A 65424-nucleotide genomic window follows, 5' to 3' on the forward strand; every position below is an offset into this window, starting at 1 on the left:
TGAACTTCTAGTAGTTGAGAAGGAACCAACATCAGTGTCATGTAGTAGTGGGTTTTCAAACAAAGTCATAGGAGATACTTTTTTGGTGGGACGCATGCTTCATCAAAAACAGGTGTGTGGAAAAAGTGTGTACGGTTAGGATCGGGAAAGCAACGCATGCCCAACTCTCACTGGACGTCTTTCCATCCGTGTTTAGTTACCCGATTTTTAAAGCTGTATTTTTTTCTTAATTTGTGTGTGCATTTTCTCTAGTATTTCAGCTCACGTTATTGTTGTGTTTAGTGTTGGTAGATGATCTAAATGTGAAACTCAGGCTGCAAGTGAGAACGGGCCGTCCGCGGCTCCGCTTAATCAAGCCCGCATAACGTCATTCGTGGACGCCCACGGTTGAGGAAGAAAATACATCGGATTTGCGGACCATCCCGCCAGGCCCGCATCTAGCCCACATAACCCACATAATCCCTCCTCGATACAAACACTAGACGCTGGGTTTTCTATGAGGGGTGCCGCCAGCATGGAAGCACTGACGGCGACGGCTTCTCCGACAGCGCGATGGTGACGAACGTGAAGAAGCAGCAGGTGATCAGGACTTCCATGGCCGTGCCGTAGCGGCGGGACTTGACGTGCTGCGACCACCGAAGTGAGGACATCCACATCATCATGAGAAGCACTCTGTCGGCTAGCTCTTCCATGGCCGAAGAACCTCCCGCCATCCCCTCTGCTCCATGACCATCTCATTCTCTAGCACCACTATCACAATAAGGTCAAGAGTGTGATGAACGGTTAAATCTAGTGACCGGCGAGGTATCAAGCAGCGGCTAATTGAAGGTGAGCAACAACAATGTCTAGGATCTCGACCAAATTAACAAGGTCCGCATGAGCAGGTTGTTGACGGCGAGCTCCACAAAGCAAAATCCAACCCATAGCTGTGTTGGGAAGCTTTAGTCTAACGATTGATCTATTATGCTTTCTGTCTACAAGTTATGTGGGCAAGCGATGTCCGTGAACAAGACATGTAGTTTTTGTGGGCAACCCACTTAAACCCACATAAATACATGGGCAGTCGTGGCGTTATGTGGGACTCCCGCAGGCAGTCCCACTTGCAGCCTGATGTGAAACAACACTTGCCTTTCTTTGTCCATAAATTTACACTATTAGGTCATCCCCCCCCCCCCCCCCTCTCCCAATTAGATCTATCATGGTGAAAGTTTCATAATAAAAAATTTAGAATAACCATATACTCACATTCTAGTACATACAGAATATAACTACCAGAGTTGCTCATTTAAGACCGTGCAAAAATCTGAAACGTCATTTATTGGAACATATGAAGTAGGTATACCAGGGTTCAAAATTTCGGAACCAAACATATTTAGGTGCTCACCTAATTTTTGAAAACTTCAGAAAAACTGAGAAGTACTTCAGAAAATTTTGAACCATGATTAGTCCCTAACAACGCGTAAGATCTTCCACAATTGTTCTAGTCCTTGACGTTATTATCCACGAATGTAGTCCAAAAAAGATATGTGAAAAATTACACCCACCGAAATTTCGACAAAAAATTGAACCGTGATTAGTACTTGACAAAGCATAAGACTGACTAGATGACACGAATGGAAAAAAGGAGAAAAAAAGTGAGGCAAAGGGAAAAAGTGAGAAAAAATTGGACCGTGATTTTGTAGCTTTGGAAAGCTACAAAATGCGCAACTCATCACTTAGTAAGCATTAAAATTGTGTCATAGGAAGACACATAAACACACATGGAAACAAATACCAAAAAGATCATGTAAAGTGGTGAAACCCAACTATAACGCTTCAGATAGCATGCAAGTACCGGAGCTATGACTGCAGATCATGGGAGAACTTTTTTGAACAAGCATTCTTTTGTAGTTTGAATGCCTATGAATTTTGAATTGAGAAACAATTCTAGGTGAACTAGATCATGTGAGAATTTTTTTGAACAAGCATTCTTTTGTAGTTTGAATGCCTATGAATTTTGAATTGAGAAACAATTCTAGCTGAACCAGGGGACCACAACAGTGGGAGTCACCGGACACTGAACGTGCCACTTTAATAGAGATGAACCGGATATTTTAACTTGACTTCACCAGCTACGATAAGGACGATGACTATGACTAGGTGGCCCTCACTATGCAACTCCCAGATCTCTGACATCCCCGAGTATAACTATAACAATGAGCATGATGTAACCGATGAGCTTCCAACTATGAGGGTGAAATACACAGTCCATGCCTCTTGTTGAACTATATCATGAGTTTTCCACGTCATCCATGAGAAGTCGATAACCACCACCATCAACAATGATGATTTCATATGTGTTTTCGTCGATGACTACTACACATCGACGTCTCTCCCTAGACCTACAACATCCCTGTCTTCAGTGTGGCTCGGCTGCCTATCGCCAGGACGATATTTCCTCTAATATGCCCGTCATTACCGGTCATGGCATCGTCTTCCCCGCTTCGCACATGGATCCAGATACGGCGGAGGGACTTTATCCTCCACGGTAGTCACCTCTTGCATCACTCACCCCCCGCATGTAGGGGTGTCCATCGAAACACAACATTTCATACCGTTAAACTGTATTTCCTTTTTTTATATATAGTTATACCGTGTTTCTGAGCCAAAAGCCTCCTTCAAATCAAAACTCGCATCCGCACCAATTTGAATTCCACCACCCAAACACAACTTGACAAAGACAATGTGGTTTACCGGTTGACTTTTGGTGCCAAGGAAGGGAAAGATAGGCGAGGTTAACGCGATTAAACGCCACAATTAAGAAAGAAGCGTGTGCGTGCTCAGTAATTACTGAGCGTTGGGTGGTCGGAAGGCGACGGGCAACCGGCGAGGTAGGCAGTGAGCCAGCAGCCAGCCACTTCTCCCCCTCCGCTTACCCGAGCTGAGACTTTGACCCCCAACAACCTCCCCCTCCCTCGTGCGCCTCTACTAAACCAAGGAGTCGGCAAGGAGAGGCGCGAGGTAGGCAGCAGGGGAGATCTGACTGACCAGGCAGGGATGATGGAGAGCCAGCCGCTGCAGGCCCCGACGGCCGAGTCCCACGGCGCCGGAGCCGCGGACGACCAGGCCGGAGCCGGAGCTCCCCCCGCCGTCGTAAGCACCGTCTCTTGCTCTTCTTTCCTCTTGCTTGCCTGCTCGGCGTGTGGGTGGATGAATTGAGCTAGCTCGCTCGCCGGCCGTGCCCGGACGGCTGGATCCTGGCGGTTGGTGGTGGCCGGATCTCGCCGTGCCAGCGGGAGATCTGGCCGTCCGCTCCGCCATTTCCGGCAAGTTGGTTTCTTGCGAGATCTGGGAGCGTAATCCGGGGATCTCGCGGCGTTGACCGACGGGGGCCTCGATCTGGCGCCCCGCCGGCCGAGCGGGGCAGCTCATTGCGTCTATGGCTGCTCAGATCTGCGTCTGCTGGTCAATTGTTGTTGATTTTGGTTACTTACGGGTGATGCTTTCTGTTGGCGCGCGTGCAGGTTCCCGGGAAGGAGTTCACGCGGACCTGCAAGGGCCTCGTCGTCGTGCTCATCGGCGGCTACGTGCTGCTCCAGCTCCTCCCGTCCTCCCTCAACTACCTCGCCATCATCCCCGCCAAGTGCGTAAAATTCTGAATGAATTGTTGCGGTTCTGAATTTTGTTGGGTTCAAAGTGGCAGCTGAATTTCATCTCTAATAGTTTGTTTTGTGTCTCACAGGACAATTCCCTTTGTATGGACCGTCTTCACAGCCGGTTACATTGAGCAAGTCCTCCCAGGGGTGAGTTAGCTAGTAGATCTCTCGCCAATCATATTCAATTACTACTCCATCATGGCTATGAAATGGAAACTTGCAACAACTCGGCTAGCTGTGCGACTACATTCCAAATAAAGAACCATTGTATTGAAAGCATCCGTCGGTCATCACTTTCGGAAAGCACAATTCAGAACCACTTTCGAAAAGCATAATTCAGAACAAGATACCAGTATCTCGAAAGTTAGACTAGACAGCCTTTGTGTGTTCCATGCGTTATGTTAACCACTTTTATTTTGTTTTGTTTTTGTAGGCTATTGGCAGTTCCCTTGGTCTTCTCTTCTGCGGGAAGGATATCGAACCAGTCTGGGGCCGCAAGGAGTTCTTGAAGTTCATTATCTTGGTCAACTCCATCTGCGGCATCCTTGCGTTCTGCATTGCTGTCGCCCTGTACTATGTCACCGGGAAAGAGAGCTTCCTGTAAGTTTTAAGCCATCAATCTTTTATATTATGTACTCCCTCCGTCCCATAATGTAAGACGTTTTTTGACACTACACTAGTATCAAAAAACGTCTTACATTATGTGACGGAGGGAGTAGTACATGTGACTTATTGCCATTTAGCATAGACATAGCGGCTCTACTTCTGTGCTTATTACTCTTCTGTTGGATAATCTTTATTATATGTACTTAGATAATTGAGGTACTACTGTACTATGGTTGTTCTGGCTTATACATTAGTCTCTGAAAATGAGATGACATGACGCTGCTGGCTGAAATATTGAACATTATAACCACTAGCTAGCTAACCTTGCCATCTCACGCTATGCAGTGTAACGCCACTTTCTGGCTTCCATGGCGCCCTTGCTGGCTTTCTGGTTGGCCTGAAGCAACTCTTGCCAAACCTCGAGCTCCCCATGTGCTTTTTCTGGAAAATAAAGGCTAAGGTACATTGATAGACCACTAGTACAATACAATGTTTAAGGCGGTAATTGTATTGTTGCATACTTCTTCCACAACAAGTTACAAGTTTGTTGATGTGAAGTTCTGTGTCTTTCTGTGTCTTCCTCGCTGTTGCAGTGGATGCCATTCTTTGTCATGTGCTTCTCAACTATCATGGCCTTCATTGTGCCGGATTCCATCAACTTCCTGCCGACTTTGTTGTCTGGGATGTACGTCAGCTGGCTTTACCTGAGATACTTCCAGAAGAACCCGCTGACAGGGCTTAAGGGCGACCCAAGCGATGACTTCTCCTTCCCCAGCTTGTTCCCAGATGCCATGCGGTAATTTTGAATTCCGTTGTACTACACTGGCAAAGTCTGTCCCATTGACCCAGCTTCTGAACTAATCTTTATTGTGTGTGATCCTTGCAGGCCAGTCACAGACCCAGTTGCTAATCTGTTCGACCGGATGCTGTGCGCGAGGTCCAAGCCTTCGGAAATTGCCCTCCCAGTTACCGATCCTACCAAGGCATCGAGAAGAAGGTATGGTTCACACGCAAAACACAGTATAAATGAACCCACAAAATACTAGTAGTGAAGCTGAAAACCCAAAATCATGAGTTCTTGGAAAACATTTCATTGTTCCAAAGCTCACGAGCTCTATTCTCACCATTGCAGGGAGCGTGGCGAGAGGGTTCTCGAGGAAAGGATGGCCGCGGATCATGCGGCTGACGCCGAAGCCCCAGCTCACTCTGCGGAGGATTAAGAATTTTCCTCTGTGCTACGTCGTCGTAGTGGCCACGGTCGCCTGCCTCCGTGCTTTGTAACTCCTCGGATTTGTGTTCTGGGGAGCATATTCATTTTTACAGTGGACCGATGATATGATAATACTTTACTGCCCCTTTTTTTGTTTCCTTGTTTCGAGAATATTGGTTGGTTAAATTGTGTTGTAGTTCCTGATTACAGTGAGGAAAGAAGAAAAAGGGCGGCATCCCCTGCCCCCGATGTTGTAATGTAGAAAAAGAATGACTTGTCAGTAACAATGTGAAGTATTTTTTCCAAGTGAACTGTGATTTCAGTCGAACAATAATAGCTTGGATGGACAGGCAGTAAACTAGATGTGTTTGTGATCCTGCCCAAAGAATTCGGATCAAATTGGTCTATATAATCAATTCTCCCTGAGAATTTATGTGTGATCTGACCTGAAGGCATACTGGCAAAGAGATAAGTTTAGAAAGTAGTTACTGCAGATTATGAAGAAGAGTGTATACAAATCCGTAAATACACCCACATTAAAACGCCACAATTGTTGTGCAGATCGATTTCTCTTAACTTTTGTCTTATATTCTCCTCATATCCTCATAGTATCAAAAGCTGATGGTCAAATGAAAAAAAAATACGACTGAGCCCACGAATGAATATTAGTCCATTGCGAACAATTCCAATGTCAGTCTTTTGTGTGCTTGTAAATTAATGTGGAAAATTATGAGTATCGTGCACTACCTAGAAAAGAGGTTAGTTCTTAAAACTTTGCTTTTCAGGAGCCACAAAAATTGTAATTTTTTTCAAGGTACAAAAAAGTTATTTGCTCGAATGAAAAATTACAAGCACTTGGACAGCATGCACATTCTATGCAAGTGATATTTTTGTGACTTTTTTCTCTCATTTTAATTTTCTTCATGAGTTTTGTTGTTCATTTTGATTCCTAGGGCCATTTCGCAAAGTTCCTGGATGTATATACACCCTATATAGAGAAAATAAAACTAATCATTAAATAAAATTTAAAAAATCTGAATTTTTTTTTGAAATAAACTTGGCCTTCCCTTGTACTTGTAAAACCCCGTTGAGCTTAGGGCAAAATACAAAAAAAGATCTGCCAAAATAGTATGAATAGTGACTTGTAATAGCAGCATTTTTTGTTTTTTTCCTGATGTCAACGGCGGTTTTTTAATCATTAAAATTTATATACCAGTACAAAAGAAAGTCAAATTTATTCTAGAAAAACTTCTAAACTTGTTTGATTTTTTTCTTAAATTTTCTCCCCATATATACACATAGGAACCAAAGGACAATTCCCCCATCGCGCCTCTCTATAAAGTTGAAAGAGGGGAGATAGCAATGATTAGACATACAAAAGATAGTGCAACATCCAAACCATGCATGTTTTCATGCTGATACATGACAACGAAAAGAGCAGGATGCAACATTTTACAAGTCGATTGAATGAAGGCGGGAAATGTTAACTACTAGCAAACAAGGGCTCAACAATGTCAGACTTTGGCTTCCGTTAGTTTGTGTATATAAAGTATACCAGGTGTCGCCTCTAGCGAAAAAAAAACACATTTAGAGCGGGTAGGTCATGCCGAGGTCGATGTGACGCACAACTTCGAAAGACTGAGCCGGCATATCATCTTGAAATTTACAAAGTCATCGTAGGCACCTCGTCGTCGACGGGAACGTCTCCTCCCATTAAATGCGCATCGCCGGAAATCCTGAAATAAATCCAGAAATAAATGCGAACACCAGGATTTGAACCCTAGTGGACTGGGGATACCACAGTCCCTCTAACCATCCAACCACAGGTTGGTTCACTGTATGTGCCTAATATAAGTGCTTGTGACTGTACTGATGTTCAGAAAAATGTGCTATAATTTTATTTATTTATTTATAGATGAGAACAATGTGGTTTTGGATCAGACGGTTGGACTCAGGGCCTAGACACCAACTGACCCGTGGGCCCGAGGCGTCGGGTGTTAAGTTTTAGGGTTTCCTCTTCCTCTCTTTGGCTCCCTGTCGCCTCCCAATACCAATCCCCTGCTCTCCCTCCCCCACTCCGGCGGCGGCGGCGGCGTACCCTAGCGCGGAGGAGAGAAGGAGCCGACCATGGCGACGATCGTCAACACCACGGAGGAGGAGCCGATGCTGGCGGTGGTGCGCTCCACGGCGGAGATCGCCTGGGCCGACGCGGGCGCCGAGGTCGCCGACCCGGAGGTGGCCCGCCTCTGCGCCGAGGCGCAGCAACACGTCCTCGCCGGCCGCTGGCTCGACATGGCCACCCTCATGCTCGCCAACGCCGACCTCCTCCTCCTCGCCCCACGCCTCTCCGACAAAGGTACCTCTCCCCTCCCCCTCCCCCTCCCCTCTCCTTCTCCATCCCTATCGATTTCTTGTTGAAAATTGCGCCTTGCTTATCCCGCGTTGCTCGCTGTTAGCGGCCGCAGATCTCGAGTGCTCCCTCACCGTCATCTGCAACCTCGTCACCAAGGCCGGATCCGAGGACGAGGCGCTGGAGATCGCCAGGCTCATCTGCGCCAAGCTCACCCACCAGCCGGGCGAGAAGCCTACGCTGCGCATCAAAGTGTAAGCGGCGGCGGCGGCGGCGACCCTCGCACCATCCCTGCCTCCCTGTATCGGATTTTGCGATATAAGTTTCCTGACGACGAATCTTGTATTTCCTCTGCCAATGTGTGGTGTGTGTGCAGCCTGTTCAGCCTGTACAACCTGCTTCCAAGCCTCTCCGGCAAGGCCTTGGTCTACAGGAAGGCGCTCGAGCTCGCCGCCGCCGGGAAGGCCGCCGACTGCGTCGTCCCCACCTTCAAGAACATCGATGCCTTTGTCGCTTACTGGGGCATCGGCAAGCCGGAGCAGAGGGACCTGTTCCTTGCCGTCACCAGGATTCTTAAAGACCAGAAGGGGTGCGGCACGCATTGCCCTTTGCTTCCAAGTTCCTTGCATTTTTTTAACCAGTGTGTAAGTAACATGACAAGATTGTATACTGATGGAATCCATTCTTGTTATGATGATGATTGACAGCATGACCAAGGAGTACTTCAAGTTTCTGAACAAGTACCTGGCCACGTTTGATGGATCGGCTGATGATGCCGACGCAATCGGTGCGGCAAAGGAAGAAGCTGCTGCAGCAATCATCGAGTTTGTCAAGTCATCTGATCTCTATCAGGTACTTTCATCCTTTGGCTCACATCTCTGCAAAAAATCTAGTGAGAGACATAATGCATGCTATGAGTTTGATTCTCTGTGAGTCTTGCATCGCTTTGTTCTTACCAGAACATGATATAACATGCCATTCTCCAATCATGTCATCAAATGTAAATTTGGTTATAACAGTCAAATATCACTATATTAAATGTAAGGCTAAACCTATCTTCTCGCACTAGCCTGCAAATGTTAATTTGTCAACCTTAAATATTTCTGGTTACTACCAGCCCGAGCCAACATTGTGACAAGATGTCCCTTACAAGCTTTCTTCTTTTGGTTTGATGGATTATTGCTTACACAAACTTGTGTCGCTGCGCATTGTATTGCCCAATTCCTCTGCTACTGCTTTGTATGTCGTTGTGCCTTGTATGCCAACAGTTGGTTCTGAAATTCTTGAGGGATTTATTTAGCAAGTTTTAACCTTGGCAAACCTTATATACCTGTATTGATGGAAATATGCTTATTGCAGTGTGACCTGCTCGATATGCCAGCTGTTGCACAGCTCGAGAAAGATGAGAAGTATCAGCCAGTTTATGAGCTACTGAAGATATTCCTTACTCTGAGGCTTGATTCTTATTTAGCGTTTCAGACTGCTAACTCTACCTTGCTGCAAGGATATGGTATGTACTGGTGAACCAATACTAGCAATTCTATGTTGCTTCAACTTTTGGATATCTAATGGTGGACCGTCTACAGGACTGGTTCATGAGGAGTGCATAACCAAAATGCGTCTGATGTCCCTGCTTGATCTGAGCGGCCATTGTTCTGGGGAAATTCCTTACTCTGCAATTACAAAAGCCCTTGAGGTAATCGGCTTACCTTGCCTTCCTATTGTTGTTCACTTGATTTAATGTCATATTGACTTTTTTAATTCTTTGTTAGATCAATGATGATGAGGTGGAATATTGGATTGTGAAAGCAATTTCATCCAAGATTTTGGACTGCAAAGTTGACCAGCTTAATCAATTGGTCATTGTCAGGTATTCATATCCACAAGACTTTCTTGGTCCATATTACAGTGTTATGCTTTCCTCTTTGGTTAATACTTGGTCTGGTATGTAATTTCAGCCGGCATACTTCGAGGGTCTTCGGGATGCCACAATGGCAGAGTCTACGTTCAAAGCTTGGAGTGTGGAGGGTAAGCCTCTACCTTGCCTTGAATTTCAGTAGATAATTTTCAGCTGCAAACAAGTTCAGTAAGAACATGCATAGCTTTCCAATTTCTTGATGAATGTCAGATGTAACTCCTACAGTGACCTAGAGAACTTATAGGTGCTTACTGAGCAACTAATCCAGTTTCCTCTTAAAATTCTGCTACAGGGAAACATTGCAAATGCTATCAACACAATCCAAGCTAACAAGGTGACTGAAGATGGCGGGCAGGGGATGCAAGGATTGATGATCCGCTGATCGGAGGGAGTCCCTAAATTGAGATTATAGCCTGAGAGATTAGACGAGCAATCCTTTTGTATTAGATGTCTTGTAATCTGAAATACTTCTGCCCTGTGACCATGCTTGGCTAGATCCTGGTTGCAATGGCATGCTAAGCAATCTCATGTTGCATGAATTTTGTAGACAAAAGCCATGCTTGAAGTCAGCAGTTACTTGTTACAGAATCGCGATTGTTCATACTGGATGCCTGTTTTATCATGATGATTGTTCTTTTCCAAGGTTTGGCTTTGGGGTTATTGAGAATTTGTATCATGTTCATTTTTATCAAGCAGCTGGTGTTTTAGCTGGATGTCGTGTGCTGAAATCTAAATGCTTGTTTAGGACCTGATTATTTTTTCATCTTGTTCTGCAATAATTCTTCGAATCAAGTTGTGTTCTGAGTTTGTTCATCCAGTATGAGTGCATGCTCAAATAGATTGAGCGTAGTATCACCAACTGTTTGAGTCTGTCAATGAGGGCTCCTTTGATTCAATAAAATTACATGAGATTTTTTTTATGATTTGATTCTAATGATTTTTTTTGTACATACATCCACAGTAATGGAATCCTTAGGTCCTTTTTTTTTTGTAAAGATTGCTCTTGACTCCTTCGAGGAAAATTTCCATCCACTCAAACCCTTTGTACAAATTCTTTTGTCCATCAAACACTGTTTTGATCTGAATTCCTATGACTTTCTAATCCTACAGGATCTAAGAGTACAGTCACCATCAATTTCTCCTATTCCTGCATTTCGAAAACCTTGCGAATCAAAGAGCGCCTTTAACCTTTGTATTGAACATCTACCAAGACAATGTGCAACTGAAAGATATTCAAAGGTTTATATATTTCACCTTTTGTCATTTCCAACTCAACAAATGAATACAAATCGTGACAACATTTACATTTGCACGGTAAAGAGTCAGAGTTGCCCCACTAGTTCTCCATCCTACAACAAATACTTCAAGTCAGCTGTTACTTGGTTACACACATTCCTGATTGTTCATAGTGGATGCCTGTTTATCATGATGAATGTTTCTTTTCAAAGATTTGGCTTTGGGATTATTCAGAATTTGTATCAAGCAGCTGGTGTTTTAGCTGGATGTCGTGCTGAAATCTAAATGCCGGTTTAGAACCTGTTTTTTTTCCCCTTGCGTCCTGCAAATTTTTTGTGTTCCAAGCAAGTTGTATTCTGAATTCGTTCATCCGGTAGAGTGCACACTCAAATAGCTTGAGTCTGTCAATAAGGGCTCCTTTGTTTCAAAGAAATTAATAAGATTTTTTCAATGATTTGAATTCTTATGATTTTTTTGTACATACATCCACAGTATTGGAATCCTTGGATCTACTCCCTCCGTTCACTTTTGTAAGTCGTTTTAGACAACTCAAAATAGGCTGTTTTGCACATTGTCTAAAATGTCTTCAAAGTCTTATAAAAGTGAACAAAGAGAGTATTTTTTTGTAAAAATTGCTCTAGACTCCTTTCTAGAGGAAAATTTCCATCCACAAACCTCTTGGTCATCAAACACTCTTTGATCTAAATTCCTACGATTTTCTAATCCTATAGGATCTTAGTAGACATTCAACTAAAATTTCTCCTATTCATGCATTTCAAGAATCCTGCGAATCAAAGGGCACCTTTAAACCTTTGTATTGAGCATCTACCAAGACCATGTGCAACAACTGAAAGATATTCAAATCTTGCATATATATTTCACCTTTTGGCTTTTGCAACTCAACAAATGAATACAAATCGCGACAACATTTACATTTACACGGCAAAGAGTTGAGTTGCCCCACCAGTTCTCCATCCTACAAAATATTTCTCAAAAGTCGTACTGCGAAAACTACTATGTAGCAACGTCTTGCCAAGAGCCGCCGCTGCTGCTCAAAGGTAAGTCAGCCTGGAATGCCTCTGCACCTGTTAAGCCCAATCTTCAAGGCTCAACTGCTATGTAAATGCCTGAAACAAAGCACCAGCAATTGGGTTCAGATAAAGTTCTAAGCATAAATGCATTGCAACAACTAAGATACAAACTTATTCAGAGGCTTGGAAAAAAGAACTTATTCCAAGGCGAAAGCGATAGCTGTGATGTACGCAAACAAATGCATAGGCCGGTTCTTGCGAAGTTCGCCTCATTTTTTTATAATCAACTGATATCAATTTGTGTCATTTAACTACAGTTCGGTAGCGGTCTGAACCGCATCCTTCATTATTCAGCTTAATGGATATACATCAAATTATCAGAAGATTATTAAATCGAACCAATCTAGCATTGCGTGACGTAGAAATATTTCCATGGAAATAATTAATTGCATGGTGACTGAAAGCCAGCCGCACACACCGTTGTCACCGTCAACCAAGGACACCCGGTAGATGAAAATTCAAAGGGGTCACAATCAGATGCCAACTAATCTAACACACCGAGCCCTACCATTGCACACTTTCTGCAATTTCGTGGAGAAAATGTCACTGGAATAAAGAGACAGGACAAACATAACCAAATGACACCCGTGTATAGTTGCTAGTGTCAAGTTGAAGGACACAAACACACAATAAGTGAGAAACAACGACGCATCGCAATCCAGATGCAGAGAGCGAAAGCAGAGTTTGCGAGAGGGGATCGAAAAGTAAACCGACCTGTCAAACGAGTTAGTGCTTTGACGAACAGAGCTGCTGATGAAACTATTTATTTTAGAGGGATAATCACATCCAGATTCGCCGCGGACCGCCACCCTTTGGGATAGACCGGGCTCTCAGATCCAAATGGCACATGCCAGTTCATTATTTGGGAGCAGTCTGCAGGTATGCCCTCCATCTGGCTCTCATCCTCCACTAACTGCTCCACAAACGTGGTTCCCTGCAAAGTAACAAGAAGAATCTCAGCTGTTAATACCCCATGCAGAAAAGCATAGCCAATAAGGCCCAAACAAAGCTTGCAAATGGGATCTCCCATTTGTTTGATTGATCACCATGTTGTTAGATGGCTACATACAACTGTTTTTTTGTTCTTATTTTGCTCCATTGACACCTTTTGTTCTATTTTGAATTTCCACGTTTGCGGTGTCGGTATAGCGGTTAGGACAGGACAAAATGCCGATCAATTAAAATGAACACTCATACAGTACTAGCCATTATAGTACTTGACTTGAACATGTTATGTGTAACTCAAGAGATCTAAAGACAAGCAAGGAGGAGCTTACTTGGAAGCCCTGTTCCACCATTTCCGGGTGCCGGATCGAGTTCCAGGCCCGATGGGACCTCAGCCTGGGATCCCAGAGCATGGTGCTGTTGAACGCGAAGCCCGACATGGCGACATGAAATCTCTGGAGCTTGTTGGCATCCCCACTTGTGTGCCACCCCACAACTTGGTTCTGCTTGCATACGGGCCCTTCCAGCACCACGTCGTGGCCGCCCTCGGAGATCGTCGGAACAGGCCATGTGCCGAACCTCCTAAATCAATGACAGGCAGCAGCAAGTCAACAATGAGTTGGATGGAGCTTTACACATCATCCAATTTTATCCAGTGATAAACAGAGCATAAGGTTTCAGATTCATTTGCTTGCCAGACTAGCAGATACTAACTGCTGTTCCAGGCAAGGAATGTGTGCTGAGATTGAAGCATCAATGGCAACCTGGAAGGTAAATCATGTGCACTACCGAATCTTCTAAGAAAACAAAAAAATTCAATTCGGATAGCAACTCCTTGGATGAAGTTTTGATATTTGAGCTCTAGATGCCAAATTTTGCTTTGCCGTCCTAGAAAGCAAGCATACATTGGAACTTGGATCTTGATTCTTCAGATGTGTAATAAAAATTGGTCAAAGATCGCACATTTCGTAGGCATACACGGCTGAATCTGAAGGCGGGATGGGGGTACCTGATCTGGCGGAGGCGGTCGAAGAGCGGCAGGGAGTAGACGCCCTCCTCGTCGGCGAAGTAGACGACGCCGTCGAGGCGGTGGTTCTCGACGACCTCGAGGCCGGCGTTGAGCTGGTGCGGGCGGAAGTCGACGGCGGGGGAGGCGGAGGCGTTGAGGGCGTCGCAGCAGCCGACGTAGCGGTGCATGACGGCGGTGCGGCGCAGCGCGAGGGCGGCCTCCGGGGTGGGCCTGCCGGCCTCGACGACGACCCAGAGCACGGGCGGGCGGACGAGGCGCAGCGTCTGGCCCATCCGGCTGAGGTAGTAGGCCTGCGACGCCCGCGCGCGCGTGGGCGTGACGACGATGAGCAGCTTGTTGGCGTCCTCCTCGTCGCCGCCGGCGGCGTCGTCGGCTAGGTACTGCTGCTGCTGCTGGGTCATGGGTTGGTCCTGCTGCTGTTGCTGGAGGTGGGTGAGGTGGGGGGAGGAGGAGGAGTGGGCGGGGAGGGTGTGGTGGAGCGGGAGGTGGGAGAGGAGGTGGAGCAGGCCGATGAAGGAGCCGAGGAGGAAGAAGGCGGCGAAGCGCGGGAGCGGGCGGCGGGTGAAGAAGAGGAACGGGTGCGGGTGGCCCGGCTTCCTGGGCGAGGAGGAGGAGGAGGGCGCGGCGGCCGAGGCGGCGGAGGAGGCGTGGCGCAGCGGCGAGGAGGGCGGCGAGGCGGTGGCGAAGGGGTGGTTGTGCCGCAGCAGGTGCTGCGCCCTGGCCGGCGAGTGCGGCCGCCGGATCGACGCCATCGCTAGTACCAAAATCACCTCTTCTTCCTTCCAAAGAACTTGCTGGGCTGAGGGGTCCGGGGAGAGGGAGGGCCGGGGATAAGAAGGGGGGAGTTGGGCCGATTCCGGCCGGCGAGAGTCAAAGGCAAAGGGGGCGGAAGCGGGCGGATGGAGCAGCTGTGGGGGAGCAGGGAGGAATGGGAATGGAATGGATGGTGGCGCGAATGGCGGGGGGATGTTTGAGGAGGCGGCCAATGGAATGGGGGTTGGCGCGGTTTGGTGGAGGAAAGTCCGAGGTCGCCGTGGACCAGGGGGAGGGAGGTTAGGCGGGGCCGAGGAGCAGGAGGAGGAGGAGGAAGGCGAGAGGAAGACGACGCGGCGGGCGATGCCGATGGATTGCAAGGAGAGCGGAGAGGGGAACGAGATGAGGAGTCGATATATCTACGGACGGACAGAGGCTGTAAATATAACAAGCAAGTGTTTAATACTTGCTCCATATATCTCGAAACGGAAATTCGGCGACGCTGAAATGCTGGAGCCGTTTCTCGTGTTCTACCGGAGCTCGGTGGCTTGACTTCACCATGTTGACATTTGACCCGCAGTAACTTCGCTACTAAAACTATTTTTGGACATGTGATGTAAATTTACACTTTCCATTTTAGCTCTCGTTAGGTTTCAGGGACATGTGCTGATTTCAGGGATTCGAAATTTGAGGTTCGATTTAGCTTTGGTCTACAAGTTCAAGGTCTGTTTTAGACTTTTTTCCAAGGTTTATCGTCGAAGATAGACTCCATCGCACCAAAATTAATGACGTAGTTATTGTTTGCCAATTATTATATGTTCCAGCTCCAACTTTGGCTCAAGTAACCGAAGACGTGGAGCTATTTATAAGTTGGATAAGATGTGCAACCTCATTTATATTTCGGCTGCTTTAGTACCAATTACTCCCTCCGTCCGAAAATACTTGTCAGAGAAATGGATGAATCTAGACGTACTTTAGATATAGATACATCTAATTTTATCCATCTCTCTGATAAGTATTTCGGGACGGAGGGAGTACATGTGACGACTCCAGTTTTGGCTCGAGTAACGGAGGGTGTGGGGCCATTTGTAAGCAAGATAAGATATGCATGAGGAATTTTCATTTTAATTTCTCTTCCGGAAAGTAGGAGGGAATTAATCAAATCAAACAGGAAAACTGTCAAAAAATGCACATGAGTCTCTTTTTTCCCCTTTTGAATTGTACCAGTAGTAGTATGTACTGTACTCCCTCCCTCCCTCCATACATAAATATAAGATCTTTTAGGTTATTATTTTAGTGATATGAACGCTCTTCGTAGATTTCTTTACCAATGGAGTAGCACGGACGAGAGGTGCCAAAAAGAGAGTCAAAAATGGGCACACACACGCGCGCAAAAACGATGGCACTTGATTTGCTAGAAGACGGTCGTTTCTCATTTTTAATATGTCTATGTACATTATTTTTTTCCGACAAATATTTCCGGACGGAGAAAGTATCGAGTAGAGCATAAAGCCCTTGGTTTTTTTTTTGTGTGTAGTCTTTTAAAAAAGAAAGGGGAGCCCTTAATTCTTTTGGCCATGCAGAAGAACAAGAAAGGTGTTTGACTTGATCTTGACACGGTATCGGTGACGTGATCTCAGCTGTCATGTGTGCATGCCGGGTCTGGGTCAGTGTGTGTGAACGTGCAGAGAAGAGGTAGACGGTGTTGGCGTACGTCCAGGTCCAGCGGCGGTGCTGCGCTGGAACGAGCGCGTGGGGCCCGCCCGCGGTTTAGTTCACGGTGCGACTCCGTCTCCCTCCAGCCACGCACCGCACCGCCGGGCGCCGGTATGGCGTCGGCGGCGGGTAAGGGCATCTCTAGCCGTTGGCCCCTTCAGAAGAGACAAAAAATCGCTTCCTGGGACGTACCGGTGCTAAATCGTGCACTGGTGACGTGATGCCCCCAGTCACGGCGCCCATGTTTTAAAAAAAAAAATCAAATACGGCACAAGTATGACTTAAATTTAACGCAAACATTAGGGAGTTTGTTTAAATTTAAACATATTTTACAAAAAAGGGAAAAACTACCGCGGGCTACCCCCGCCGTCTCCCTCGCCGCCCGCCTCACCGCCCGCCCACGCGGTTCTACATGCCGAGGAGGCGGTAGAACCGCGTGTAGTCACCGCCGCCGCCGCCGCCGTCGTCGTCGTCCCCGCCGACACCTCCGCCGTCCCTGCTGCATCCCTCCCCGGTTGGCGCGGCGGGTTGGACGGTTCGGGGCGTCGTCGTCGTCGTCGCTCTCGAGGACCACGACGCCGTGCTCGTCCTCGCGCCCACGCTTGCGGGCGGCGATCTCCTCCAGGGCCCGGCGCTGCCGGACCATCTCGTCGCGGAGGTAGTCGTCCCGCGCCCACCGCAGGGCGTCCTCGTCGGAGAAGCCATGCCGGGCTACCTCCTCGTACTCCGCGGGGAGGCCGGGCTCCGGCTTGGGCTCGACGAGGACGAAGTGGCTGGTGGGGGAGGCGTTGTCGCTGATGCGGACGCCGGAGCGGCGGGTGCGCGCGCTAACAGGCGCGCCCTGGGGCTCCGGCTTGACGGGGCGGAGGTGGAGGCAGGGGGAGCCGCCGGACGAGGAGGAGGACCCCCCCGGTCTCCATGCGCCTCGGGGTCCAGGAGCTTCCCCGGCGGCGTGTGAAGGACGGGGGAGCGGGGTACTCAAGGCGCGGCGTGTTGCCGCCCTCGATGTACTCGAGGACGGCCTCCAACATGCGCCCGGGCACGCCCCACCACCGACGCCGGCCGACGGCGTTGAGCCTGCCGGAGGGCTCGACGCCGTTGGTGGCCTCGACTGCTCGGCGTGACGGCGGCGGAAGTAGGGCTCCCAGAGCGGGCAGTCGGGGACGTACCGTGGCCCCTCCCTCGCCGCACGCGGCAGGGACGAGCGGATGCGTGCGATCTCCGCACGCCGCGCCGCGCCAGTGGGTATCGGGGGCACCGGCACGCCGCCGACGCTGATCCTCCACGCCCCGGGCACCCGCATGTCCGGCGGGACCGGGTACTCAGCCTCGAAAAGGAGGCGAGCCTCGCTCTCGTGAAGATGCCGTCGGCCGAAGCCGTTCGCCGCCGCGCCGTCGCCTGGGAAGCGCTCGGCCATGGGTGCTGGAGATGGCGAGAGAGAGGAGAGGGAGGAACGACGACGGTGAGAGAGAGGAGAGGGAGGAACGACGACGGCGAGAGAGAGGAGAGGGAGGAACGACGACGGCGAGAGAGTGCGAGTCGCCGAGTGCGCTGGGGCGCGTCTTATATAGGCCGAGGCGCCGCCCGTGCGCGAGCCGCCGTGAGTACGCGTGGCGGGCAAGGGAGGGCGAGGGACGCGCGTCATCCGGTATTCACTGCGCCGCCCGTGAGGCATCAATGGCGCAGGCTGACCGGCGCGGCAGCGCGGCAGCTTTGGCATTAATTCACCGCGGGAAACGAGGCGATGAGGACGACGAAGGGGCGAGAAGAGGGTAGAGTCGCTGACGCGGCGGGCCCGCGGCTGTTTCGCGCCAAAACAGTTCGCCCCAGCGCGCCGGGTTCGGTCTGGGTCCGCCGGCGCTGTTTTCGGCCCAAGCCGGCGAAAATCGGACTCCTGAGGGCGCGACTGGACTGATTTTTCGGTGCCGGCGCAAAGAAACGCCTAGGGAGGCCTTCCTGGGAGCGCGGCTAGAGATGCCCTAATATGTACATTTTTCCGTTCCGAATTACTTGTCGTAGATATGGATGTATTTAGATGTATTTTAGTTCTAGATACATCCATTTCTGTGACGAGTAATTTGAAACGGAGTATTAATAAATACTTATCCATACTTTATCGATCCAATGACATGGTTTTACTTAATTTAGTTGGTTATATAGATAGATCGAACCAACATACCGATACGCTTTTGCCCACTGAAATTATGAAAAAAATGCACCGGTGAGGCCATATCCCAGCTAAGCTAAGCTAGGACGACGCATGCATGTTCGGCAGATGAGATCGACGCGCAGATGCTGATCCATGTCAACGACCCATCCATCCGCTGTGTCAGCCGGTCCAGAGATTCAAACGAAGGCCTGCACATCAGCACATTACGGGCCAGTTCTTTTCGACGATTCTCCCAGAATCACCCTCCTTCCCAGCTTCTTCCAGAATCGTTACTTTATATTTTTTTTTACAATTCTATCTACTTAAGGTCTAATTAGCCAGGATTGTAAAAAACATATGAAGTGATGATTTTTGAGAGAAGCTGAGAAGGTACCAGAATCGCCCAAAAGAACTGGCCCGTAGTTGCAAGCCACGAGCCTTCCAAAATCATTGGCCATCATAAGAAAGCCAGAAACTTGTTTCTCATTCACAAGATACAGGTACGACCACAATTCCAGAAGAGAGGAAAAGGAAACATCAAGAACAGAATGCCAATGGTACTGCAATGGCAGGGCAAAAGGAACGCAGTGAAGCGCAAGCCCATGCATAGATGGATAGCACACGGAAGGGAAGCAAAGGACACCGGAATGCTTTTGGGTTTCAGTTGAGAGAGATGGATGTTTGGGTTTCAGCATTTCTCCGTCTTCTTTTGGCTTTTGCCAGCTCTTTTCCTCTTTGTTCGTTCATACCACACAGAGTCCAACTCGGCGAGTGACCCATCACCGGAAAATGCGCCATGATTATTGAAATCAGCACCAAGCCGCAAATCTCCTGACGTAGCAAACAAGTTTGTCATTGGGAATGCAACAACAAGCGAGTGAGCGACTCGTTCAAGAAATCCCGAGGAGAACAAAAAAGCTCTAGCCGAGTTTGTGTTGTTGAACCCACTCGCCCGTGTTCGAATTTTCACGGAGAATTCCGCTGGGGTGCCATCCGCGTTTATTCACGGAGAGATCTATCAGTTATATGTGCCGACTCCAACTTTGGCTCAAGTAATAACCAAAGATGTGGAGCTATTTGTAAGTAGGATACGATATGTAACCTCATTTATATTTTGGCTGCTTGATGATTGCCAGTTATATGTGACAACCCCAAATTTGGTTCGAGTAACCGAAGGCGTGGGGCCATTTGTAAGCAAGATAAGATATGCATGTAGAATTATCATTTTTATTTCGTTTTGATGAGTAGGAGGGAATTAACCGAATATGAAACAATCAAATGTACGTGTGATGCAAAGGAAAAACATGCAATCTCTTTTTCTTTTCTTTTTTTTAGTTAGTCAGAAATCTAAAAAAAGTTTTGCATCGATCACTTTTTATCAAGACCATCAGGTCTTCATCCAATGGTTCAAAATAGATCAGCGCTGCTAATCTTCTTCCTCATGCACGCTCCACTATACATGGCTTGTACGCACTATCGCGCACTGCCACACCCTCTTCTCGACCTCCCCCCATTGTCGCTGCTGGCAACCACCTCGGTCATCCTTCTATACCCCTCCCCCGCAGGAAACCTGGCGATCCCTTGCACCCCCCCCCCCCCCCTTACCTGTGAAGTTCCTTCCTCACCTCCACCCGCAACACTGCCGCTCGCAGTGTCGTCCCTGCCTCCGGTGAGGTCCTGGCTTGGCCTCATCGTGGCTGATGCCCGTCACGTCATCCCCGCAGGCCTCGTCTTGCGCGTGAAAAAATTCCAAGCGCCTGGCAATAAGCAAAAATCACTTTTCTCTTCTTCTATTGAGCTGTAATGTAGACAAGAGTTGCTGAAAAAATAGTCAAAAATGGCCAAACCAAAAACAAAAAGAAAAACCCCGCTCGATGGCAATTCATTCGCTTCCTTTTTGTTTGTTCATTTGTTGAGAAGAAATCGTTGTTTCTCATTTTTAACGAGGCGTGTCGGCTTCTCATTTCGAACAGAATAAATCGGGGCCCAAACCCCTTGCTTGCTTTTGCTTAAAAAAGAAAGACGAGCCCTTAATTCTCTCTGGCCAAGCGGACATGGACGTCCGCGCAGCCGACCCAAACGGACAAAATGCGCGTCCGTTTGGATCGCCCCGTTGGAGTTGCTCTTAATTCTGTCTGGCCATGCGCAAGAAACAAGAAGCAGGCGTTTGACTTGAGATGTTGACACGGTATTCTCTCTGGTCCTGCCCTGTTTAGGTGAGTGTGGTCGGTGTGGACGTGCAGCCAACAAGCAGAGGCAGACTACGGTCTTGCCGTACGTCCGGCGGCGGTGCGCTGGAACGAGCGAGCGTGTGGGCCCCACGATTTACCGGCCGCAGGTATCTATGGCGTCGGTGTGCGGTCCCGCCGATGACCTAGCTCTCCTCCTTCCTCCGGCCTACAGGCCGGGCAATACTTGTCCGGCACCGTTTGGCCAGCTAGGCGATTTCGCCGGAGGCCTAGCAGAAGCACGGCATATACCGTAGCACGTACAGGAAGCAACAACGACGGACGCCGGCACGAGTGGAATTCCAATTCGCTGCTTGTTCTTGCTCTCCATCGACACCCTCTCCTCCTCTGGTCGGGTACCTGCGCCTGTACGCTACTTGCAACGTACACGTGCGCGCACGCACGCACATGCACATGCACAAGACCAACTAATTTACGCATGTACGTAGAGTTGTACACTAGATGTGTCTCGTTCATCATATTATAAAGATCAAAGTATAAGTCACATAAAGATCGACATGACAAAATTAAAAAGATAACAGAGCATCTTTAAGCTTCATATCAACGTCTGTCACCTGCTTTATTAAGCATCTTGTATGTAAAGATGTACTAATGTACGCGTCCAGAAATTTTACTGATCTGACGACAGGGTTTTACTAAATTTATTAAATGCAGCAGCGAGGCCATATCCCAGCTGGGACGACCCATGTTAGGCGGCCGATATGAGATCGACGCGCAGATGCTGATCCACCAGCACAATCAACGACCCATCGATCTCATGTGTCAGCCGGTCCAGAGAATCAAAGAACGAAACTACTTCACAGGGAAGAGACGACATCTGCTGGACGATTGATGCACGATATCTTAATTCACTGGCTGTGTTGCACCTGGTCCCTCGTATGGATGGTTTGATTTGCAGTATCGTGCATCAATCGTCCGTCAGGTATCGTGTGCATAGCAGCACTGATCAAAGAAAGCTCGCACATCAGCACATGTACTACATGCATGCCACGAGCCTTTTATGTTTGGACAAATTACCACGTACGCCAATGCCACTGCCAATGAGCTATCTATGGGTCCATGCCATGGTACTGGTACAAAAGGTATACTTTCACACCTACGTTGTCAGCCAAATTATGACCGGCAAAAAGGAAGTGCAGGCCAAATGGATGAAGAGAAGAGGAACGGTAGAACAAAGCGAAGCGAAGCAAAGCAAACCGGAAATCATTTCGGTTTCAGTTGACACTTGACAGAGATGGATGTTTGGGTCGTCGTACCCTTTCAGCATTTCTCCATCTCCTTTTGCCTTTTGCCAACGCTTTTCTTCTTCCTTCGTTCATACTACCCACCACACAGAGTCCATCTCGGCGAGCAAGTGAGTGAGTGGCCCATCACCGGGAAATGCGCGAGGATTATTGAAACAAGCACCAACCACATCCACTGACGTAGCGAACAAGTTTTTACTATGGGAACGTTGCAACGAGCGAGTGAGTGACGCGTTCAAGAAATCCTGAGGAGATCTGAGCTCTACTAGCTGAGTTCCTGCTGGGTTTTCGCTGGGGTGCCGTCCTCGTTTATTCATGGCGAGCTCTCACTTCAACCTGAGGGCATGTTCATTTGGACTGAGCAGTTCAGATCCATTCCGCCATCCAGCGTGGGTCGTCCTGCGTTGTACCCTATCGGTCTAGGGAGTGTTTCAGACGTCATTTTTCCGCAAAGCGGCGGAGGGAGGGGGTAGGGGACTTTGCGGGAGTTCGGACCGCCGCCATGCTTCCGGGTCAACTTTCTTTTTTGTGTGAAGCCCGGGTCAACTTCTCTTCCACTACACCCTTACCCCCTTTCCTTTGCATATGTGATCTCCTTGTCCAACGCCGCCGCTGTACCTCTCTGGCCACCGCACGGACGTCGCAGCCCCTACCTACACCCTCGCAGTCCACCCAGGATCCCTTCACAGCCAGATACCCCCTGCCCCACTGCCGACGGCTTCCATGGCAAGTTGGCGACCGCCACGCTTGACAGGCCGGCGTTTTCTCAAATGCCATGGAGCTTTTTTTCAAACTTAATGTTGTTTTTCAGAGTAAGCACGATGACGGGGTACTCGGTGAAGGAGGACGAGTTGTAGTGCGATGCATGGTTGGTGTATCAACGGACTTTGTAGGTAGCAGTGCAAGGGGTGGTGTCCTATGGCATGGTGTGCATCGTTCATTTCACGCGTGAAAGCATATTGCGCCCTATGAGCTTCATGTAACTGCACATGTCATCCCATACAAATTGTCCCTTGAGTTTCATCCAAAAAATGTATATGCGTGGATGGTCTGCCTTGGTCATGTAGTACATCAAGACAGTGCATGCATACTATACAACGTGTACATATTCATTGAGTGAATGAATAAACTAACGAACATGAAGCAACACTCACGATCTACATGATTGACAAGCCCAATGGCACCTTGTCTGGACTTGGTGAATCGCAGCACAAAACTTTATGACAGAGTCGTTGATACTGTATCACCGATGCGTTCGTGACTATGGATGACGTACATGCTGTAGGGTGCAAAGTTTTTTGGCTCATGAAACTAACCATGCAAGCCTTGCCCAAAGGCTGAGCCCTTGTTCATGCCTACAAAGTCCTCAGAAAACGGCCAACCACGCATCGCACAACAGACTCATCCTCGAACATCGAGAATCCAGCTGAATGACATTTGACCAAACACCTGCTGGGTGTGGTGTCCGCCATGGATGGCGTCGGCATGGATGCAGAGGGTACTTTGCTGCGTAGGGATTCCTGGATGGAAATCGATGTAGTCCAGGGCGGGCAGTCACGTTGATGGGGTCTGCGGATGTCGAGGATGCCTGATGAGGATGCGGATGAAAGGAAGGGGAGCGGGGCTGGAGCGGAAGAAAAGGGAACCAGAAGAGGGATTTCAATGGATCGGGTGTGTTGGAGTCTTACAGGGCTGGTGTCTGGTGCGGATGAAAATCACGTCCGGATTGGCTTTCGCCCCAAAAAAGGTGAAAGCAAACATGCGTTTTTTTTTTCCGATGAGAAGCAAGCAGGTGTTTGACTTCATCGTAGACACGGGATGTGACCACCCGTGACCTGATCTCAGCTGGCATATGCATGCCTGCATGCATGCATGCCGTGTTTAGGTTGGGTCGGTGGTGTGAACGGCGAAGAGGGAAATGGTCCTGGCGACTGGCGTACGTCCGGCGGCGGTCTCCGCCGTGCTCCGCTGGAGCGCGCGGGGGACAGGGACAGGGTTCCGTTATGCTACGCACCGCCGGTACGCTATCGGTGTGCGGCCGACAATGTGTTGCACCGTTTGGATTGGGTCGTATCGTATGCGCAGCCAGTGCGTGGTGGAGTGGAAGCTACGTATACATGCGGGGTTTCGGTTATGGGTCGGGTGGATGGATCCCTCTCCCTCCATTTTGCCGGCTTGGCAGACGCGCAGGGCATATACCGTGCGTACGGGACACCGGCACGGATGGAATCCGAATCTGCTTCCTGCTCTCCCAAGAACGATGCTTGTGCTTATCTTCTTTTGTTTTTGATGAGAGGATGCTTATTCTTATCTGATCCCAGTGACCTGTTCTACAATTCTTGTATATGGAGTAGTATTCTCTATATTGGGTTCATACAGTGCAGAATCATTACTAAAATGGCAAATGTGGCGAGCAATCTTAAAAAGAAAAGAAGCTTAGCAAGACTTCCTTTGTAGTACTACCTCACCGATCTGAAGACAGTTTTTCATTAGAAATTACACTAGTTGGCTAGCCAGATCCAGCAAACATACGCCTGCACACTGAAAAAAAGAAGTGCAGCTCCCAGCTAGGACGACGCATGTTAGGCAGATTCCACGCGCAGATGCTCATCAGCACATAGTCAACGACCCGTCGATCCCCTGTCTCAGCAGCCGGTCCATAGAATCAAAGAAAGCATGCACATGTCTACCAAACACAGGAGCCTTCCAATTAGATCTTCATCATTGGCCGCGTCACCAAAGATGCCAATGCCAATGATAGACCGATGTACCCTACTTATAGTTTCACACCTAGCACAAGAAGGTAGTAAAGCCAAACGATGCCATTTTGTTTTCTTTCTTTTTTAGCTTTTGCTTGGACCGGTGGCCACGTAAAATCTTCAGTTTTTTTTTTTCGGTTTCAGTTGGCAGAGATGGTTGTTTGGGTCGTGCCCGTTCATCTCCTATTGCCACCTCTTTAATTGCTTCTTTCTTCGTTCGTGCCACACAGACCGAGTGCATTGCTGCGGGGTAAAAACTTTGGTCTGACCTAATTGGTTATACCTAGCAATGACGGCGTTCTTTATGTCGTTACCCTGATTACGGCATTGCTCGGAGTTTGCTCAGATTTGCTCTTCAGGGTGAAAACCCGTGAGCCAACTCTTGGTGGTTGGATTTGGCGACGGCGGCGCTTGTGCGTCGTTCCCTTTTGGAGGCGTCGCTTTTGGAGAACCCTTCTCGGAGTCTTTATGATGTCAAGAGATGACTGGGGCCGATGGTCACCGTTGTACATCGTCAATCGTTGTTTCATTGCTTCGGTTTTTTTTTTCTTTTCTTCCTCCGCCTAGGCATAGCTTTGGTCTTTGCATGACTTTGTCTTTGCCGGCGTGATCATTTTTGTGTGTGTGTGTTGTGCTGGCTGTGTGCATCTTAGTTATGCAGAGGCCGGGTGTACTCATCATGATTGTATCCCTCGATGCTACTGTATGAGTCAATAAAAAACACCCTTTTTCGAAAAATACATTTCCCTCTCCTCTCGCCGCACATGGATGGAGAAGACCAGTTGATTAGCGCAGATGCTTATCTTTTTTTTTTCTTGAAAAAAACTTCTGATCTAGTATTCATCAACTGTTAGGGTAGTACTATAAAGAACACCTGAAGTAAAAAAAAATATCTAGGTCCATAGACCACCTAGTGACGATGCTTATCTTATCCCCTCTGTTGACAGATGTGGCTTCGAGACAGTATTAACCCGGCTTATTTTTGCACAGATGGTTTATCGCTTAGATGACAAACTTTTCTCTACTATTAAAGGGGGATCGAACGTCGTGATGGTTCGACCTCCAGCACCCCCACCCCATCGACACGCGGTAAAAAAATCGCTCGATCCCGCACGCACGAGAAACCCGGAAAATCAGCCCACGCTCCCACCCCATGGTCGCTAAAAAAGAATAAACTGCCGCCCACAAACACGTCCCGCCCCCACCTCTCCCCAACCCCTCGCTCACGATCTCGTCTCTCTCCTGCCAAAAATCGTCGCGGACACAGAGAGGAAGGAGCGCAGCGGAGGCGCCGAGGAGGAGGGGGTCGCCTCGCTCGCTTCTGCTGATGACGATCATGCCCACCGCCAACCCTCACCGCCGTCGCTGCCGTGGCGGATGCGGCGAGCCCCAAGCCATGGGAACACCGGACGCGGCCACCCCGCCGTCGGCACTGCCGCAGGGACAGGAAGGGCAGGGTTGCGGGCGCCAATGCCGACGCTGGCGGGGCCTGCGAGGAGAGCGCCCGCCCTGAACCCGACCCCCACCCCCAGGAGAGCTCCAGTTCCGCCTCCCTGTAATCTGCTCCTAAGTCCTAACGACATGGCTTATTGCAGGTGGAGGTGGAGTACGCGCCGGAGAAGCCCGACCTCAGTGCCGACGACCCCCTCCTGCCGTCACGGGCGACCCTGTACAACCCCAAGACCAACTACACCTCGCCGAGGCCGCGGTTCCTCCATTACAAGCCTAACCCCCTCGGCGCTGGCGTCAGGCGCCTCGAGGACGGCTTCGCCTCCGCCTCCGAGAGGAGCGACGAAACCGACGCCACTGCCACCACGGAGGACGACCTCGCGTATGGAGGAGGAACAAGAGCAACCACAGCAAAATCACCTGCCAGGGGAGCAGTCAGCTCTCACCGCTCCATCTGAGGCCGCTGAGGCTTCCGTCCTGGCGCCAGAGCCCGTGTCTATTCGCTGTGGCCCCCTCTGCTGTCATCGGAGGTTGCTGCGGTGAAGCCAGAGCCGGCTCGCGTCTCTACACCGGAGCCTAGGGCGACTCCTCCGCGAGCTCGTGCACTGACACCGGAGCCGGAGCTTGGGGTGCGAGCTCCAGTGAAGAAGGGATCCGCGTTGAGGTTCCTACTTCCCCTTGTTTTCGTTCTGTTCATGTCTGCTGCTTCCGTGTGCGTGCTGCTGCAGAGCCGGAAGGTGATGTTGTGGTGGAAGAAGAACCAGTTGATGATGCCGGAGTGGGAGAAAAATCTGATGCATCAGGCTACTACGACATGGTAGTAGATGAGCTTGATGTTGTAATGTCAGAAGAAGCTCCTGGTAGTGCCAGTGCCTTGGAGGAGCACTTGAATATCCAGGATGCAGTTTCTGGCTTGATTGCAGAATCAGAGGGTGTTGCTGCAGTGGTAGAAGAATCTGATGCATCAGACTACTCCAAGGCAGTAGATGAGCTTGATGTTAGAGCATCAGAAGCAGCTCCAGGTATCAGCAATGGCGAAGAGATCAGTGAGGATTTGGACACCCCATCTCAACCTGCTGAGCAGCGTGAACAGGATGTTGAGAGTAGTGAGCCCGAGAACAATCACGGCAGTGGCAAGGAGGGCCAGGAGCCGCATCTTGGTCTTGAATCGGATTCGAGCGTGTCGATCGCCAGGCTACCTGGACAGAATCTCAAAGCCTGCAGCAGCAGGTGATGCCATTGTCGTGGTTATTCTTTCAGCCGGCATTGCTGCTCTCTCCATGAGGAATTGGCAAGCTCAGGTTTGATGCATGGTTGCAGATGGCTATCAAACTGTAAAATTATCAACCTTCAGCAAATGTAGATGTATTTTGTACGTTCAGGTTTGATGCATGATTTCAGCTGCATGTAGGTTTCGGTTTCTGTCCAAGACAAGTATATGTATACCAATATTGATTACTTTTTTTTCAAATGGTTCCTGCTAAGGGCATGACAAGTGCGTGTGTATAAATTAGTATCATGTTGCCTGCACATTGAATTGTGTCATATTTTGATTATTCTCTTCAAGGGTACATTAAGAGCATTTAAACTTCTCTGATAGTCAAAGTGGCACATAGACTAATTTATTTTGGTACTGTACTGCCTTTTATGCATTCATCAGAGCTATTCCACAATTTTGTCCCCAATTATACCTTTTTACACTTTTATATGTGTAGCTTCTTTGAATTTTTTAACACATTAATTTTTTTTTTGAAGTCTTCATGTGTGCAGAACTACTTCTGCGGTGAGCCGGCATTTGGTGAGCTTGACGAGTACTTCCTGAAGGTTGATGTCCGCTTTCGTTGGGTCACTGATCAAGGCCACATCTATGTGGAAAGCTGTTTTTTTTGTTAGATTGGCCATGAGACACTTGGATAGGAGAAACGAAACAGGAAGAGCATGAGAGATAGTGTTGAGAACCTAAATAGTGCACACACACATTTACATATTTCATGTGATGGTAGTATGTCGTCGTAATTTTCGTGTTGGTTGTGCTACTTAATGTTCCTGTCAGTCATAACTTATCACATCGCTCTCAGTTTTCAAGCATGCTTGGAGCTTTGACATGCAACTATACAAAATCAGAAAGAATATCTAAGGCTCAAGGTAATCTTGAAACTTTAAGTTGATCAATTCATATGATTTTTGGCCTGTAAGAGATTAAACTAACTATTGCAGACATCATGGCTCTAAATTGTTAGTTTGTATTTGACCATGATGAAGGCAAGGTGCACGTAGAGCTTCTTTCTATTCTCAAGGAGGTCAGGAGTTCCTTTTAAGGAGGTAGAGGGCAACCTTGAACTCAAGCTGCCCCTGCACAGACAAGTGCTTTAACACAAGATGCTTCTCCCAGTCATTTGGCGGATACAGAAATAACTTTTAATGAGAGTGACCTAAAGGTCAGTTGTTTTGAATTAAATATACCTCGTTTGCAAGTCTTTTTCTTTGGGTTTGGGAATGGTATATGCTGTAAAATGGGAGTCTATTTTTTCAGAATTTTTTTGTTCTTTTGTTTTTATACTCATCGGAGTTCATGTTTCTTTTCAGTTAGTTGTGAGGTACTTCTTAATTTTCCATTCAACTAATTGACCACCAAAAAATAGATCAAAATAATATTTTGTCGATAGTATCATCAATGAAAATACAAGATTTTGAAGAGGGGCTTGCTCACGACAGTGTGAAAAAAGGTGAAGGAAAAGGAAGGGTAATCAAGGTGAAAGAAACGATGTAAGGGAGGATAGGTTAAAGAGATACAATGATTGCCTAGGAAGAAAGAAGTGGGAGAGATATTGATTTGTTGGAATTGAAATCACGTCTTGTCATTTTGATGCACACTTTACTTAGAACAACTATTTGATTATTTATTTTTTATTGATCCGTGGAAACGCACGGGCATTCAGCTAGTATTACTAGTAGTACCATTAGCTGGCTAGCTAGCCAGATCGAACAAACATACTGCCTGCCCACTGGACGAGTAAAACAAAGCAGCAGTACTGAAAACCATATCCCGGGACGTCCTCCCATGTCAGGCAGGCAGCTCGATACCCAGATGCTGAATACTTCATTCATAGTCAACGGCCGATCGTATCAATCCCATGTCCCAGTCAGACCAGAAGCCAGGCGGATGCACATCTACTACTTGCACGCTAGTACGATCAAGACAGCCTCTTAGTTAACTGTTGATCATCAGCCACATACTCCAATGATGATAGAGATCGATGCCAACAACTGATATGGCTTCACACGTACGTACAATGTCAACAACCAAAATCAGCAAAAGGAACGCAGCGCAGGACAGCCCGCAGATGTAGAAAACAGTACTGCGCACTAAATAAACCAAAGAAAACCAAATCAGACCGGAGTTTCTCATGGGACCGACCGGCCAACTTTCGGAGCATATTTCAAGCCTTTTCGGTTTCGGCTGACAGAGATGGGCGTATGCGGATCCTCCTTTTCTCCAACCTGATCTTTTCTTGTTCCTCTTCGTTCGTACCACACACAAAATGCACCAGCAAGCGAGTGACCCGTCAGTGGAAAATGCGCCACCCCCGCCGCTGCCGACCCCGTGCTGGATGCGGGGGCTGGTTGGAGGGGATTGGCGCCCTTGCCGTTGCCTGGGTTGGCGCCGACGGCGCCTGTGGCCTGCTCTGCCAGAAGCATCCCCTGCTCCATCGGCTCCTCGTCCGCGACGCGGTGCTGAATTGAGGCGGAGCTACGCGCGCTCGATGTGGAGACAACGAGACCCGACCTCACCCCGCCAACCTCGGCGACGACGGCAGGTCGACGCCGGCAGCCCTTCTTCAGATCCGGCGAAGAAAAGGGGGAGAAAACAGCGAGGAGTATTGGGGGAGGAGGCCGCTGGGGTGGGGTGAAGGGGAGTTGTGCCATCGCGGACGTCGGCCACCTGACGGAGCCGGAATCCTCTCTCAATCGCCGGGATCCTCTCTCTCTCTGCTCACTTGCTCCGTGTGGGGAGGGGGGGGAGGTCAACGAGAAGGGTGGGAGTGAGCGAGCGAGGAGAGGACAACGTTCGGGCGAGGACCCAAACAGCCCGCACGACCGCTACTGCTGACGTGTCTGTGCGTCCTGCTTTAAGATTGATGCAACGCATCTCACGGCAGCGAGGGCGTTCGGACGAAGTGGTCTCAGCCCACACGTGTGGGCGTTAATATTTCCGTTCTTTTTTCGTGCATTATACAAAGTTCTTTGCAAGTTTATATAAAAAATGTTCATCATATATTTAAGGAAAATGTTCATCAACATATTTTAAAAAAATGTTCAATGTGTAATTTAAAATTGTGCAGCGTATATCACAAAAATTTACAATGTGTATTTAAATGTTTGTTCAGTGTATATCACGAAAAATCTCAATATGTTTCTAAATATTGTTCGGCCTATATAACAAATATTTTCAGCTTGTATTTGAAAAATTGTTTTCATCATTATTTTTTCAATAAATGTTCATAATTTCAAAACATTGATCATGAATTTAACTTTTTGTTCACTTTTTAAAAACATTGTCCATGTTTGAAAACTTCGTTAGAATTTCGATTTTTTTCATGATTTTCAAACATTATTCGCAATTTTTACAGAAAATTTGTTCACATTTTCCCAAGAAATGTTGAAAATATTGGAAAAAAAAAAGCCGAGCTGCTACTCAACCTAGTACTTCAAATTTAGTGCTTCACTAATAGCAAACCTTAGTCACCAGATTGATTTGCTAGCAACAGTGTTCTCCAGGTCGAGGTCGGGAGTTTGACTCCCCGCCTGCACTATATTCGTCACATTTTTTCATTTGGTCGATGCCCGCGAATGGGCCGGCCTGTTATCGCGCCCTTTCAGCAAAAGCATATCTACTGGACGCATGCGGGCGTCCAATAAGAGGTCTCCACAGTTTTGTGCATGGGACCGTCGAAGTTGATGACAGTTTTCCACATCAACTTGCTTGTAAATGGACCTGAAGCACCACGATCTTCAAAGCCCTTTTCGGTTTTAGCTGATAGAGGCTGATATGCATTGTCACTTTTTTCCATCTTTGCCAAACTCTTTACTTGGTCTTCTTCTACACATCACACGCAGAATGCATCAATGTGTTAGACTATCCGTGTCCCGTCAGCAAAAGATGCGCAAAACAGAAGATTGCATTTTTCGAGGCTACGCACATATTTCTCACACATATTAGTGGGCCGACCCATCTATCACTCTTGATGGACTTGAGGTGTGCGTAGCCTCGATAATTTGCCGCTTAATGTGGCAAATAGGATTTGCGTGCTTGAGCAGGCCTGCTCCACAACAACGATCCACAAGATGAGGCTAGTGTAGGTTAAGAGTGCAGGCGCGATTGCTAGACTCGCCTATCGGGATGTAGTAGGTTGCCTGACCCACTAAGCACTTCGCAGTGGATGGTTTTTCGTAGGTATGTTCTTGCTAGGACCTCCTATTTGGTGCTCTTCGCGCCGAAAAGTAGGGTTGCCGCACAGGGGAGACGTCCTGGTGGGCGGGTCCATTGCGAGAGGCAGGAGCGAGATGTATGTGTACCATAGCAATTCAGGGATCAGACATTCTAGCGAATTGGGGGCAGACATTTGTTGGGATCACTGTAGAAACCAGGGCCGCTACAGCAAAAAGATCTCTAAAAAAGCTATCACATTTAGAAAACTTGAACATTTTTTAAAACACAAAATTGTTCTAAATTTGCAAATATTTATTAGACCTTTTTATTCCACATATTAATGCTTTTTAAAAAACATGAACAAATTTTCAAATTTGCGACATGAACATATTAATGCTTTTTTTGAAGATGTGAACACTTTTATTCTCTTAGTCATCTTTTTTATTTTGCCAACGTCATGTCACAAATTTTCGAAAACAAATTCATTATGAGCATCGATTAACACGAGAGACGAATTTAACCAAACATGTTAGGTGGGCAGCTCTTTCCGATCAAATGCTTGCTGGATTGGGTTCGCAATGCACGTGAGGTGCTGGGTTTGGGCCGTACAATGATTGATAGGCAAAGACGGCTAAATTGATAGACATCGCTCCACCATCTCCATCTAGTTCCACGGGGAGTGAAGGACTGCTGTGCTACTGCTGCTTCGTGCTACCATCACTCTGTCAATGCTACCTCGGCCACTTGGTCCCGCCGCCGATGAGATACGCGGCTGAAAGGTCGCCCGCCAGCGTCCAAAAGCCCAACACAGGGAGGTAAGCTCCAAGTCAAGGCTATGGTTTCTGTGGAGTTTTTTTTCTTCAGTGAATCGCTTGATGGGTTCATGGCCGCTTTTTGCCACCAGCCCGCCATTGTGTTCTTGCTTCTTCCAAGCTCGCGGCTGACTGCGTTATGTTTAGACGGATCCTTTCTTCTTTTCATTCTTTGTGCAGTAGCTCCTAACTTTGCCAACTGGTCAAAACTTTCTTCTTCTACCTGTCGCGCAACCAATGATTTTTTCTTTCTTCGTCGGATGAGATGTGATTTGGGGATTCCGACATCCCGATTCGTAGAAAACCAGGATGATAAGCAAAAATCTTGGTTTGCTAGGATGAAATGGGCAAACATTTACTGATTTATTTTTCCGAAGGAGTATTTCTAAAAGAAATTAAGGTCATTCTAGTGATTGTTGATGTAGCTAGGCGGCTCACTGACATACTTTGCACCCTATCATAGTGTCTGTAGAAGTACCATTGCATCCCCTGTTCACTTAGTGTACATGATTAATTATTACATATGGAACATGATTATCTGATTTTGACCTCAGTGCAGGTCCAATGGAAGGATGGCTGAACCAGACTGGGATGATCCGGACAGCGGTCCTTTTAAGCTTTGCTGCGCATCTTGGCCTCATCCTCCTCGCCGGGATCCGTCGGCGTAAAGCCTCCGGTGGGCGAACGCTCCTTCTGTGGCTGGCGTACCAGCTGGCCAACTGGGCCTCGGCATATGCCCTCGGTAGCCTGTCCATGGGCAGCACGTCCCAGGAGAAGCCGCAGCTGGTCGCGTTCTGGGCGTCGTTCCTCCTGCAGCATCTCGGCGGCCCAGACAACATCAGCGCCTACTCCCTCGAGGACAACGTGCTGTCAGGGCGGCAAGCACTCAACGTGCTGGTGCAGGTCGGCGGGGCCATCAATGTCGTGTACAAGCACATATACCTGCGCGGCGGTGACAGGGCCTTGCTTCCATCATCCATCACCATTCTCGCCGTCGGTGTTGTCAAGTATGTGGAGAGGGTACTGGCGCTATGGCAAGGCAACCTGGGCAACATCCGGAGCTCAAGCAAGAAGAAGAAGAAGAAGAAGAAGAAGAGACAACGAAGGAGATACACTGATGGCTCGGGCTCCGCAAGCGGAACGGTGCTGGACAATGAGCAAGCCCTGATGGTTGCCCACGACATGTTCCCATTCTGCCAGCGTGCAATGACCGATTCTTCTGTCAACATGGATTCATCTGACCTTGAAGCAACCAAGGTCATGTTCTCTTTTGGGTGGGAGAGTATGTGCAAGGTGGTGGAGATGGAGCTTTCTCTCATGTACGACATCCTCTACACCAAGGCAGCCATGGTCCACACCTGGGTCGGCTACTCGATCCGGCTTGTCTCACCGGTCGCCACCTTCACGACGTTGGTTCTGTTTCTGCTGTACAGCAAAGACGGCCAGAGGAGAGCAGATGTGGTCATCACCTACACCTTGCTGGTAGGTACTTTGATCCTGGACATCAGATGGCTTCTCAGTGCACTTGGGTCTACCTGGATGCACGCATTCTTGGAGGCTAGGCCACGGGCATGGCTTCACCATGAGGCTCTGTGCTCTGGGAGATGGCACCGGCTCCGTCGTGCCGTCGTGTCCCTGGATCTTGGCCGGTTAGCCCTTGGCATGGCGCCAGGCCGCTACAGAATGTGGTCGGGCACCATCGGGCAGTACAGCCTGCTGCACGAGTGCACCCGTGAGACGATGCCTCTATGCGGGAGAGCAGCCAAGAAGCTTGGATTGGAAGATGGGTGGAAGGAACACCACCACTCCGAGCGCATTAAGCTCTCACAAGGAGTCAAGATGTTGGTGTTCGAACGTGTACGGAAGATACTCAAGTCAACCTATGACCACGACAAGGATAAGGTCGGGGATTATGATGATGCATACTCCATGAATGACATCACCACATTCTGGGGCCAGGCGGCAGTCAAGAGGCGTCCAGCGAAACTGCGGAGATTCCAGCTGGCCTTTGGCCGTGAGTTCCAGGAGGACGTCCTTGTGTGGCACATCGCCACCCAAGTTTTCCTCATGTGCGGCGGCGGCGGCGGTCAATCACTGATGCATGGCAAGAGCGCAGCTGCGGCACATGCCAAGGCGGTCAAGGCGCTGTCCGAGTACCTGATGTTCCTCGTCGCCGTACGCCCGCGCATGCTACCGGGCCTCGTTCTCCGCAGCCTGTACGAAGTAACCTTCGATGCTTTGCAGGACATTTGGCGCAAACAGGCCGTCAGCAGCAGCCGTTCCCGTTTGACGACAACCGGCAAGGAGAGGGAGGGGAAGCTTGCAAGGATTCTGCATGACAAGATGGATGCAGATAGCGAGTGGGGTTTGGATCATGATAAAACCCGTCTCGTCTCCGACGGAGCAAATATTGCCATGGCGCTGCTAGAGGCCGATGAGTCGGAGATGCCGGAGGTGCTGGAGCTCGTCTTCAACGTGTGGGTGGACAAGCTGCTGTACGCGGGCACCCGATGCAGCCGGGAATCCCATGCCAGGCAGCTCAGCCGAGGGGGCGAGCTCACGACCGTCGTCTGGATTTTGGCAGAACATGTTGGCCCGTTTCAGATTGGCCGATGCGTTCCAGATGATAAGAAACGGGGACTTCCTCCACCGTGCCCGCTTCCGGTACCCAAAAAGGAGGAACCTTGTCCGCCGCCGTTCATGTATCCTCCACCGTCGACCGCACCGTGGCCACCGTCGCCGCACTACTTCGAACAACCCAAAAATGCGGAACCTTCTCCACCGCAGCCACCACTGCCGCGACCCAAAGAGAAACCAGCGCCGCCCATGCAGAGGAGTAGAAGGTATGCTACGCTGTATCCAGTGGATTGAGTGATATCGATCAGTTTGTTTAGTGATAATATATTTTTTTCTTTTTCGTTGAGGGGATCTCAACATCGTTGTTAAGTACAGAGAGAGACACGTGACAATTTGAGAATCCGAGAACTCAGTTTCCACGCTCATTATAGTCAGCTGTGATGAGGCTAGTAATAAAGTCAAGGGGTTTTCAAGATCACTTGTGCTCTGCTCCGATATGTCAATACCATACATACAACAAGTCCCTTAGGGCATCTCCAACGCCGACCTGCAAACCGGACACCAGATCCGTTTGTGAACACTCATAAGGGAGCCGGCCATCCAAAGCTAGCCGCATATGTTTGGTTGCTTTTTGGTCCAAATTTAATGAAATTGAACAATTTTGATGCATATTTAAACAACCCGGACGATTTTTATTTATACTTGGATAATTTTTACATAAAATCGGATGATTTTCGACATATTTGAACAAGACCAGACTCTAAACTTAGCGTAAATTACCGTCAACGCCCATTCCCCATGTCCATGAACCCCAAAAAATGAAGCCCCGCCTCCGCAATCTGCAAGCGGCTAATTGGCCGACGATGATGAGCCTGCTAAGTTTGGCTTCAACGGCAACAAAAGAGCGATTGCCTTCCCGGGGCCCGAGCGCCGGCGACCTCCAATGCTCTACTCATCCTTTCAGTGTAGTGAGAATGGGCCTCGACCATGGTAATGTCGGGATGGATTGGCGAGTTGGGTGGCGCCGGCTCTTCATCGACCGCGTCCTCCTTTGGGACGTCCGCGGCGCCGACCTGTCGGCCTGCCAGTCAGAAGCAACGACGGCGATCTCCATCTTCAGCTCGTATGACATGCTGTCCCAAATGACTTTGGAGCTCGAGCAGGACATGGCGGGCGTGGTGTGGGGAGGAGAAAGGGAGGGGAGATGGATGGATGCGGCTATGGCCGGGGCTGGAGTTTAAATAGTGTCCGGATGGCAGGGCAAGCGGCTTGGTAATTAATGGTGGCCGACAGAGGGACGGACGTGTGGCGTCGTAGTAGGTTCCTCGATAACCACACATGTTTAATGTAGGAAGGCGAAAAGACATGTGGTCGTTTGAATGCGGAGGAGTCATGTGCACCGGAAAGCGATGCGACCGACGCTCTCAGCCGGCGTGCCGGTTCAATGCGCGGAGTGACGTGAGTAGCATGTCTGCTTTGGGCGGGGATGAATACAGCACTGATGCTCTGGAGCGATGCTGACCACTTCGGGTGGGAATGCGTGCGGAGGCGGGAGGTTTTTTGGGTGGGTCAGGGCAGTCAGAAGCGGACGTGGGAGCGGTCCGGACTCCCGCAAAGCCCCCCCCCCCCCCCCAGCATGTTTCCGGTTTGTGGAAAAAATCACGTCCGGACCGATCGACAAACCGGTACACGCCTGCTTTGGATGACAAAACAGGTCCTGAACATGCAATCCGGATGGTTGCAGGCAGTTTGAGAGTCAGCTTTGAAGATGCCCTTACCATTTGCCCCTAGTTAATTAGGAGGAGAATAGGATGCACTAGATGCCTAGTAAGCGTTTCACCGGTGGCTGGTTTTCGGCTAATTTGTTTTGTTGGCCTCTTTTTGGCTTTTAAATCATGTTCACTTTTCTATAAAAATGTTCATAAGAAGTTCATATTTAAACAGAATGATTGCATTTTTTTAAAATGGTCATTGTTGACGTAAAAATATATTGTCTAGTCTCTTTTATTAAATGATTGGCTAAAGCATGCACTTCTACATGGTATAAGAGTTAAAGGGTGTTGAATTCAGATACGAAATGTTGAAACATCCAGCGGTCCCTATATGGATCTCTGATTTATTCGTACAATACAATGCCACTAATCACATCAGGTGTGTTTAAATTATTATTGCCACACACACACTATAATGCATGCATGCGTGTAGATTATTAGTTGATGCCGCCGTTGTAGAGTTCGCGGCCATATCCGGTCTGCTTGTCGTAGTACCTGTCCCAGAGCATGACCCCGCCGTAGTTCGCCGCCTGCTTCACGGTGGGCATCAGGTCATATTGCATGGACCCAAGGCCGACCTTGTCGTTCCTCCCGGGCACGTTCGCCGCCGCCAGCCCGATGTACACCTTGCTCCGGGGGTACCTCGCCGTCCACTTGCTCCACTGCGCCATCACCCCGTCTTTGTACACGTGGTTGTAGGAGCACTGGTCGTCGCCGTAGAACCTGACGTGGATCCGCTCGAACAGCCCCGTGTCCAGCGCCCTCTGGACGTGCCAGTCCGGGTACACGCACCGCGGCGTTGCCGTCAACCGCACCCCGGGCGCGCCGCGGTAGTACCGGTTGTAGCCGGAGAGACGCCTGGCGAGCTCGTCGTAGTGGTCCGGCGCGCCCTGGTCGATGAAGAAGTCGATGCCGTCGACCACCGCGTCGCCGAACGGGCGGAACACGCCGCGGCGGCCGCCCCCGAGGTGCGCGTTCCACAGGTTATCGGCGACGTCGGCCGCGGACTGTGATGACGGCAGGGAGTACTGGGTGCCGCCGCCGCCGATGGAGAGGAGGACGACGATGCCCTTTCCCCGGCAGTGCTTAATGTCGGCGCCGATGCCGTAGAGCGGGTGGCCGGAGAGGTCGCCCCAGTACCTGCCGTGGCCGAAGACGCTGTAGAAGGAGATGATGACGGTGTTGTAGATGCCGGTGTCGCAGGCCTCCCCGAGGGAGCCCTCGTCCTTGTTCCGGCCCCAGAAGACTGTCAGGCCGTGGTCACCGGCGGTTGCCGTGGCGGCGAGGAAGGAGACGGTGAGAAGAGCTCCTAGTAGGACACATGAAGGGCGTCGGAACGCCATCGTTTCTGCTTCTTCTTCTGGTTAGTTACAGTGATTGTTGGTTGTTGTGAAGAGTTAGAGCGTCTGGCCAAGTCTATATATATAAAAAGAGTTAGAGCGCGCGTGCAGTAGGTAGGCAAGGAAGAAAGGCATTTGTTCACAAGGTACGTACGTGCGTGCAAGTCATTTCTTGTGTGCCGGCCTACACAATTTCGATTGGCTGCGGCGCCAACTGGTCTGGATGGGGTCAAATCAGATGGACGATCGACCACAAGTCAAGCGTAGAAAAGAAAACGGCAGATGTCTGGGCGCCGCGCACATGGATAGAGAAGACCCATTGATTAACGCAGACCTCAAACGTCCCCGAGTGCCGCGCGCGTTTTGGTCATGCTAGCTACTACTCCCTCCATCCCCGCGCTAAGTCTTTATAGAGATTTCACTATAGATTACATATACGGAGCAAAATAAGTAAATCTGTACTGTAAAATGCATCTATATATATTCGTATGTAGTCCACAGTGAAATCTCTACAAAAACTTATATTTAGGAACGTAAAGAGTACATCCATGCGCCTTCAGTGCGAAAAACAAAAACAAAATCTTCACCTCATGATATACATACATCGTCTATTTGGTGTATTAACTAACGCCAAACCTTTACATCTATGTCGTCGTCGTGGACGGCCTGCCTAGCCACAACCATGTAAAGCTCAGCTACACGCTCGTCAAGTCGTCATCAACCTGGCAGGGCCGGTTCTGAGATTTTGAGGGCCCGGGGCGAACATAAAACTCAAGGCCCTTTCATATAAAATAGCATAGCAGTAATAATTGATATATATGTATGAAATGTAACCAATAAACCTGTACATTCATCTAAAAAATAATTTTTATGTCAATTTTTTTTTTTGCTACCCGACACATATACTTTTTAAACTTCATATGAAAGCTTAAACAATGCAAAGCTATATATGCATGAATGCATACACGAAGATAAATTACTTAATTATCGTAGATTCTCGTTTCTAAAGTCCTCGTAGTACACTTAAAATGCTAATATAGGACAATTGACCGGCGCTACATGCATGGAACAGGGGGAAATGCCAGGGCAAGAATTATGGGGTTCTTCTAGACCTGTGTTTGTGAATCTTACGAGATGCATCACGATCAAGTAGCGGAGCAAATTAAATCGAGCCACGCAGTGCAACAGACCAGCGACCATGAACTCATTATAAATCTAGTTAGTACAAGGAGAGTGATAAACTGTAGATATCACAAACCTTGGATCGGTCAGATCTCGGCGATAACACGATATGGATTTTTGTCTGGGTCCGGCAGGAGGAGCTTCGCGACGTGCGTGTGCATCCAGCGCTTGGAGACCAGAGCGCGGAGTGGAGTTGGTCGGCCTGCTGCACCCCGGCGGCGGTTCGTCAGACGGCAGCACCTCGCCTCACGTCCGGGGGCCTGGGACAGGGATCGTGAGGACTCGCCATCAGAAGGAAACTCACGGCTGCAGAAATTTCTCGCGATCTCATGGACTCCCTGCGTGGCTGCTAGGCCCTTGCGGCTAATACAAGTCCTACATGTCTAATATGATATGTTCTACTTGACGGGGGCCCCTGGACCTCGGGGGCCCGGGGCGGTCGCCCCCCCTGCCCCCCCTCAGGGCCGGCCCTGCAACCTGGCCAATGAGCATGCACCCACAAAAATTATGGATGTGAACTGTGGATATATGGTCCTAAACTAGCATTTGTCAACAATTTTGCACATCCAATATTATGGCGTAATTTTGTTTCTCTTGTTGCCCCTGATGTTGACATATTTAAAGTCCAGTGATTTATAGGCTTCATTTCAACCACAATAATCTTGATCGTCTGTAGATCATTAATGTAAATTGTTATTTTATGTGATACGAAGTTCATATTTATATCATTTTAACCACTAGCCATGGTATTTCCTGCTAGAGACGACGTCTGCGGATGTAGATATTCATCGGATCCCGCCCAAACTTCGTGTCAAAAATTTTGAGGTCCCGCTCTCGATATTTTGGATTTGGTCCCAGTTATAAAGTTCAAATGAAGATGAAAAACCTAATCTAACCCAGTCATGGTGGGCCCCAGGTGACATCACCATTGGATTTTCTCGCCGAGAAATTTTTGATTCCCATCTAAATTTGGAGGCGAAAGATACCACGGAAAATATTTCGATGTGGTCTCCATATGTGGCCCCTGCACGTCGCGCGTCCTTTTTCGTCAAATGTCAACAAACGGCTACGCTCAGTTCAAAAGCAGGATTGATCCACTGGATGAGATGTGTACCTCCCTCCGTGAGCTTGCGGCAATGTGCTCGCGGCCGTCATCCTCCACGCCTCATTGTCCCGTGAAGCTAAATAAAGAGCAACAAGCATATTTGTTCAGGAAAAATCAAACACTATTGCAGCATGGCAAAGCTTTCTAACTAGAATCTATGATAAATCTTTCAGAATTTTTTGTCCAACATAAATACTAATAATATGATTTTTTTAATCAAACAAAATTTATTTTGTATATTTAAGTTTGACAAAAAAACTGAAAGACTTATCCTATATTCTAGTTAGAAAGCTTTACCACGCTGCATAGGTTTGAACTTCAAGATATATTTTGTCTGGGAGAAACAAAAAAGAGAAATGTACTTGCACAAATCGTGATGCGGAAAATGAATGGCTAGATAGAGAGGGCCTGAGTGCAGGTGCTCTATTATATATTTTCGGGCAGAAAACGGGGAGGCAGTTGTGGCCCGATGATGTCCCAGGAGGAGGGGTCCAAGTGCATCCGACCTCTGTGCTTGGCGTCGTGGCACTGGGCGGCAGCGCCATGGTTGCGGCTTCGGAAAGCTTGGGAGAAGGCACGGGGATGAGGTCAGCGTCCATGGCGGACAGAGCAGACCCACAGAGGACTGGGTCGCCAGACAGAGACGGTCTGCGAGGAATGCCTGCCGATGGCGGGTCACCTTGGTCAAGGCGTCGGTGGTGCTCCGAGGGGTTGCTCCATGGCCTTGGTGTCCGCCTCTTATGAGCGAGAGAGAGATAGAAATCATGATAGACGACGGAGGGAAAAGGAAAATTCGGGAATTACAGCTTCGGCAGCTCTATTACCTGTTCGTCCGATCGTGGTTATCGCAAGGAGGAGGTAGCAGCGATGTGCGATTGCATATACAAATCCTATATGTAACTTCTTTTTGAGGGGTGAATCTTAGACGTAACTTTTTTTGAGCCAAAAAACCTAGATGTAACTGATATGGACTAGCAGCACCTGTTTTTTCTTTTTTTGATGATCCGGTCCATTTCTTCGTGCGTCATAATAGCCGGGCGGGCTTTTGTTTCGGCCAAATGGGCCTTTGGCCTGATGGGAAGGAGGAAACGAAGGAAATAAACTGTAAAAGCGACATAAGAATTTGAGCTGCGATATTAGTTAGGTAATATTGTATGTGAAGATTTGTGGTGCTATGGTACTTTTGTTTGTTTGTTTGTTTGTTTGTTTGTTTTGTATTCTATATGTTGATCAGGCCAGCTGATATTATTAATATTTGTTTAGGTAACTCCAACATATAGATCAGAATGGATTGTAGTGTATGTATAAACTCAGATTTTGTCTGGTCTACTGAATTGCTAATGTAACCCCATTTAATTTCTCAGCATGGAAAAAATGCTCAGTTGTTTACTTTAAATGTATGTGAAGTTGAGAAGCATAAGTAGGTAGCTAGGATGCATGTTTTGAATTTTTGCATTGAGATTCAGATAATACCACAGTTGAGATTGCTAACCCTGATATTGATGTATGATGTTTCCGGAAATATCTAGGAGGCTATAAACAAATTTAGGTTGTCAAGGACGGGAATACATACCCTCTTCCCAAACTAGCATCCCAAAGTACCTGTGGTCTACAATTTTTTTCATCAGAGACTTTTTTCTGGCGTTGCTCGTGAGTCGTGACTAAAGTAGATTTATGTTACTTGGGTGACAAGAGAGTTCAGGGTGATCAAGGTGCCTTGCATTAATTGGGAAATAAACAAGTTGTAATGAGTTGATTTTCTCTCTCCATAGCAATGCATGGGCATTCAACTATGTATCTCGTTATGTAGACAAATGCATGTATGATACTTTAACAAATAGATAATTAAGTTTTTCTTAAGATGAATCTGGATATCACCACATATGTAAGTGTTTTTCCATGACAATGAACGGACTCACGAGCTAAAATGGAAGATTTGTTTCTTCCATTGCAACACATGTGCATTTTTGCTAGTATATAACAAGGTAAGGAGAGTTTCGGGGTTCTTCTATTTATAGTCATCCATCACTAAGGCATAAGTAGTAGCGCGTCCACTCTCGGCGTCGATAACGTTGTATGGCAGTAAGTCCACACTGCCGGGGGACAATTGCCCCCCCCCCCCCCCCCCCCCCCGCGACTTCATAGGGAGCTTTTGAAGTCTCATGAGAAGCTGTTTCGAGAAGCTCAATTTAGAGCAAGAGCTCTCGAAAGCTATCAACGACGACCTCAGAAAGAAGAGTTAAAGAACACCACTAGGCATCAGATTATAGATGTTTAGCTACTATCAGATTGATTAGTGGTTGGCCGATGTATCAGCGTGAGTTTTGTTCGACAATTTGATCCCAGTGATCTGTTCGACAATCTTGACCCAAAGCAAGTAGTATATAAACAGTAAAATGCATACTTTATATTTCAGGCCCTCGCAAAAAATACTTTTTTTGCGGGGGAAAATACTTTATATTTCACGAAAAACTTAGCAAGACTTCCTTTCTACCTCACCGATCTGATGACATATTTTTATTAGTAATTAGTAGTTGGCTAGCCAGATCGAACAAAAATTCTACACATGGTCTTCTTAATTTCTAAATGCGCTTAGCTCATTGGAGGTTAGGTAATTAAAGAGAAGAGGGATGGTGGTTTGCACTTTTCTAATGTATTTTTTTACTCCACTCCTTAATTTATGCTAAAATTTTCTTTTTTCTTTTCACTAGACTGAAGGAGTACATACATACGATACGAATCAAGCAAGGTGCGAATGGAATCCTCTCGTTAATTAAATCCCTTCCTCCCGTTGTGCTAATCGCAACCTATACCTTCCCTCTCCTTGCTCGTGGCCGTTGGTAGCCTAGCTGCACATGCCCACCTATCTATCTGCTTTCAAGCTAACTGAATGTACCTGAGATCGACGGGCATATATACATGCGCGTATATACATTTAGGCGTTACCAGATCAAACAAACATTCGCCTCCAAAGCTACTGAATGAAAAGAAAAAATAAAGCATTGCCGAGCTTTCCATTGACGACGAAAATCTTGTTAACATGGCTTCGTGGCATCATAGGCCACGACTCATCTTCCTTGTATCGCCCGGCCGGTCTCGAGACTGCCGCGCACACGTAGTACTTTCTTGCATGCCACGAGCCACTTCCCTTATAATTAGCCGTTATTCATTGCATACCGGTGATATTATGGATGCCATGTACCAGTCTCGCGCAAAGATTGTCAAAGCATACCAACTCAGTTTTGCATGCGTGGGACCGACAAAGTTGTAAACCAAAGCCAGAGCCCGGCCCAAAGCCCAACGATATGCTTGTTCTTCAGCTTGAGCCCGGTCAGAATGCAAGTGCAACAGCCCTGTCCAAATTCTATTTTCCATTCTAACACGTGGTACCCGACACAAAATGTTGAAAACGCAGTCCAAGCCTAGTCTGTCTTTCAGCCTGTAAAACAAAGTCCAAGCCAGGCCTGAGTGACAAACCCGGATCAGACTGCCTATGATGAGGTTTGCTTGCATATTCCAAAAAAGGGTTTCCCCCGCTTTGTATTTCAAAGCAACTAACATCAAGGAATACAGATAACGCTGTGGCGAGCAGCACAACACATCAAGAAAAAGAAGAGGAAACAAATGCCAACCACGACAGCTTGGCAAAGCACGGATGACCCGGCACCGTGGCGCCCACCGGACACAAATCACCACAGACCAAGGCTCCGATCCGCCACGTACCAAGCAGCACCTCCAAGAAGGGATGCGACGCCGACGATGCTGCTACCCGGACGAGTCCTCAGGTTTCCCCGGGCACGCGGAGGGAGGTGGGGGGTGGATACCACCGACACCCTCCAGGAAGGAATGGTGGCACCCACAGGTGTCACCGCGTCGGGGCCGAAGCCGGCAGGGATTTCTTCCGCATTCCAACCCCAACCGCCCAACCGGACGGAACCGACCTGCCAAACCGTCGCCCACCACCACGCGCCAACGCAGTACCGCCGCCACCCACGCCCCCTCACTACGAACACCACCACGAGGCCAAGAGGACCGGAGAGAAGCTCACCACGACGGGAGCAGCAACACCGACGTCGAGCGGGAGGGAACCACCTCCACCGCCGTCGTGCGGGAGACCCGTGCCTCCGGCACCGTCGCGGTAGCCGTCCGGACGCGGCAGCGGGCATGCCGGGCCACCCCAGGCCCAGCCAGGCCTGAAGCGGGCCCGTTAAGGCCCGCCGGCCGCGATGCAGCAGGCCGGCGTCGTCGTCGCCGGCACCCAGCCGCTCGTCGCATCTCCTCCGCCTCCCAGAAGCCACGCCGGAGACCATCCCCGCCGCCGGCCCGCCCAGGCCCAGATGGGGCCCGAAGGGCCTAGATCTGGGCCAAGCGGGCGACGCCAGAGCCCGCCGCCCCGCCGCCCAGCTGCTCGCCTGCATGCTCCACGGAACCCCGCCACCACGCTAGACCGCCGCCGCCTAAACGCACCTCCCGAAGCAGCTCCGCCCGCGCCGGAGAGCGACCGGGAGGGGAAGGGCCAGGAGGCCGCCGCCACCAGCAGCCCCGGGCCAAGCCGGCCGGGGGCGCCGGCGCCGGCGGCGGGAAGGAAGGAGGGAGGGAGGGCCTGGAGGGAGGAGGCCTGGTGCGCGGCTGGTCGCCCGCGCGGGGGGGGGGGGGGGGGGGGGGGGGTGGGCGACGCGGTCGCGAGAGGAAAAGTACTAGTTTTTGCAGCCGTTTGCTTGCATATAAAAAGGTGTGGTTAGTTCTTAGTCGGCTTAACATAACAGGTACTCATTCCGTTTGAAAATACTTGTTGAAGAAATGGTTGTTTCTAAACGTATTTTAACTCTAAATACATCCATTTCTTCGACAAATGATTATGGACGAAGTTTGAAAGAAAAAATTAAAGAAAAAAATTGCACGGATCTTGATGTAGCATCTCATGAATATAGTATCCAAATCTCGGGGCGTAGCAAAGACTTGTACTTCCTTCGTTTTTATTTAGTCCGCATATTAGCTTTAGTCAAAGTCAAGCTTTGTAAATTTTGATACAGTTTATAAACAAAAATATTAACATATGCAATAACAAATCAATGCCACTAAATTTATTATTGAATGTACTTAACTTTACGAAGTTTGACTACAGTCAACTCTAATATAGAGAGTAAATAAAAACAGAAGGGGTATATAAAAACGGATTCAACCAAAAGTCCAAAACGCACAAAAGCAAGCTGAAATTGCCGGATAGATCATTAGGTCTACGAAATTAATCCACACATTAAGTGGATGCATGCTGATATATGGTCACAGCTTAGGACGTTCACTGGCTAGAAGAAGTTGGCATACATCGGCGACGGCGTGCTGGAACTTGTGGTGAGTCGCCGCCTCCAAGGAGATGAGCACGCGCGCGCTGCCGTCGGCGCGGGCGGCCAACAGGTACACCCACCCGCCGCGCACAGCCTCCGCCCGGGTCATCGCGCGCGGCTGCCCCCAACCGAAGTCCGCGTCGTGCACGGGGATGCGGAACCAGCTGTTCATCCGCAGCTCCGTCTCCGGCAGGTTCCCCCGGTCCTCCGCCCGCCGCCGCACGCCCTGCTTCGCCGCCGACGCCGTCTCCTCGAAGTAGTCCACCGCCGACCTCAGCAGCTCGTCGTCGACCCGGTCCGCGGCGGCTTTCACCCGGCCGGCCACGGAGGCCAGCGTCTGCGACACCACGTCCTTCACCGCGGCGGTGGTGAACACGTTGACCACCCCGTTGCCGAAGTAGCGGTCCGGGAGCGGCGGCGTCAGGCGGCGCCTGATGTCCACCGGGAAGTTGATGCGCGTGGTGGAGTCCGGGTGCAGGCCCGGCCGGGCGACGCAGACGCACCGCCACACCAGGGCCGTCACGGCGCAGAACGTGCTAGCGCCGCCGCAGAGGCGCTTGAGGGCGTGTAGCTGGTCCCTGGAGACGGTGAGGATCCTGGTCACGACGGTCGACGACATCGTCCCTGCAGGCGACGGCTCCTGCTCGTGCATGATCAGCTCGTTGCAGAACATGGGGATGGTCTCAGGGTGGATCACGCGGGGTGACCGTCCGCGGAGGAGGGCGCGGTGGTGGCACGGGGCATCCACCGCGGCGCTCTCGCCGTCCCTGCAGTAGCTCGCCCACGTCCGGAGGAACTGGAACGTGCTGGCGCCGTCCACGACGGCGTGGTGCACCGCTGTCCCCAAGACCACGCCGCCACACCTGAGGAAGGTCACCTGCACGCACGAATGTTAATTTCTGCGAGAAATGGAATGAAGGAGCTGCTAGCGACGTCCGTCCGATCCGAACCTGCACGGCCAACACAATGGACGACGGATGAACGCGGGGACCGAAGAGCATCCTTAACTCCGGCGACGGCGTGGGATCGACGAAGTCCTCGAGGGTGTGGTCAGAGCGAGCCACCACGAAGAGCGCGCCCTCCGCGTTGCAGTTGACCTCGGTCCGTCCGCCGGAGTCCACGCCGAGGCGGCCGGCGAGAGGGTAGAAGGGCACCAGCGCCCTCGCCATGGACTCCTTGAGCCTGGCCACGTCAAAGAAGTCGTCGGCAACGTCACTGCCGGCGCCGGCGGTGCTGTAGAAGTGGACGAGCGGGGTGTGGCCCCTGTTGGCTAGCACGAGGTCCAGCGCGGAGAGCCAGAGCCCTTCCCGCGGCGTGTCGTCGCTCGGCGTTACGAGGCAGGACTCCACCACTCGCACTGAGCTGCCCGAATCCATGTCGCGGGGGAAAGCTTGATTCTCGGACGACTACTTGGGCCGAGCAGCGAAACAAAACAAGTCGATGCATGCGGCGTCGCCAGCGCGGGCAGGTGGGTAATAAGAGAGACAAACTTCTCTTTCCACCTGTCTCCCTCCACTTCCTTTTTTTTCTTATAAAAATCTGTTCTCCCTTCTTTCTCACATGGCCTCTCCCAAGTTATTTTCTTGGAGAACATCCAATGCCTCTCCCAAGCATTTGATCAAACACGTCATATGCGACACTGGTCCGGCGATACATGGCAATTCGACCCGAAACAAAACCGCAATGACAACAAGAACAACATGCACACATGACTACATAGCCCACGCACACAGGTGCCGTGCGGTCGGGGCCGGATCCGAGCCTGGCCTACATAGCCCATGCACGCAACATGCTCGCTTCAGGACGAGGGCTCGGCCTACGCATGCACGAGTGTTGGCACTCGATGTCCAACCACCATGGACTCGTGGTGAGGAGGGGTGAAGCACAGTGTGGGCGGTAGGGGCGGCGGCCAGCTCGGTAGATGCACCTAAGTGACCCTGGTGGGTGGGACCGAGGTGGGGCATGTAGACATCCAGACAACCTTATTGTTCCATCGATTTAGGGGCTGAGTGCGGGGATTTCGGGCGTCTAGTATGGTATGCGGATAAACGAGGAATAGTATTACATGCCTAAAAGTGTCCGAACATATAAGGGCAAAATAAACGTCCATGTTGAAGATGCCCTAAGAAAACAACAAACATTAATTATTAGCGTTTGTTACAACATCTCAATTATTACTGAATACTTAACTAATTCATCCAATCATCATTGGAGATGCCTAAGGAGCAGTTGATTGCTTTGATATCGTGATAGATGCCTACTTTCTCTCAATCAGTGTGGAGCTAGGAAAGACCAAATACAATGTATTTTATAATAATAAATATGTGAACCAGTCTTCTACCCACTCCGTCCAAAGTAAGTGTCTTAACTTAAGTATAAGACAGAGGGAGTATTTTCTTATCCCATCAATGCTAAACTCTTTCAAGCCTACCATTTGGCATGTAATCGTTAACTGGAAGGAGCTCACTCTTGTGGTAAGAATAATTGAGCAACAAAATTATTAAGGTCATGATGGTGAAGATAACATAGGATGGTTATCTTAGCTACGAATTCCTTCATCTCCGCTTTGATTCTGATGAAACTCAATTGACGACAACATTTTGCTTTGAGGTTCGTAGCCGGCCCTTTTGTACACATTCCCTAACCCTCCTTTCCCAAGAAGCATCATCTCACTGAAACCATTGCTTGCAGAGGTAAGATATTTATATGTGAAGGATTGATGACCCACGATCAATTTCACCACCTATTTTTACTAGTAGAACACCCGTGCGTTGCTACAGGCTACAGTGCATTTAAATGAATCAAAGAAATGATTATGATTGTCTCTAAGATCGAAGCTCATTTTTTCCTCATACGTACGTGCGTGCTCGGACATCAAACGGGCGCCCAGTAGGCTCCCAAAAAATCAATCGTCTAGACAGTCCGGACTCCTTCATATCCAGACCATATGTAGGGGACAACTGTGGTTGTCCGGACTATCCTCCATATTATCTCCAACACACGGCCAACCAAAAGCCCCCACCCAACGACGCACCTTTCCCTTTTCCTTTCGGGCCCTTCCTTTCCCGCTCGATTTCCGGTTGTAACGTGGAATTTGTCATAGGAGCCCTCTCCTTTAAAACTGGATAACACCCACCTCACCTTCGCCATGCCTTGCAGCAGGGACGAAAATTTTCTTATTGATGGGTTAAACTAACACAAACTATTGCCACAAAAAAAGAATGGGTTAAACTATAGAGATTATATTAAAAGGTTCATTCAACTTTACAAATGCACGCAATAAAATGTCACCTTTTCTATGGTTTCTAATTTTGTCATACGGGTGCCAATATTTTTCTCCCATTTCTCATATCTCGCATATATTTAGAGTTTTGCAGCGCCTTTAGTTTAACATGTCAATGTCATGATGAAAAGACATCATATGTCCCTTGAATTATGCAATTTTGTGTCATGCCGCCTTCCTCGGCTACACTTTGTATCGTCCCATTTTTGACAACATAAGGTTCCCTTGCATTACTCAATCCTACTCAAGCACATCATACATCATCTATACCAATCAGCCTACAAAGTAAAAGAGAGAGAAAATTGAAACACACTGAATTGTGAACAAGAACACTTTTCTGTGTCAGTAAGTAGTACTCAAAGAGATGATATAAATTTTGAAAGCAGAAAATACATCAAGGCAGTATGTTTCAAAAGGCAAGTCAACCATTACTGAGTGAAAGATGGTTTCAACATAGAAATGCAGAGAAAAGGAGAAGGGCAGCACAACCCACAAGAAAGTGACTGCTTGCGAAATCTAACCAATTGTAATCAGCACAAGCGAAATGGCGTAAGAAAATATTGCTTACAACTCAACAACAAACCCATATAGCTTGTGCCCACCTCCATACACAGAAGTTTAATAAGATGAAGGAAATGCAATGCTATGATTTTGCCTAGGAATGCATGAAATTCGTGGTAAACTCTCATGAATTCATCTTGCAGGAGTGGTTTTTTAGAGTATATAGGCTTGCCAGAATTGATCGAAATGATGAATTTTTTTCTCCTCCTCCATGAAGCTTCAACCAAGAACATCAAGAAACACACTAAAGGTGAGACGACTCCCGTAAGAATGATGAGAAAAGGACCTACACCAAAATCATGCACCCTTCTCCAATTTCTCTCGGCTACCACAGAACACCAAACATAGACGTAGAAACATTGATCAAACATCATGTACACCGCATATGACTTATGACTTGAGACAAATATCATCTTTCAAGCATGTCATCACAATATCCTCTATTCCGCGGCCAGCTTATGTTCGCATGCGACTCTATATTGTCATAAATATCCTTTCCATAACCTCTTGGTGCCTCAACTCTCAGCTTCTTAGTTTGGTCAATGTTTAATTCTCATCATGCTCCACCTTGCATAATGTTGCCATCTTAACCAAATGTGCTTATGAAATGATTATGTTGTTCTATATTTGTACAATAACTTATGCTAGTAGACAATTATTGTCAAACAAGGAATTTGTATGGTAATTGCTATGGAGTACTGGATGATAAATGTTGGACACATAAACATAAACTATAGCCTCGCTTAGAAGAAGAAAAATGCTTGTTTTAGTATCAAGCACGTCTGCATCACATCGATATGGATATCTATATTGAATGCATAAACATAAACTATAGCCTCGCTTAGAAGAACAAAAATGCTAGTTTTTGTATCAAGCACATCCGCATCCTATCGATATGGATATCTATATTGTATGCATAAACATAAACTATAGCCTTGCTTAGGAGAACAAAAATGCTAGTTTTAGTATCAAGCACGTCTGCATCACATCGATGCGGATATCTATATTGTATGCATAAACATAAACTATAGCCTCGCTTAGGAGAAGAAAATGCCCGTTCTAGTATCAAGCACGTGTGTCACATCGATATGGGTATCTATATTTTGGTCGCATCACCCGTTATCTTCCACAAAGACATTAGATGATTAATGCTACTGCCGATAAATATTTTTAAAGTGATGCTCGAAATATTTTCCAATAAATTCAACGTCACTGATTATTACATTAATTTTTCCGCTATAGGATTTCCTTTCAAGATGCACTTTCGTGAACACAAAATTGACATTAGCTTTGCTTCATTGTTTTTTTGCGGGATGGCATTAGCTTGCTTCAAACTGGTCATCTTCACTCTTTGCTTTTTACCCCGCCCTTCAAACTGGTCATCTTCACTCTTTGCTTTTTACCCCGCCCTTCAAACTGGTCATCTTCACTCTTTCGTGCGTCCTTGTCATGTCAGAGTCTTTTGTTTTTTACTCCACTCTTTGCTGGAAATCAAATAATATTGTAATGTTCAATGAATATTTTTCTTTTCAGTATTTAACTTCACCGTGTGCTTCAAAATATATGTATGTGTCATGTTGGTATCTTTCTGTTCAACAATCGGTAACCCCTCCACGGTTGTATGTGTTACTCTTATGTCTGTATACTTGTGTCACTTGGTCACGATAGCACAAACTCGTACTACTTTCTTGCATGCCACGAGACTGACAGCAGTGGCGGAGCTTCGTAGCTGCAAAACTAGGCCAAGGCCAGCTTATTTTTGCAGCACAACACTGGGCCTGAGAATAAAATTGTGCCGGGAGGGTAAAGAAACTTGGGTTCTGCTCCAGCCCGGTCCACCCTGCCACTTCACTACCTTTTAGTAGTTTAGTTAGCCGTTAACCATTGCGTGCCGAGCAATGCTACACGCACGGGCGTTTTTTACAGAGAATTACGGGGATGCTTAGCTGGAATAAACTGATTGGAAGAAAAGGGGATGAGGGGCCCACACCTCCTGAAAATCAGGAGGGCGGTGGAGATTAGTTAGCAATAGTATCCTGTAAAACGCCCGTATTACTCCGTTGATATAGAATTTTCGTTGCGTGCCGGTGATAGATGCCATGATACTCAAATCATGCCCGAAATTTGTATGGGAAGTTGTTGGGATTTCCTACGCTAATTTGCTTACAATTGAACCCGAAACAACACGATCTTCAACGCCTTTTCAGCTTCGATTGGAAGAGGTTGGTTGATGGATATATATGCGTCGTCACTCGTCACTTTCTCCATCTTTTGCCAAATCTTTTCTTCCATACCACATGTAAGTAGATTGGTGCCCGGACAAAATTGATCTGATTTTCCAATAATGTTTCGCTTGGTCTGGGAACAAGTGCCCTCTCAGTTTCAGATGATAGCAACTTTCACTCAGGCCTTTCCTCTTCTTCATCTTTGCCAACTCCTTCTTGTTTCACACTAGACTACAGCAAGGTGAGCTCAATTGAGCAAAGACAAGACACGGGCAGGTAGCTGAGCGAGTGACTCAGAGACATCTCTACTACTACGACACCTACGCCCCCTTGTGTTCCATGCACTCAGCACTTGCAAACGGCGGCGACGCGCGTGGCCTCTCAAAGAGATGTTGGTGGAGATGCCGCACTAACATCGTTGTGGTTGTTATGAGGTGATGAGCAGCCGTCAGGGTCAGCCGCGTACAACACGATAAACCCTTCGGGAAATTTCGCGGAAGCTACCGTCGTCGCCTCGGCCGCAAACCATGACCAGAAAGTGGCCTCAACGGCTTGGCCCGCCGAGGAAATCAACTCTCTGGACCTGGAGGAATCTCAGCGTGAATCAAAGGCATACCACACGCAGCCCGTTCGAGCCTATGGACATTCCGTGCAGCAGCTTCGGGCAGCCGCCATGGCGCTGTTGACCGGCCTGGGCCAGGCGGCGACGGTGGCGCAGCTGGTCGGCGCGGACGTGGGCGGGCTCATCTCCATGACCATGCAGGCCGCGCTGACAGCTCGGCAGAACAGGGCGGAGTGCGAGCAGCTGGCGCGCCGGGTCCTCATGATCGCGCAGCTGCTGCCGCACGTGCAGCTGGCCGACGACCCGGAGGCCGCGGCGTGGCCGCTGGCCGGGCTGGGCGACGCGCTCCGGAACGCCCACGAGCTCGTCGTGTCCTGCAGTCCTGCCAGGGGAGAAGCGCCGCCTACCAGTTCGTCATGGCCGGCAGGACGGCCGAGAGGTTCAGGGATGTGCAGGGCAGGATCGAGTCCTACCTCATCCTCTTCCCCGTGATCAGCCACATCGGCATCACACGCCGCCTCGAAAGGATCTACAATATCCTCGTTCCAGACGACGACTCCACCACCGGTGGTGAACCATCGTATCCACCTCCACCACGGCTGTCCCACATGCAGGTACGTACAACTTCTTTACAAGATGATACGAAAGTTGATATGTTTTGTGATAGGGTATGGCTAGTTCTCGGTCCAAGTCTCAGCAAGTGATATAGTCTGCAAGAAAGAAAGAAAAAAAGAAAAACTAAAAATAATTTTTTGTACGAATCTCCATGTAAAATCAAAGGAAAGATAGCATTCTCCCTCTTTATACGAATTTCATTTTTTGGGAGGATGATCCTCTATGCTAGACATGCTTTCATATTGAACTCTTCCATTTTTTGGGATAATGATCCTCCTAGTTTTATTGTCACAGATGTGACAAACGATGTATTGTTATTTAAGATGAAATAAGTGCACCAAGAAGGCTTACCCTAAAAAAACTCTTGTAGTCTCTTTTTCAGGAGTCTTCACAAGAGGTGGCTCGGGAGGTAGAGGTAGTACGGCATAGAAACCAGGAATTCACGTTGGCGGAGATCATGGCTGCCACCAATGGCTTCGCCCGTGACGCCGTGATCGGCTATGGCGGCGGTGGAAGAGTGTACAGGGGCAGGCTTCATGATGGTCGAGAGGTGGCCGTCAAGCGCGTGAATAGCCTGCAATCAGACAACATACAGCCGGAGCTTGACATCCTGTCACGGCTCCGACACAAACACATCATCCGCCTCCTTGGATCGTGTGTGACTGCGGCCACGGACAAGAGAAAAAAGCGCCTGCTGACCACCAAGCGAAGAAAGGAACCTGAAGAGGTGCCGGACGGGTTCATCGTCTACGAGTACATGGAGAATGGCACGCTCTACGACCACCTGCACCGTAACCACGGCTCCTCCACACCATCACCAGTGAGGGTGTGTTGGAAGACGCGCATAGAGGTGCTCCTCTCTGTGTCGCGCGCCATCAAGCACCTGCACTGTCATGCCGAAGTGCCGATCATCCACCGTGACATCAAGTCAGGTAACATCCTTTTCGATGCCGGTTGGGTGCCACATGTGTCGGACTTTGGCTCATCACTAACCTGGCACGTGGCGAGTGTGAAGGACTCGGGGTTGGAGTGCCCTGTTATGGGCACATTTGGGTACATCGACCAGTACTACCTTAGAGGTCGCGTGAAGCCGGCGAGCGATGTGTACAGCCTGGGTGTGCTGATGCTCGAGGTTTTGACAGGGAAACGGGCATTTCTTCAAGAGGGGTTGAAGATAAAGGAAGATCTAGCATGTTTCGCATCTCCCATCATCGAGGCTGGTAATATTATGGAGTTGCTGGACAAGCGACCTGTATCGGAGCCAACACCATTGCAGTTGCAGGCGCTGAAGCGTGTGGCACAAATTGCACGATGTTGTGTCAAATGGGTTGGGAGGGCTCGGCCGGCCATATCGGACATTGTTGCCAACCTCGAGATGGTGCACAAGTTGATCTGCAGAGACGAGCCATGTTTTGTTGAAGAGTCAATCGTGTGGCCTTTTCTTGAAAAAGTCGACGAGTCGCCACATGCCAAGAGTGTGCCATCAGCAGGCTACCAGCCCAATCCAGTACACCAGAAACTGATTGAACTCTGTTCACATTAACCAATTGAATCATGGGAATACACGGATGAGGCGAGAATTGATTTTTTTTTGTTTAAATACTACATTAGATGTTTTTCCATACCCTTTGCATTCGGTTCTAGCTACTGCACCCCCATAATAGACGAGAATAACAAATATGTATCGCCTCCGCCCTTTATGGGATTATTAATGGAATGCCTTTTTTAATGTTCCTCGGATGAAAAGATATGTTTGGAGCAATCCTAGAAGCAGCAGGTGGAAACAAAATGAAAATAATAGCACAACACACTGGAAGCATTTGATTGGGGCCGACCAAAGACAATCCGATTTTCTAGAGTTTCGCTTGGTCCAGAAACAACACGAAAAACTTCAATGTATTTGATTTAAGATGACAACAACTTGCACGCATGCAGATATGTATCATCATCATCATTGATACATCAATGCCCCTCATCTTCTCCGTCTTCGCCAACTCTTTCTTCTTCTTTTTTTTGCCTCTTTTTCATGGATCTTCTTCTTCTTCTTCTTCTTCTTCTTCTTCTTCTTCTTCCACACTACAGAGTGAGTTATGTAACTCATCGGCGGCAAAACATGAAATTGTTAAGCAAACAAAATAAAGAGAGAAGTGCATATTTCAACCCTGAACTTTTGCCCTAATCTAATTTACAACCCCTAACTCCAATACCGTCTAAATTACAACCCCAACTCTCAAAACCGACTAGGATTCAACCCTCCCCTCTCTGTTGACCTGTTTTGACCTGGTTGACCGGTTTTGATCAGTCAACAGGTCCAATCAGCATGCCACATCAGCCAAAAATGCAAAATTTCCAAGGAAACAATCTGTAAAATCGAAGAAAATCCAGGAAAAGAAATAAGAAATCCAATTTCCGAAAAACAGGGAAAATAAAAAAAGAATTTCCAAAAAAAATTCCAGAAAAAACCCAAAACCTCAAATTCCTGAAAAAAGTATTTCCAGAAAAACCCCAAAAAAATCATTTTTTCTATTTTCCCTAGCTTTTTTCGCGATTTTTTCCGACATTTTGCTTTTTCATATTTTTTCCTGATCTTGTAGATTTTTATTTACTTTTTCTTGAAATTTTGAAAAAAGAATCTGACGTGGCATGCTGATTGGACCCGTTGACTAGTCAAAACTGGTCACCCCAGGTCAAAACCGGTCAACAGGGAGGGGAGGGTTGAATCCTGACCGGTTTTGAGACTTGGGGGTTGTAATTTAGACGGTATTGAAGTTCGGGGTTGTAAATTAGACTAGGACAAGAGTTCGGGGTTGAAATATGCACTTCTCTCCAAAATAAAATCACATATTTAGATTTTGACTCTGTGCCAAAGGCAAGGCACAGGCAGGTAGCTACAACCCAGTGACCTGAGTATGTGACTCATCACCATCATTATGCACCACAAGGAGAAATGAGAAGTAGTGATATTTTACAAATTCGACACACTATTTTTCTTTGTGTTCTATGTATGCCACGACATATAGTTTTTCCAAGTGCAATGCGGCTATTCACAATTTGAGGTTAGTTCAGCTTGTGCGGTTTTAGTATTATGCTTGTTTTTCACTCGAGGATTGGAGATAGGGCGAGACACAAAAGAAAATGCTATGGTCGACAAGCTGAAAAGACCCCGATGCAACGTATGTGTTTGTTGGAAATCATTATTGTTTGTGTGTTCTTGTCAATAGTCGGTTTATTCGACGAAACAAATCACTCCATTTTGCTCTAGCGCAGTTTCTCTAGACATTTTTTCGAGTTTTTCCAAATGTTGGGTTTTTAGACAATTTTCCAGATGTTGGTGGTATTGCCATGCTTGGATCAAAAAGGCCGACTAAGCCCAAGAGCGAGTGAAGGAAATATGCCCTAGAGGCAATAATAAAGTTATTATTTATTTCCTTATATCATGATAAATGTTTATTATTCATGCTAGAATTGTATTAATCGGAAACATAATACATGTGTGAATACATAGACAAACAGAGTGTCACTAGTATGCCTTTACTTGACTAGCTCGTTGATCAAAGATGGTTATGTTTCCTAACCATAGACATGAGTTGTCATTTGATTAACGGGATCACATCATTAGGAGAATGATGTGATTGACTTGACCCATTCCGTTAGCATAGCACTTGATCGTTTAGTTTGTTGCTATTGCTTTCTTCATGACTTATACATGTTCCTAGGACTATGAGATTATGCAACTCCCGTTTACCGGAGGAACACTTTGTGTGCCACCAAATGTCACAACGTAACTGGGTGATTATAAAGGTGCTCTACAGGTGTCTCCGAAGGTACTTGTTGGGTTGGCGTATTTCGAGATTAGGATTTGTCACTCCGATTGTCGGAGAGGTATCTCTGGGCCCTTTCGGTAATGCACATCACTTAAGCCTTGCAAGCATTGCAACTAATGAGTTAGTTGCAGGATGATGTATTACGGAACGAGTAAAGAGACTTGCCGGTAACGAGATTGAACTAGGTATTGAGATACGGACGATCGAATCTCGGGCAAGTAACATACCGATGACAAAGGGAACAACGTATGTTGTTATGCGGTCTGACCGATAAAGATCTTCGTAGAATATGTAGGAGCCAATATGAGCATCCAGGTTCCGCTATTGGTTATTGACCGGAGACGTGTCTCGGTCATGTCTACATAGTTCTCAAACCCGTAGGGTCCGCACGCTTAAAGTTCGGTGACGATCGTAATTAGGGTTTTTGTGTTTTGATGTACTAAAGGTTGTTCGGAGTCCCGGATGTGATCACGGACATGACGAGGAGTCTCGAAATGGTCGAGACATAAAGATTGATATATTGGAAGCCTATATTTGGATATCAAAAACATTCCGGGTGAAATCGGGATTTTACCGGAGTACCGGGGGGTTACCGGAACCCCCGCCCCCCGGGGGGGTTATTGGGCCTACATGGGCCATAAGGGAGAAGAGGAGGGCCGGCCAGGGCAGGCCGCGCTCCCCCTCCCCCCTAGTCCGAATAGGACAAGGAAGGGGGGCGGCGCCCCCCTTTCCTCTTTCTCCCTTCCTCCTTCCTTTTCCAACAAGGCAAGAAGGGGGAGTCCTACTCCCGGTTGGAGTAGGACTCCTCCAGGCGCACCCATAGGGCCGGCCGCACCTCCCCCTCTCCCTCCTTTATATACTGAGGCAAGGGGGCACCCCATGACGCACAAGTTGATCCTCGTGATCGTTCCTTAGCCGTGTGCGGTGCCCCCTTCCACCATATTCCACCTCGGTCATATCGTAGCGGTGCTTAGGCGAAGCCCTGCGTCGGTAGAACATCATCACCGTCATCACGCCGTCGTGTTAACGAAACTCTCCCTCAATGTTTTGCTGGATCAGAACTCGAGGGACGTCACCGAGTTGAACGTGTGCAGAACTAGGAGGTGCCGTACGTTCGGTACTTGGATCGGTCGGATCGGGAAGACGTACGACTACTTCCTCTACGTTGTGTCAACACTTCCGTTGCCGGTCTACGAGGGTATGTAGACAAAACTCTCCCCTCTCGTTGCTATGCATCACCATGATCTTGCGTGTGCATAGAAATTTTTTTGAAATTACTACGTTCCCCAACAGTGGTATCCGAGCCTAGGTTTTATGCGTTGATGTTATGCACGAGTAGAACACAAGTGAGTTGTGGGCGATATAAGTCATACTGCTTACCAGCATGTCATACTTTGGTTCGGCGGTATTGTTGGATGAAGCGGCCCGGACCGACATTACGCGTACGCTTACGCGAGACTGGTTCTACCGACGTGCTTTGCACACATGTGGCTGGCGGGTGTCAGTTTCTCCAACTTTAGTTGAACCAAGTGTGGCTACGCCCGGTCCTTGTGAAGGTTAAAACAGCACCAACTTGACAAACTATCGTTGTGGTTTTGATGCGTAGGTAAGAACGGTTCTTGCTAAGCCCGTAGCAGCCACGTAAAACTTGCAACAACAAAGTAGAGGACGTCTAACTTGTTTTTGCAGGCCATGTTGTGATGTGATATGGTCAAGACATGATGCTAAATTTTATTGTATGAGATGATCATGTTTTGTAACCGAGTTATCGGTAATTGGCAGGAGCCATATGGTTGTCGCTTTATTGTATGCAATGCAATCGCGCTGTAATGCTTTACTTTATCACTAAGCGGTAGCGATAGTCGTGGAAGCATAAGATTGGCGAGACGACAACGATGCTACGATGGAGATCAAGGTGTCGCGCCGGTGACGATGGTGATCATGACGGTACTTCGGAGATGGATATCACAAGTGCAAGATGATGATGGCCATATCATATCACTTATATTGATTGCATGTGATGTTTATCTTTTATGCATCTTATCTTGCTTTGATTTACGGTAGCATTATAAGATGATCCCTCACTAAATTATCAAAGTATAAGTGTTCTCCCTGAGTATGCACCGTTGTGAAAGTTTTTCGTGCTGAGACACCACGTGATGATCGGGTGTGATAGGCTCTACGTTCAAATACAACGGGTGCAAAACAGTTGCACACGCGGAATACTCAGGTTAAACTTGACGAGCCTAGCATCTAACAGATATGGCCTCGGAACACGGAGACCGAAAGGTCGAGCGTGAATCATATAGTAGATATGATCAACATAGTGATGTTCACCATTGAAACTACTCCATCTCACATGATGATCGGACATGGTTTAGTTGACTTGGATCACGTTATCACTTAGAGGATTAGAGGGATGTCTATCTAAGTGGGAGTTCTTAAGTAATATGATTAATTGAACTTTAATTTATCATGAACTTAGTCCTGGTAGTATTAGCATATCTATGTTGTAGATCAATAGCTCGCATTTAGCTCCCCTGTTTTATTTTTGATATGTTCCTTGAGAAAACTAAGTTGAAAGATGTTAGTAGCAATGATGCGGACTGGGTCCGTGATCTGAGGTTTATCCTCATTGCTGCACAGAAGAATTATGTCTTTGATGCACCGCTAGGTGACAAACCTATTGCAGGAGCAGATGCAGATGTTATGAACATTTGGCTAGCTCAATATGATGACTACTTGATAGTTTAGTGCACCATGCTTAAACGGCTTAGAATCGGGACTTCAAAGATGTTTTGAACGTCATGGACCATATGAGATGTTCCAGGAGTTGAAGTTAATATTTCAAGCAAATACCCGAGTTGAGAGATATGAAGTCTCCAACAAGTTCTATAGCTAAAAGATGGAGGAGAATAGCTCAAGAAGTGAGCATGTGCTCAGATTGTCTGGGTACAACAATCGCTTGAATCAAGTGGGAGTTAATCTTCCAGATAAAATAGTGATTGACAGAATTCTCTAGTCACCATCACCAAGTTAGTAGAACTTCGTGATGAACTATAATATGCAAGGGATAACAGAAACGATTCCCAAGCTCTTCATAATGCTGAAATCGATGAAGGTAGAAATCAAGAAAAATATCAAGTGTTGATGGTAGACAAGACCACTAGTTTCAAGAAAAGGGCAAAGGGAAGAAGGGGAACTTTAAGAAGAACGGCAAGCAAGTTGCTGCTCAAGTGAAGAAGCCCAAGTCTGGTCCTAAGCCTGAGACTAAGTGCTTCTACTACAAAGGGACTGGTCACTGGAAGCGGAACTGCCCAAGTATTTGGCGGATAAGAAGGATGGCAAAGTGAACAAAGGTATATTTGATATACAGATTATTGATGTGTATTTTACTAGTGTTCGTAGCAACCCCTCGGTATTGGATACTGGTTCAGTTGCTAAGAGTAGTAGCTCGAAACGGGAGTTGCAGAATGAACATAGACTAGTTAAGGGTGAAGTGACGATGTGTGTTGGAAGTGGTTCCAAGATTGATATGATCATCATCGCACACTCCCTATACTTTTGGGATTAGTGTTGAACCTAAATAAGTGTTATTTGGTGTTTGCGTTGAGCATGAATATGATTTGATCATGTTTATTGCAATACGGTTATTTATTTAAGTAAGAGAATAAATTGTTGTTCTGTTTACATGAATAAAACCTTATATGGTTACACACCTAATGAAAATGATTCGTTGGATCTCGATCGTAGTGATACACATATTCATAATATTGAAACCAAAAGATGCAAAGTTAATAATGATGGTGCAATTTATTTATGGCACTGCCGTTTAGGTCATATTGGTGTAAAGCGCATGAAGAAAATCCATGCTGATGGGCTTTTGGAATAACTTGATTATGAATCAGTTGATGCTTGCGAACCATGCCTCATGGGCAAGATGACTAAGACTCCGTTCTCCAGAACAATGGAGCGAGCAACAGATTTGTTGGAAATCATACATACTGATGTATGTGGTCTGATAAATATTGAGGCTCGTGGTAGGTATTATTATTTTCTGATCTTCACAGATGATTTGAGCAGATATGAGTATATCTACTTGATGAAACACAAGTCTGAAACATTTGAAAAGTTCAAAAATTTCAGAGTGAAGTGGAGAATCATCGTAACAAAAATAAAAGTTTCTACGATATGATCGCAGAAGTAAAATATTTGAGTTACGAGTTTGGCCTTCAGTTAAAAAACAATGTGAAATAGTTTAACTACTCACGCCACCTGGAACACCACAGTATAATGGTGTGTCCAAACGTCATAACCGTACTTTATTAGATATGGTGCGGTCTATGATGTCTCTTACCGATCTACCACTATCGTTTTGGGGTTATGCATTAGAGACAGCTGCATTCACGTTAAATAGGGCACCATCTAAATCCGTTGAGACGACACCGTATGAACTATGGTTTGGCAAAGAAACCTAAGATGTCGTTTCTTAAAGTTTGAGGTTGCAATGCTTATGTGAAAAAGTTTCAACCTGATAAGCTCTAACCCAAATCGGAGAAGTGCGTCTTCATAGGATACCCAAAAGAAAATGTTGGGTACACCTTCTATCACAGATCCGAAGGCAATATATTCGTTGCTTTGAATGGATCCTTTCTAGAAAAAGAGTTTCTCTCGAAAGAAGTGAGTGGGAGGAAAGTAGAACTTGATGAGGTAACTGTACCTGCTCCCTTATTGGAAAGTAGTTCATCACAGAAATCTGTTCCTGTGACTACTACACCGATTAGTGAGGAAGCTAATGATGATGATCATGTAACTCCAGATCAAGTTACTACCGAACCTCGTAGGTAAACCGGAGTGAGATCCGCACCAGAGTGGTACGGTAATCCTGTTCTGGAGGTCATGTTACTTGACCATGACGAGCTTACGAACTATGAGGAAGCGATGATGAGCCCAGATTCCGCGAAATGGCTTGAGGCCATGAAATCTGAGATGAGATCCATGTATGAGAACAAAGTATGGACTTTGATTGACTTGCCCAATAATCGGCGAGCCATTGAGATTAAATGGATCTTCAAGAGGAAGACGGACGCTGATAGTAGTGTTACTATCTACAAAGCTAGAATTGTCGCAAAAAGGTTTTCGACAAGTTCAAGGTTTTGACTACGATGAGAGTTTCTCACTCGTATCTATGCTAAGTCTGTCCGAATCATGTTAGCAATTGCCGCATTTTATGAAATCTTGCAAATGGATAAACAAAACTGCATTCCTTAATGGATTTATTAAATAAGAGTTGTATATGATGCAACCAGATGATTTTGTCAATCCTAAAGGTACTAACAAAATATGCAAGCTCCAGCGATCCATCTATGGACTGGTGCAAGCATCTCGGAGTTGGAATATACGCTTTGATAAGTTGATCAAAGCATATAGTTTTATACAGACTTGCGATGAAGTCTGTATTTACAAGAAAGTGAGTGGGAGCACTACAACATTTCTGATAAGTATATGTGAAAGACATATTGTTGATCGGAGATAATGTAGAATTATTCTGCAAAGCATAAAGCAATGTTTGAAAGGAGTTTTTCAAAGAAAGACCTCGGTGAAGCTGCTTACATATTGAACATCAAGATCTATAGAGATAGATCAAGACGCTTGATAAGTTTTTCAATGAGTACATACCTTGATAAGATTTTGAAGTAGTTCAAAATGGAATAGACAAAGAAGGAGTTCTTGCCTGTGTTACAAAGGTGTGAAGTTGAGTAAGACTCAAAACCCAACCACGGCAGAAGATAGAGAGAGAATGAAAGTCATTCCCTATGCCTCAGCCTTAGGTTCTATAAAGTATGCCATGCTGTGTACCAGACCTATTGTATACCCTTGCCTGAGTTTGGCAAAGGAGTACAATAGTGATCTAGGAGTAGATCACTGGACATTGGTCAAAATTATCCTTAGTGGAATAAGGATATGTTTCTCGATTGTGGAGGTGACAAAAGGTTCGTTGTAAAGGGTTACGTCGATGCAAGTTTTGACACTGATCCAGATGACTCTAAGTCTCAATCTGGATACATATTAAAAGTGGGAGCAATTAGCTAGAGTAGCTCCATGCAGAGCATTGTTGACATAGAAATTTGCAAAATACTTACGGATCTGAATGTGGCAGATCCGTTGACTAAACTTTTCTCACAAGCAAAACATAATCACACATCAGTACTCTTTGGGTGTTAATCACATAGCGATGTGAACTAGATTATTGAATCTAGTAAGGTCACATGTCGATGTGAACTATGGGTGTTAATCACATGGTGATGTGAACTATTGATGTTAAATCACATGGCGATGTGAACTAGATTATTGACTCTAGTGCAAGTGGGAGACTGAAGGAAATATGCCCTAGAGGAAATAATAAAGTTATTATTTATTTCCTTATATCATGATAAATGTTTATTATTCATGCTAGAACTGTATTAACTGGAAACATAATACATGTGTGAATACATAGACAAACAGAGTGTCACTAGTATGCCTTTACTTGACTAGCTCGTTGATCAAAGATGGTTATGTTTCCTAACCATAGACATGAGTTGTCATTTGATTAACGGGATCACATCATTAGGAGAATGATGTGATTGACTTGACCCATTCCGTTAGCATAGCACTTGATCGTTTAGTTTGTTGCTATTGCTCTCTTCATGACTTATACATGTTCCTATGACTATGAGATTATGCAACTCCCGTTTACCGGAGGAACACTTTGTGTGCCACCAAACGTCACAACGTAACTGGGTGATTATAAAGGTGCTCTACAGGTGTCTCCGAAGGTACTTGTTGGGTTGGCGTATTTCGAGATTAGGATTTGTCACTCCGATTGTTTGAGAGGTATCTCTGGGCCCTCTCGGTAATGCACATCACTTAAGCCTTGCAAGCATTGCAACTAATGAGTTAGTTGCAGGATAATGTATTACGGAACGAGTAAAGAGACTTGCCGGTAACGAGATTGAACTAGGTATTGAGATACCGACGATCGAATCTCGGGCAAGTAACATACCGATGACAAAGGGAAAAACGTATGTTGTTATGCGGTCTAACCGATAAAGATCTTCGTAGAATATGTAGGAGCCAATATGAGCATCCAGGTTCTGCTATTGGTTATTGACCGGAGACGTGTCTCGATCATGTCTACATAGTTCTCGAACCCATAGGGTCCGCACGCTTAAAGTTCGGTGACGATCGTAATTAGGGTTTTTGTGTTTTGATGTACCGAAGGTTGTTCGGAGTCCCGGATGTGATCACGGACATGATGAGGAGTCTCGAAATGGTCGAGACATAAAGATTGATATATTGGAAGCCTATATTTGAATATCGGAAACATTCTGGGTGAAATCGGGAGTTTACCGGAGTATCGGGGGGTTACCGGAACCCCCCCCCCCCCCGAGGGGGGGGGGGTTATTGGGCCTACATGGGCCATAAGGGAGAAGAGGAGGGCCGGCCAGGGCAGGCCGCGCTCCCCCTCCCCCCCTAGTCCGAATAGGACAAGGAAGGGGGGCGGCGCCCCCCTTTCCTCTTTCTCCCTTCCTCCTTCCTTTTCCAACAAGGCAAGAAGGGGGAGTCCTACTCCCGGTTGGAGTAGGACTCCTCCAGGCGCACCCATAGGGCCGGCCGCACCTCCCCCTCTCCCTCCTTTATATACTGAGGCAAGGGGGCACCCCATGACACACAAGTTGATCCTCGTGATCGTTCCTTAGCCGTGTGCGGTGCCCCCTTCCACCATATTCCACCTCGGTCATATCATAGCGGTGCTTAGGCGAAGCCCTGCGTCGGTAGAACATCATCACCGTCATCACGCCGTCGTGTTGATGAAACTCTCCCTCAACGTTTTGCTGGATCGGAACTCGAGGGACGTCACCGAGTTGAACGTGTGCAGAACTCGGAGGTGCCGTACATTCGGTACTTGGATCGGTCGGATCGGGAAGACGTACGACTACTTCCTCTACGTTGTGTCAACACTTCCGTTGACGGTCTACGAGGGTACGTAGACAAAACTCTCCCCTCTCGTTGCTATGCATCACCATGATCTTGCGTGTGCGTAGGAATTTTTTTGAAATTACTACGTTCCCCAACAGCGAGTAAATTGCACAAAACCACCACTTTGAAGGCTAGGTTTGCAGAAAACACTATGCTACACTTTTGCTGCAAAAAGCACCACGTCTTCTGTAATCATTTTACAAAAACAACTGATCGGCGGTTTTGTCTCGGTTAAGCGTGTTAAGGGCCCACCAATTAGGCTGACGTGGCATCGCTTGACACCTCGCAGGTAACGGTGACGGATGGTAACGGTGTGATCATGTGTGGGCCATGTGGGGTCCACATGTCATTGAAAGTAAAAGGAAAAACAACATTGCTTTTTTTCGCTTGCCTTATCTTCACACCGGACCCGGCCGGGGCAGAGGCCC

The 65424-nt window shown here is 47.8% G+C and overlaps 7 protein-coding genes and 1 pseudogene across 8 annotated transcripts; 5 read left to right on the plus strand and 3 right to left on the minus strand.

The window, feature by feature from the left end:
• Nucleotides 1-2866: 2866 nt before the first annotated feature.
• LOC125535202 (rhomboid-like protein 19) lies at nucleotides 2867-5757 on the plus strand. The gene is made up of 8 exons (XM_048698243.2): nucleotides 2867-3132; nucleotides 3504-3622; nucleotides 3722-3782; nucleotides 4069-4235; nucleotides 4587-4701; nucleotides 4835-5037; nucleotides 5128-5238; nucleotides 5374-5757. Exons 1-8 carry the CDS (start codon nucleotides 3037-3039, stop codon nucleotides 5459-5461), a joined length of 960 nt encoding a protein of 319 aa, XP_048554200.1. The 5' UTR covers nucleotides 2867-3036; the 3' UTR covers nucleotides 5462-5757.
• Nucleotides 5758-7449: 1692 nt separating this feature from the next.
• LOC125535203 (uncharacterized) lies at nucleotides 7450-10361 on the plus strand. 2 transcript variants are annotated; one of them, XM_048698245.2, is made up of 9 exons: nucleotides 7450-7807; nucleotides 7917-8055; nucleotides 8178-8390; nucleotides 8509-8653; nucleotides 9161-9311; nucleotides 9388-9497; nucleotides 9574-9671; nucleotides 9760-9829; nucleotides 10012-10361. In XM_048698245.2, exons 1-9 carry the CDS (start codon nucleotides 7579-7581, stop codon nucleotides 10099-10101), a joined length of 1245 nt encoding a protein of 414 aa, XP_048554202.2. In that variant the 5' UTR covers nucleotides 7450-7578; the 3' UTR covers nucleotides 10102-10361. The 2 variants fall into 2 exon arrangements, with proteins under 2 accessions (XP_048554202.2, XP_048554201.2); XM_048698244.2 differs by having other exon boundaries at nucleotides 7451-7807; nucleotides 7908-8055.
• Nucleotides 10362-11810: 1449 nt separating this feature from the next.
• On the minus strand, nucleotides 11811-15349 carry LOC125535204 (putative glucuronosyltransferase Os04g0103100). The gene is made up of 4 exons (XM_048698246.2): nucleotides 14001-15349; nucleotides 13324-13573; nucleotides 12761-12980; nucleotides 11811-12082 (listed from the first exon to the last, which is right to left on the minus strand). The coding sequence occupies exons 1-3, from the start codon at nucleotides 14771-14773 to the stop codon at nucleotides 12810-12812; spliced, it is 1194 nt and encodes a 397-aa protein (XP_048554203.2). The 5' UTR covers nucleotides 14774-15349; the 3' UTR covers nucleotides 11811-12082; nucleotides 12761-12809.
• Nucleotides 15350-23602: 8253 nt separating this feature from the next.
• LOC125534772 (uncharacterized) lies at nucleotides 23603-28658 on the plus strand (annotated as a pseudogene).
• Nucleotides 28659-32451: 3793 nt separating this feature from the next.
• LOC147983075 (uncharacterized) lies at nucleotides 32452-35655 on the plus strand. The gene is made up of 2 exons (XM_087539428.1): nucleotides 32452-32586; nucleotides 33143-35655. The coding sequence occupies exon 2, from the start codon at nucleotides 33148-33150 to the stop codon at nucleotides 35452-35454; it is 2307 nt and encodes a 768-aa protein (XP_087395554.1). The 5' UTR covers nucleotides 32452-32586; nucleotides 33143-33147; the 3' UTR covers nucleotides 35455-35655.
• Nucleotides 35656-37238: 1583 nt separating this feature from the next.
• On the minus strand, nucleotides 37239-38288 carry LOC125540705 (xylanase inhibitor protein 1-like). The gene has a single exon (XM_048704289.2). The coding sequence runs from the start codon at nucleotides 38273-38275 to the stop codon at nucleotides 37370-37372; it is 906 nt and encodes a 301-aa protein (XP_048560246.2). The 5' UTR covers nucleotides 38276-38288; the 3' UTR covers nucleotides 37239-37369.
• A 7431-nt stretch (nucleotides 38289-45719) lies between these two features.
• Nucleotides 45720-47331, minus strand: LOC125535206 (putrescine hydroxycinnamoyltransferase 1). The gene is made up of 2 exons (XM_048698249.2): nucleotides 46855-47331; nucleotides 45720-46781 (listed from the first exon to the last, which is right to left on the minus strand). The coding sequence occupies exons 1-2, from the start codon at nucleotides 47278-47280 to the stop codon at nucleotides 45843-45845; spliced, it is 1365 nt and encodes a 454-aa protein (XP_048554206.2). The 5' UTR covers nucleotides 47281-47331; the 3' UTR covers nucleotides 45720-45842.
• A 5240-nt stretch (nucleotides 47332-52571) lies between these two features.
• On the plus strand, nucleotides 52572-54705 carry LOC125535205 (putative serine/threonine-protein kinase PBL26). The gene is given in 4 exon segments (XM_048698247.2): nucleotides 52572-52907; nucleotides 52910-53149; nucleotides 53521-54399; nucleotides 54402-54705. Coding segments are annotated over 4 exon segments (1548 nt in total). The 5' UTR covers nucleotides 52572-52646; the 3' UTR covers nucleotides 54570-54705.
• Nucleotides 54706-65424: the final 10719 nt, after the last annotated feature.

Source organism: Triticum urartu, chromosome 2A, assembly GCF_056163025.1.
Source record: "Triticum urartu cultivar PI428250 chromosome 2A, HENAU_Tu73, whole genome shotgun sequence".
NCBI classification, from domain to species: Eukaryota; Viridiplantae; Streptophyta; class Magnoliopsida; order Poales; family Poaceae; genus Triticum; species Triticum urartu.

Coding starts and splice junctions, on each gene's coding strand:
- LOC125535202 (XM_048698243.2), top strand. CDS start 3,037: ATGATGGAGAGCCAGCCGCTGCAGGCCCCGACGGCCGAGTCCCACGGC. Junction 3,623..3,721: donor CTCGCCATCATCCCCGCCAA/GTGCGTAAAATT, acceptor TGTGTCTCACAG/GACAATTCCCTTTGTATGGA. Junction 5,038..5,127: donor TTGTTCCCAGATGCCATGCG/GTAATTTTGAAT, acceptor TGATCCTTGCAG/GCCAGTCACAGACCCAGTTG.
- LOC125535203 (XM_048698244.2), top strand. CDS start 7,579: ATGGCGACGATCGTCAACACCACGGAGGAGGAGCCGATGCTGGCGGTG. Junction 8,391..8,508: donor ATTCTTAAAGACCAGAAGGG/GTGCGGCACGCA, acceptor GATGATTGACAG/CATGACCAAGGAGTACTTCA. Junction 8,654..9,160: donor AGTCATCTGATCTCTATCAG/GTACTTTCATCC, acceptor TGCTTATTGCAG/TGTGACCTGCTCGATATGCC.
- LOC125535204 (XM_048698246.2), bottom strand. CDS start 14,773: ATGGCGTCGATCCGGCGGCCGCACTCGCCGGCCAGGGCGCAGCACCTG. Junction 13,574..14,000: donor GACCGCCTCCGCCAGATCAG/GTACCCCCATCC, acceptor TCATTGATTTAG/GAGGTTCGGCACATGGCCTG. Junction 12,981..13,323: donor TGGTGGAACAGGGCTTCCAA/GTAAGCTCCTCC, acceptor GTTACTTTGCAG/GGAACCACGTTTGTGGAGCA.
- LOC147983075 (XM_087539428.1), top strand. CDS start 33,148: ATGGAAGGATGGCTGAACCAGACTGGGATGATCCGGACAGCGGTCCTT.
- LOC125540705 (XM_048704289.2), bottom strand. CDS start 38,275: ATGGCGTTCCGACGCCCTTCATGTGTCCTACTAGGAGCTCTTCTCACC.
- LOC125535206 (XM_048698249.2), bottom strand. CDS start 47,280: ATGGATTCGGGCAGCTCAGTGCGAGTGGTGGAGTCCTGCCTCGTAACG. Junction 46,782..46,854: donor CCATTGTGTTGGCCGTGCAG/GTTCGGATCGGA, acceptor TCGTGCGTGCAG/GTGACCTTCCTCAGGTGTGG.